The sequence below is a fragment of the Ischnura elegans genome, chromosome 3 (assembly GCF_921293095.1).
Source record: "Ischnura elegans chromosome 3, ioIscEleg1.1, whole genome shotgun sequence".
Classification (NCBI taxonomy): domain Eukaryota; kingdom Metazoa; phylum Arthropoda; class Insecta; order Odonata; family Coenagrionidae; genus Ischnura; species Ischnura elegans.
In genome coordinates, this window is record NC_060248.1 from 4,252,345 (window position 1) to 4,324,433 (window position 72,089).

The window sequence follows — 72,089 nt, forward strand, 5'->3', positions numbered from 1 at the left end:
TGATGTAAAGAAAATTCTATCAACTATGGAAAATATGTCTATATAAAAATTGAAAATCAGTACAAATAAAACAAAAGTACAAGTGCGAAGCGGATGGCAATACTCATGCGGAGACCAAACTGAAACTATGAGACTTGAGGTAAAATCATGTGCTCCGGTAGCCGACTGACCAACGATGGACGGAACAATGAATACAAGTGGAATCTTATTTAAATATCTAGAACTTAAGCAATAATCTAGAGATTAGTTAAATATCGATGCAGGGGAAGAAAGTGGGCTAGTTTATGGAGTTTGCCCCTTGACTTATAGGCAATATTGTGACTTCGTAGGTGGGCCAATATGATATTACGGATCGTTTTCCTTCTATTGTGTTCACCGATTAAACAGAGATTTTCCCATTAATTGGGACTCTCGCCCCAAACTTTGGCGTTCAAATCATGAAATATAGTATAATAACTGCAAATGAAACAAAATAGGTACCGATGTACCTAATCTTGAAGTAAAACGACGTTTTTGATCTTTAAAAATCCGGAATGTTTTTTTCCGAATTACCCACTTTAAAGAATTGATGTTTGTGAATTTACGTTCTCTCAAAGTATATATTAATTATTTTAGCTATCACATGGGTTACTGTGTTTCCAAAGTTATTATGAATGATCTTTCAACATGCTCGAAATTTCATTCGAATGCAGGAAATTTCCGTTTTACATGGTGAATGATGGTCATTTGCAAGATCATTCCAATGACACCGTGTAAAACGGCGATTATTCTGAAAACCATTGGTGAAAGTAAAACGGGACAACTAACTCAGCCACATATATCCTCATATGATGGGACTCGATGTTCTGATGAAAATGATCATTCCAATGACAGTGGGAATGGAAAAACAAGACAAGTAGGCCTCGAATGTGATGGCGGACGCAAAGCAGAGGAATTATGAAAGTGTTAGAAGATTAGAAATGAGAGAAGGACGGCACTAAACTAATTTTAGCATCCTTGGTGACAAAGCTCTTCTTATATTTTCATTATGACTAGTATTTTTTCTTGAATGACTCCTCTCATTATGTTTAAGCCCTCAGCGGATTGGCAACGATCCACCAGGTCGCCTCAAGTCGTCCCAATTATGCGGTGAATGCACTACTTTCTCAGTTTCCTTCTGATGGTGATCATTCGAAGAAAACGCTCATATGTTCAACAAGAATAGGCGGCATTGCAGTTACATGATTCTGCTGGGCCATTTCACAATCTTAGAGCAAACAGAAGGCCATCCAGTTTTACGGAAGGTTTTTCCATTTTATTTGGGTTTTCATCGGATTTGCAGTAACAGCGGCTGTTTCTCATTTGTAACAATTGATTGTAATCGCCTTTGGTAGCATAAAAAATAGACGAACTGTGGGATCATTTGAATGGTGTTCACCCGAGGCACTTCGCTTTGGTACGCGTGTTCGCCGCCCGAATTAGCGATGGCACTAGAGTATGGAGATGGACATCATGGGATGAAGTCAAACTCATCCATAGCGCATCTTCGTTTATCGCTTATTCAGGACCGCCTAACACCCACCCAAAGGGCCCTTCTACGTCTACAAACGACCCAAATGCAATCGCTTCAATAGGCGCATGGCAGGGAGTGTTAGGGCAACACGCGTCAACAAGAAAAGGAAATGCGCATACAAAGGTAACAAGTCTTTCATTGCATGGACGAAAAACAAATTCCTATATTCCTATCCGTCTGGAAAAATATATCTCTTAATTTACCGTTTCTGTCGGACCTTGAAATGTAAAGTGAGTATCTATTCTCCGCACCGATCTGGATCCGAACGTTAGAATGAAAAGGAAAATGAGGATTGGGATGGGAAAAGGAGAGCGGAGGATCGAATTATGAACAGAATAAAAGTTCGCAATGAACAGAATAATAGTATCTGGGAGATTGAAAATACTAACACTGTAGAGGAAGGATGGGATAATATTAAAGCTGGAAAGCGGTGGAGAAGTCAATTGGGTACGTTGATAGTAGAAGGATAAAAAAGCCGTGGATAAGGGAGGCAATAGTGAAAGAAATGGAAGAGACAAGGAAGTGGAAAAACTCGGACACAGGGCAGGGTAAAATAATGCATAGGAAAATAAGCCTGTAAGAGGGCAAGACTTGGTGGAACAGACAGTGTGAGGAAATGGAAAAGTTTCAAAAGGAAGGTGGTAGGCGCGTTGTACGCCAAAGTTAAGTCGCTATCGGGCGGCAAAAGAGGGCAAGCAATGTCTAAAATTAAGGCTAAAGATGGGAGGATGCTAACAGAGCGAGAAGAGTTACAGAGTAGACGGAAGGAATGCGTGGAGTAACAGGCAGGAGAGGTTGACTTAAGAGGAGGAAAGTGCAGTGGAGGAGGATAATCTTGGGCCGGGGATCTAAGATTCGGAAATCGAGTGAGCCCTTCGGGATATGAAGGCTAGGAAAGCAGTGGACGTAGATAATATCACGTGTGGGATTATGAAGAATCTAGGGAAGGATAGTAAAAAAACGGTTTTTCGAACTAGTGCACAGGTTCTATGAGGAGGGTTGTTGCCGGAGGATTTCGTGTAGACGGTTCTAATTCCGCTACCGAAAAAGAAGAAAGCTGTGGAATGCGGAGATTATAGGACTATTAGCCTAATATCGCACGCTTCGAAAGTGGTACTGAGGATATTGAACAGAAGAATGGAGGCGAGGGCAAACGAGTATTTGGGCGAAGATCAGTTTGGTTTTAGAAAAGGGAAGTCAACTCGTGATGCAATAGCAATAATGAGGTCCCTCGTGGAGAGGAACCTAGAATATGAGCAGGGCGTGTATGCCTGCTTCGTGGATTTTGAAAAAGCATTTGATAGAGTAAACTGGGTAAAGTCAATGGATATTGGAGTAGATTGGAGGGATAGGCGACTGATTCGTAATCTGTATATGACACAGACTGCGCAAGTGAGGGTAGCGGACGGAGAATCTGGGTGGGCAAGAATGGAACGAGGAGTGAGGCAAGGCTTTCCTCTATCGCCGCTGCTCTTTAACGTGTACGCTGAAGAGATGGTAAGGGAAGCGTGGGATGAGTTAGATGCTGGAGTAAAAGTGGGAGGAATGATGTTCAAATCATTGAGATTCGCGGATGATCAGGCGTTGATTAGCCAGTCAGCGAGGGTGCTTCAGGCTCTAGTGGATGTGTTATACGAGCGTTGCGAGGAGTATGGAATGAGGATTAATCACAAGAAAACTAAGGTTATGCGGTTTTGTAAAGCATCACGAGTGAGGAATGTCAGACTAAAGATAAAGGTGGGTGGTGAAAAACTTGAGCAGGTAGAGCAATTCAACTACATATTCAGGAAGCACATTAGAGGACAAGGGATGCAGTAGTAAAGGCACACCCTGACGACGACTTACTTCAAGTACAACGACACCTTCTAGGAACAAACAGTTGGAGTTGCTATGGGTTCTCCACTATCTCCCGTGATAGCCAACTTTTTCATGGAGACTTTCGAAGAAGGAGCACTTTCATCTGCAATCCTTAAGCCCAGATGCTTCTATCGCTATGTCGACGATACTTTCATAATTTGGCCACATGGGAGGGAGAGCTTACAACAATTCCTGAGCCATATGAACAGTCGAATTCCAAACATGCAATTTACGATGGAAATCGGGAAAGACAATCGAATCCCGTTTCTGGATATCCTTATCCATAGAAGGAATGACGGCACACTCGGTCGCAGCGTCTACCGCAAGCCGACCGACCAACGCGGACCTCTATTTGAATGGACAAAGTCATCACCACCCAACGGAGAGCAGTTTTGTCCACCCTTTTTTATCGGGCCAAAGCTATAGCGGACCAAGAAAGCCTGCCAAAAAAAGATTAGACATCTGAAGACCACCTTCAGGCAAAATGGCTACAGTAATGAGGAGATGCACTCGGCCCTAAAAAGGAGCATAAGAAACCAAGGCTCTTCAAAGGAGGAAGAAAGACCGAAGCCCATCGCTATAGCCAAAATGCCCTGTGTGTCTACGGTGTCCGGGAAAATTTCAAGGATCCCCCAAAAACACAGTATTGACACCGTTTTCCAACCATGCTCCAAACTAAGAGACCTACTTGTTAAAGCCAAGGATCCTTGTGGTTTTGAAACTCCAGGGGTCTACCAAAGTCCTTGCGAGTGTGGGCAGGTGTACGTTGGGGAAACGGGGAGAACCGTCAATACCAGGATCAAAGAACATAAGAGACACCTTAGGCTCTGCCAACCGGAAAAATCCGCGGTTATGGAACACGCCATTGAATCCGACCGTAGGGTGAAGTGGGACCACGTGAAAATTCTATGCCGTGAGACTAAATTCTGGGAAAGACTGGTAAAGGAATCCATCGAGATCCGGCTGACAGGTAAAACCCTCAACCGTGACGCCGGGTTTTCACTAAGTAATGTATGGAAACCGGCACTTAGGAAAATAAGATTGGTTGCCTCCCAGCCAATCACGGTAGACCTTACAACCAATTGAAGAGTACATAACCTGGCAAACAAACTTCATCCACTCACCATTAGCCCCGAGGATGGAACCCGACTCGTGTTCTGAAACGTCGGTGGAACCCGGTTGGAAGCCCGAATAGCCTTTTTCGAATATATTCACCGGGAAAGGATCAGAACTTACTTCAGTAGTAAAGGCATCTGGAAGAGAGTTGCATTGGCTGAGGAGGTTTTCTTGGAAAAGAAGGAGCTTATGAGAGAATCGTTATGCAAGAGTTAAAAGAAAAGGCTAGTCAAGAATCTGATCTGGAGTGTAGCTCTTTACTGTGGAGAAACGTGGACACTTTGGAAGGAGGACGAGAGAAGATTGGAGGCATTCGAAATGTGGGTGTGGAAAAGAATGGAGAAGGTGAAGTGGACGGAGAGGAGCAGGAACGAAGAAGTGCTGGTCATGGTGGGTGAGGAGAGGCAGCTTCTAGATGAGATACGGAGGAGACAGAAGGTAGCGAGTACTTAGCGGAGAGGGGATGTTGAAAACAGGGTTATAGATGGTAGAATGTTAGGGAAACGAGGGAGATGAAGAAAGAGAATAGGATTATTATACTGAATGAAAGGGAGTAGACCTTATATTGTTAATTGAAGAGGGGAGTGCTTGAAGGGATTTTTGAATGTCAGAATTCTTCTTTAAGACTCCATGGAAATCCACCTTAATCGGTAGAATACTTAAATGTACAATATTACGTACACTTTATACTTATCATTCCGTGGTGTCTCCTTCCACGATGAACGGTTCAAAATAACAAAAAAAAACGGTTGCGAAGCGCATGGAACAAATTCTCTTATTCCCACATTCCCGCAAATTAAAAACCGACCAAACCCCTTCACTTTAGCTGAATTCACTTCGGGCTGCAATTTCCGCGCTTTTATATATTTTTCACGAATGCCTCCATCCAGAAAAGGGTTTCGCAATCTTACGCACAATGAATGAGTGAATGCATGAATGAATGCGTTTTCCTATAATTGGGGGGAGCGGTGCGAGTGAGGGGTATCGAGTGGCGGTTATTTGGAGAGAGAGAGAGAGAGAGAGAGAGAGAGTTCCCGTTAAGAGGGCGCGCCGGTTCGATTCCCTCGCAGCACTGCCGCCGCTCCTCTTCCTTCCTCTGCTGCTCCACGAGAGAGAGAGAGAGAGACGGAAGGAGACTCCCGTCAGTGGTCGCCGCGAATGCTTCCGTGGTCTCCTCCACGACAGGCACATCGTCTTCAAGATGCACTTTGGAATTCTACCGCTCAAGAAAGATTTCAACAGTCGATTCTCTGAGATACCCCGGTCTATCTCCTCTCCAAATTAAAAATCAAGTTTACAGTATTATCTGGGTAATTCCTCTCATTCTACATCTATAAATCCTATTCTCTTCCTTCCTCTCCCCCGTTTACCCAACACTCTACCCCCTAACACTGTTTTCAACATCCCCTGCCCGCTAAGTACTCGCTCCATCCGTACCTTCTGTCTCCTCCGTATCTCATTTAAAAGCTGCCTCTCCTCACCCACCATATCCAGCACTTCGTCGTACCTCCTCATCTCTGTCCTTTTCACCTTCCCTCGTCATTCATTTTCCTCTCGGTCCACTTCACCTTCTCCTCATCCCGATCTCGAACGCCTCCAGTCTTCTTTTGTCTTAACTCCTAAGTTTCCATGTTTCTGCACCGGAAGGCGCTGCACTAGCGTTCCCTCTTTTTTTCCCATTCTTTTACAATTGATAAAAAAAGACTGCCCCCTTAGTAAGATAATAACATTAGAAGGCAGCAAAGAACTGAATAATATTTTCAATATCGCAGCAAAAAAATGTGAAAGGCTAAACTTCAGCATGAGTTCAACAGAATCATGCCATACGTCGTTCCACTGATTCCAGTTTCTCCATCTTCCGCTTGCTGCTGCGTCGGTTGCTAGGTGACGAGAACAGTTCAACTGGCACCCCTGCCAGAGTCTTCAGGTCGAAGATGGGAAACTGTTGTCGTCACTTAGCAACCGGAAGATGGAGAAAATAGATTGTCAACACCGCGGAAACCTTCGTAGTCGACTGAATTGACGATAAAATGCATTCTTTCAAACGCGTTCAAATCGAGCTTGTCACCAGATTCCGGCGAGATGCAGGTCGTCCACAACCACACAACGCCTCTTTAAGTTCCTCATTTTACACGGGCCACGGAATTGCGCAGGTTCGAACTGCATTAATTTCTCTTTATTGCTTGGAATTGCGCGAATGCATGAACGGAATTAGAATAGGGGCTATTTTGCCATCTCACGTCCACGCATTCTCGCATGTGTTCTTGCAATTCACCGCTTTACACGACGCAATTTGGACTACGCCTTCGTACACACGTCAGATTGTGCAAGTGCGTGCCCCGTTTAAAACGGCCTTCTCTCTTGCTTACTTAGCCATTGGAAGGTGTGGGTTCGATAAGTGTGGATTATCCTTCATCCATACGAAATGGACTCCACTCTGAGAAAGGAAGTGCGCCAAGGTGCGCAGAAGGAAGCGTAGGGGAGGCACGGGCAAAGTGGCCAGGGCGGGTAAAGTGGCCATTTGGTGTCATGGCGCCGGTAAGTGCTGCACTCATGCGGGAACGAAGTTAACTTGTCGACAGCCATTGCCTCATTGCCGTGTGTGAGTTTGGATGTCGTGCGTTTCGCAGTTTGACCACGGTGAAATAGTTTTAATTTCCTTCATCTCTGAGTTTTGGTAAGTGTTAACTATTTGTTTTATTACTAAATGCTAGAAAAAGCATTAACTAGTGGCAATAGTACTACTGGACTCGCTTGATTTCAGCGTTTAATAGTAGTTGGTGTAAAAGTGCTGTGTCAATTTAGGTTAGTCTGTTGAAATTATTTTAAGTAATGGCGCCATTTCGGGCAAAGTGGCCACTGTACACGACGGGCAAAGTGGCCACCGTGGCCACTTTGCCCGGCACTCGCAATAATATACATTTTATGCATTCAGTATTGCCGAAGTAGCTTAAATGAATTAATATCTCATCCTATACGTATTTCATCACGCTCCTGGGGAAAGGGACGCAAACACTCATCCCAACTTATTAACATAAAAAATATTATCTTATCACATAACTATTAGGATTGATATTGTTACAGGTATTTCCAAGATGCCATACACATACAAGAGAAAGTCTACCTAACAATCATGGGATTCAGAATCAATGCGACAGGCAATATTAGCAGTTAAAAGAGATAAAATGCCGTTTTCAACTGCAGCAAAGCAGTTTAACGTTCCTAGAAATACCCTTAAAAGAAGAGTACTTGAGAAGAATCAAGATGCCATTGGTGAGAAAAAAATACTAGGAAAGTACAGAAAAGTATTTAACGATGAACAAGAGAAGCAACTAGTAGAATTTATTATAGACATGGAGAGAAGATTTTATGGAGTCTCGCAAAATGACTTACGCCGTGCGGCATACAGCCTCGCAGAAAAAAAACAACATCCATCACACTTTCAACAACGAAAAAAAGATGGCGGGGAAGGATTGGGTGGCAGGATTTAAAATAAGGCACCCAAACATAAGTTTGCGGACCCCAGAAGCCACTTCACTAGCAAGAGCTCAAGGGTTCAACAAGACCAATGTATCTAAATTTTTTGAAATATTAAAAACAGTCCAAGATAAACATAAGTTTGAAGCTCATCGTGTTTCTAATTGTGATGAAACCGGGCTTTTAACTGTACAAAATAGACATTCAAAAGTGTTTGCCTTGAAAGGAAGGCGACAGGTGGGTGCGATCACTTCTGCCGAAAGAGGCCTTCTCTCTACATTAGAAGTCTGTATGTCTGCTGGAGGAACCTTTATTCCTCCCTTTGTCGTTTTTCCCAGGAAGAACATGAAGGCAGAGCTAAGAGACGGAGCACCCCCTGGTTCAGAATTCGCATGCACTCCTAATGGCTGGATGCAGACCGATATTTTCTTGAAATGGTTCGACCACTTCCTACATCACGCAAAACCTTCACCAGAGTCACCAGTGCTTCTTATTTTAGATGGGCATGCAACTCACACAAAAAGTATTGACTTCATAATCAAGGCCAGAGAAAATAACACAACTGTGGTATGCTTACCTCCACATTGCAGCCATAAGTTACAGCCCCTAGACGTGTCTTTTATGGCACCTTTTAAGACCTACTACATTCAAGAATGTGAGAAGTTCCTCAGGAATAACCCTGGGAGAGCCATCACTCAGTTCCAGATCAGTAGACTTCTTGGTGAGGCTTTTTTGCGTGCAGCTGTGCCTGCAACAGCTATTAACGGTTTTCGAAAATGTGGGATTTTTCCTTATGACCCTGATGTGTTTTGTGATGCTGACTTCCTCCCCGCTGAAGTGTCTGACATTCCAATGACCGACTGCAACATAGGTGCTAGCCTACAATCAGGTGGAGGTGAACCTGACCCCGCACCACAGAAGAAGAGAACAACAGATGAATCCGAAAAAGGTCAAGATGTAGGCCTAATGATCAATCCAAGAAACGGCGGTGAAGATGTCGGTGAAATGGTTAAAGTTAACTTACCTAACAATGAAGATTTGGCAGTTGCTGGACCTAGTGGCCTAAATAAGTCCTCTTTTGCAATCAGTCCAAGAGATATAATTCCGTTGCCAAAACAAACCTTGACAAAGCAAAGGAAACAAAACAGGAAAAAAGGAAAGACAGCCATCATTACAGCTAGCCCGTACAAAAATGAACTGATGGAAGAGATACAAAGGAGACAGGAAGAAGAAGAAAAGAAGAGAAAAAGAACTGAAGACAAAAAAAATTACCAAACAAAAAAACGTAATCAACAGCCTAAAAAAACTGTCCAGCTAAAGAGACAACTCAATTTTGACGATGAAGAAGAAGAAGAGCTTAAGGAGCAAGAAAAAGATTGTACGTGTTTCTATTGCAATGAACTTTTTTCTATCTCAAAAGACAATGAAGGTTGGATTCGATGTTCTGTGTGCAAAGAATGGGCTCACCAAGAGTGTGCAGGGGTTGAGGAGGACGATGACGAGTTTGAATGTGAATTTTATAAGTAATTTGTAAGCCACTAAAAATCTCTTAATGCTCCAGTAGTCATGAGGATTCCTTTTTAACTTTGTTATTCTACATGTAAAAAGAGTATAACAGTTTTTCTACTGGACATATTTCCTTAATTGTTTTAGTTTTTGAGACGATGATACAAGTTAGAAGTAAATTTATCTTTACTGTATTGTGAAAAATAAATACCTGAAAATTAAATAGCTGTTGTTTGACGTAATTTGTCAGGTCGGGCAAAGTGGCCAGGGCCTGGCCACTTTGCCCGACATAGGAGGGTAAAGTGGCCATTTAGAGTTTTTTGTTAATAATTTTTTTTGCACTTTAACGTATACAATATCATGAAAAACGCATGTTTACCTGAAACTTTATTTGATATAGTACACATCAATATTTGTTTCGATTAAATTTACTAAAAACAAATGCCAAAAAAAACACCAAACAAAAAGGTGGCCACTTTACCCGTCTCTCCCCTACGTATTGCGCTTCAAACATACGATACTTTCGCAGAACGGAATGGAAACGGCGACATATATAATTGACGATCGCAATGCAAACGCAACAAATATCGAACTTGATTGGTCGACGGTTCCACTGATAGGCTGTTCATACACACGATACAAATACCATCGGAAGCAAGAATGAAACCCTCCCGCCACCATGATTAGCGAAGCAGCTGGGATGGATTCCATCGTGAGTCACTACACACCCGCTGGTACATGATTTAATGAATGTATTTCTTCATCACTAATGTAAACAGGCATGTTTTCCATTTCTCTTGAGGGATAATACAGTAATTAAGTTCCTCGCCAACTGTTGTACAGCTATATTCGCACCTCAGGGTTTGGCATTTACGTAAGAAAACAGGGAACAAAAATAAACCATTTGATATGAATTGAGGAATACAGAAATCCACCTCATAGACAACCCAACCCTCAAGAGAAAGCGAAACATACCAAGCGGCTTAAGTGCGTGAGTCGGAGGCTCTCACGTCTGCCTCGAAGAACCAGTGACGCGTTCGCTCGCATCGCAGTGACTCACTCGCAGCGAAACAGATAGATAGAGGTCGCTCTCCTTCCGCTATCGAGCGTGCGAGAGAGAGAGAGATGAGGGGAGGGGAGGGGTTGGAGCTCGCCCGGGCGAAATCCGGGAGGACGGGGGGGGGGGGTGTTGGGGGGGAGGCAGTCAGTCACGTGGGACGCAACGCCCCGTTGCCAAGTCGACGTAAACAATGCGTCTCCTGCTCACGACCGCCCGCAAGCAACACCAATGAGAACGATCATGGGCTCCTCTGGACAATCGTTAATCGCGAGTGGATCAACCCAATGCGGGGAGAGCGGTTGCGCTCGGGTGTTCAGCCGCGTCAACAATTCCGCGGCACTAGCGACTCATTGATCAGATCAAGGGCGCTGCTGGCTTCCGAGAATTTCTTCTCGGGCTCTCCATCTGGTCAAGTTTTTCACTGCCGACTTCCAAGATTCACCTCTGCGCTAGTAGGCTATGGAATACTTGACCCGAGAGAAAATTTTTTGACCAGTTCGCCGGGAAAGTCAGCGATCTCGTGTCCTTGAAAAATCTGTCCAATCAGGGAATGGGAGAGGGGGGGTGGGGGGAGAAAGAGCCAGCGCCAATAAATATCCGCACAGGTGTTTGCTCAGCCAAGGGGCAAGTTCATTTTAATATATAATTCCTTGAAAACAAGGACATTGTTTCCTTTCTGCACGCAAATGGACATTTTTCTGTGCAAATGTTTGCGTTTTAAGATTCATATAAATGGAAAAGTAAAAAATTTCTCAACTCCATAGAAGTTGAGGAAAAATTTTTACTTTTATTTTTTTAAAAGGAGAGAGGGGATCCCTCCTAAAAAAAATATTGCGTATTGGTCAAAATCAGAGTTAATAGGGATGAAGGCATAAAAAATTTTGCAAATCAGGACCATTAAAACATAAGCCCTGCACTATGAGTTCTATGGCAAGCTGAGCAATACACAATCGTGCTTGTGGGAGAAATGACCACCCCCTTTGCCCCTGGTGATGGTGCAGTTGACGAGGGGGCATGCCCTGGAAGCAGTTCTGGAACATCAACTGACAGGATAGCTCAACATCATATTTCACATTAATTCACGGCTGCCAGGAGGGTCACTGCATATATAATACATGAAATGTGGCACAATGTGGAGGAAATGTTTCATTTTGGGGTCATTCCATGACAGTTCACACAGGCCATGGCACACACCGATTCTAATTGTAATGAATTTTTTGTCCTATTTAATGACCCATGTAAAATATTTCCTCTCTCACGACGCATATGGAGTCGAGGTTAGAGAGTTTGCTCAGAAGTGGCACTAGTGGTACTCTGATTCCACAGTGCAGGGTGCAAGGTAAAAATTCATAGCTCAGAAACTACACTATATATTTCAATGAAATTTTGACCCCTTGTCTATCCAAGTACATAGTTTCCAAAGTTATGTCTTTTACCACCCCTGAATTGCTATGCAAGCCAAAATAATGTCAACAATTGTTAATGAACCGATTTTTTAGGCTCAAAAATATTATCTCGCATTTTCCGAATTATCACCAAAAGGCAGAGTAGTTAACTCATCCATCTTTTTTAGTAGCACATGTTATTACTTATACATATGTAACAGGTTGTCACCAATTTCCACATTCCCTGATGACGACGACTGGAGTATTAATTTTTTTTCACTGGGAAAGATAATGCTGACATAATGTGCTACATTGTTTTTTCCTTGCCTCACATATGCATTGTATCACATGACAAACTATAGAAGATAATACTATCCCACCTATTCAGCCTCAATTGTCAGTGTTATTCCATCTCCCCTAGGAATAAGAGAAATAAGTTCATTGTAGGTATCAACCTCCACATTAGGAAGAAAAAATATGTTGCAATGTATTATAAATGAGGGCATGATAAATTAAATTTGTCTCTGGGGTACCACTTTTATTCTTCTGCCAAGTCTTCTTGCGTGAAGGTCTCTATGGGTATCCAAGTTCATTGTGTGTGTACAATCAGTGGATTTTTACCTGAAAATTAATCGTGTGTAGTTAGAGTTAGCCGAAGCTGCTCACCGTGAACTTCCAAATTAAAAAACATTCGCAACTCCACTATAATTCAACCTGAGCAAATTGTTGAACTGAGCAGCATTGGAATAGAAACTGGATCTGATTGCCACAAAAAAACCTACTCACCAGTGGTGCAGCTGAACAAAAGTGAGACCATGAGTACATTTGAAAAACAACTATCATCTCTCAGAAGTGGGGTACCTGGTGAAGTACGATCCAATATCTGCGAACATCACAGAATATACTACATATTTGAAAGAAATGAAACCTACGAAATATATTATGTCTTGATCCTTTTAAAAATCACAAAAAGAAAATGTCAAAATCACTGGGGAATGTCTGTTTTGAACTTGCAGAAAAGGCCTGTAAAATCCCAACTCTTCGGGAATTAGTGCCAGGAATGAAAGTATGCCAGCCATGCAGGGAGGAAGTACAGAAACACTCCTCCAGGTTTGGAAATGAGCGTTCTGATGTTGAAGCAGTAGATAGTGACAGCAACCAGATGAAACAGCTAATTATCTCCAGTTTATGCATATTGTCAGATGATTAGGAATCATGATGTAGCTTTCGTATATGACACCCAAAGAATAATACCTCAGTTCGTTAAAAAAATATTCACATCAGTCCAAAATTTGAATTACCTTAGTGATGGTTGTGCAGGACAGTATAAGAACTGCAAAAATGTTCTCAATCTTAGCAAGCATAAACAGGACTTCTCCTTAATGGCATCATGGACATTCTTTGCTACCAGCCATGGAAAATAGCCTTGTGACGGCATTGATGGTACTGTACAGTGTTTGGTTGCTCGAGAGAGCCTCCAGAGATGTTCAAGAAAAGCCTTAAACTCTGTGGAAAAAATAACTAACTTCTGCAAGTCTGGAGTTGAAAATATTAAGTTCTGCTTGATTAAAAAGGAAACGGTAGGATAACTAAAGATAAAAACTTAAGCATCACATTCTGTTTTACCAATAACAAACCAACACCAGCAATTGAGTTTTCACAAATCTTAACAAACTCATACATAGCATGTGCTTATGATAACCACTGGTTTTTTGGATTAGTGATATCTGAACACGAGGAAGAACATGATGAGAAAGTGAAATTTATGCACCCTTATGGCCCTGCCAGATCATTTCACTGGCCTTCACAGGAGAGAGAAGACGTCTGTTAAGTACCCATGAGCAACATCATTTGCTCTGTCAGCCCTCCATCAGCCCTCCAGGGTTCTGGAAAAATGTCCTTCTTCAGTGAAAGTGAGGCTGACTTCGTACAACACCAGCTCAGCCGGACTCATTTCACCACTCTTTAAAAGTGAGTTTTATGATTGAAGTGCATTATTTAAATTAGTATTAAATATGTTTTTAAACTGCTCAAAGTAAGTAAAGATTTTAAAATAAGTTATTGATAGGAAAGCTATATTGGAGTGCAAAAATAACTGATGCTGTGGGTCTTTCCTTAAAGGCTATGGCATGAAAGGAGGTGGAAGTCCAATCTAATCGGCACAATGGCGCGATGAAGGTAAGCACATTAGTATGACATCATGTGTAAAATTTGTGCAAAATATTTTTTTCGTACGCCTCAAATGTGAATGTAAATTATTAATAAATTTTCTCTGTATCAACAGCGTTCTTGGAAATTCTTTGGACAGGCGGTATCTCACACGAAATTATTCTTCATTGGATTCTTCCTTGGGATTTTCCCGGTCCCTGAAGTTTCTTTTGGGAATCTGGTTCCGTTAATTGCGCAAAAAGTGTCCCTTTAAATTGGCAAAGTTATCATTGAGCACCTGTTGATACATGCTGACGAATCTGCATACTCAGAAAACTATTGACGTGTACCAAGTGCCTTGACTTGTGCCGATCGCCGATGATTGCCGTCTGGCCTCGGCTCTACCACCCGGGAAAACCGACTGGTGCCCCAGGTCCTGCACGCCGAGAAGGCACCAAGTTGGGTGGAAAAGTTGGGTGGTGACCTCATGGAGTTTAGTTCAGCACAATCCAAGTTACGGCACTGACTTTATTGATAATTTCTAAAATAAAATGTTGTCACATGTAACAATTATTGTTAACGACGCGAAATAATCGGAAAGGGAGTATTGTAATCAAAATAGTGCCGTTAAGTTGTATGTGTCGTCGCTCGTGCAGTTTTGCTCTACCTACTTATTCATTGAGTTCACAATGTGGGTATACATAATTTGATTTGTGGAGATAAAGTACGTGTACTCACTCCCGATTTTCCTAGTGTGTACTTTTCTTGGACAATAGTATTTGCAATTAGTATTTATTAGATTTGTAAAGTAATAGAATGTGTCGTTGCTCTCTATTTTCTTTATTAGTACTTTTCGTGGACACGTGTGTTTGTAAAGTGTGTTCTTTCGATTTGATGAGTAGAAAGTGAACGTTACATACCATTTGACGTTAATAAAGAAAAGCATGCGCACTCATTTCTTGTGATGATAGTTATTGCTGAATAATTATTCAGCAATTGGTGATACGAAGGATTATATAATAAATATTATATAATCCTTCGTATCACCAATGCAATTCATCATTATGGTTGAAAAATATACTCGTACAATTGTCGACCGCATAAGTGCTGGTGGATATTTTAGACATTACCATAATATAATAAATATGTCTTGTATTTAAATGCCCAAAGGTGTACGTGACATTCATAATGAGATGAATATTACCAGTTATTGTAAACGGACAGAAATGCAGCCAGTTCCATTGACCTCTGAGACATTCCCTCAAACTTTTACTCTTCATTTTAGTGACAACATAAATCATTATAGGTAAGTTTTCACGTAATTGAACATGATTTTCAATGGATCGGAACTGCCATTACTTAAACTAGCAGCAACTGATTATGGATGCTGACTCGGAGACAGCTTAGTTGTTTTGAGTATTATACGCAAATTGTGGATTTCAAATGGCACAAAGTAGGCGATTGCAACTTTAGTTGGGCACTTATATATTAATATAAATGTTTTTCAAGGCAAGCCACTATCTATACCAAAGTTAATAGCTATTTGAATGGCAAAGCCGAAGAGGTTTCAGCATAGTTGTGTTGACAGTAATTATTTAGCATGAAAAAGTACTTCACAAGTATCAAGGTGAGACATGTCCCTAATTTGTTTTTCTTTAATTATAAATGGTTTTCAATGCATGACAGGACTCTTTCAGAAGTTAATAAAATTTTAACGGTGAAGTGGAAGAGGTTTCATCACGGTATTATTGACAGTAGTTATTGGTAGTTATATTAGGTAAAATATTTACTCATTGTGCAAAAAGTCAACATTTTTACCCTATCTGGGTCTTATCTATTCTTTTTTTGCAGAAATATTGCCATGAACAGGCGTTCACCAAAAACAGTAGTGGTCGATGTTAATTTTGAAGGGTCACACAGAATATTCTTGGGGCATAGTTTACGCACTGCATATCATCAGGATCAATAGGGAAACTCCGCCAACATCTGACGAAATCATCCATCACTTGTGAGTCAGCTCAAAATATATTCTGTATTCTGCGATGTAGCTTACATTGTTACTGAAATTGACAGCTTATTCCCATGCTTCACTACCACAGTTCTCATAACCTCAACAATAAACTGCTCGACAGGCCGGTACAGCAACATCATAGATAAACTGGGCGGCCGTGAGTTAACGCAAAATTGTAATGCAGTGTTGCATTCTGTAGGATAACACCACTTTTTGATGTCTTGCATAGGTTTATCAACTTACGAAAAAGCTCTTGTAATGCACCTTGCTCGTATGTCGAAGAATTACTATATATGTACATGATTCAATCGTAAGACCACTTTCAGACGAAATGATTTTCTTCCGGCCGCTGTTCACAGCCTGGCACACGGCATTGCAGAGTCGTCTCCGGTCGTATCATCTGAAAGCCGCCTGAATTTCACATGAATGGCTGCCGACGAAAAAGCGTTTCATCTGAAAGCGGACTCAATGTAGCATGGACATGCATTGTCTGTATTTCCCGGTGCATCGCTGAGCAACATGGGTGCCGTGCTGTCAACGGCTCTTTTGAAACCGGCTTAAGCAGCTGCGGCTATGGAAATGTTACAATGCTGGTGAGAGCGACAAACTGATGAACCCTTAAATGTGTGAATTAGCGAGAAACTCTAAAAAGAAACAATGAACGTGGAATCTATGCAATCAGAAAGTAATACATGCATTTTTTAATCTCTTTTCACTTTTTGGCCTTGAATACGCTGCAGACTATTTTGGCTTTGGGCGCCAAATGCAAGTCCTCGCCACCATTCCAAGCCGGTTCCAAAGTACCGACTCTATGCGATCGGTTCTCGATACCGGTTCCACAGGCCAAGAACCGGCAGTGCCCAGAACCGTGTACCGGAACCGACCCATCTCTAGTGAAAACTCGTTTTTGTTGGGTGGGATGGTGGTGTTAACCAAGCAACATGAACCCAAAAACACAATCAAGGAATGAATGAAAAGGTGCAGAGGCTATGGCCCAGTGGCCAGGAACGCCAGAAGCCGAATTCAAAAACAACTTCCAGAAAAGCTGCAATTAGAGTCATATGGTTCAAGATAACATCAATTTTTCTGAAATTGAATTCATTCTTCTATATTGAGCAGTGATTCCCTCAAATTTGATGAAACTAGAATTGTTTATCTAGACCTATGCACACACTGCAAAAATTTGTTGGCAAAGGCATCCAGACAAATTGATTCCTTAATAGTAATTAATTCCCATATTTCCAGGTTTCAATTGTAGCATCATCGGCGGCCAACACACTGTTTTGAGGGACAAATGATATAGGACTTGAGAAGGAAGTGCAGAAATTCATAATTACTGAATGGAGGGGAATGGTGCATACATATCAATGTCTGTTTGATTACAATGAAGGGAGCATGGCACATAATTTAAAAACATTTATTTATGTCAAGTTACCACTCTTGACAAACTCTCTTCATACAGTTATGGGAGGGACGTAACCCTTCAGGCCTATTATATCAGGGAAAAAATTTTTGCAAATATTTTTTTTAAACTTGCAAATAAAGATCTTCCATATGTTAATGCACTGACATCAACTCTTTGAAGCTTGAATAAATTTAAAAAGTTTTCTGAAGGGCACTGAGGAAATATATATGAATAGTAATTACAGAAGTAATAACAATAAATAAATATGCTTTCTACAACAGCAGTGAGTGTGCGTATGTTGAGACGCCAGGTGAGGGAGGGGTCTTGGTGGGGATTCCGGCCCTCTTCCACGGCTATTCAACTCATCACAAATACAATCCTGTGGAACAGAAATGTTCAGAACCGTGAAAGCCATGGCATTTATTAGCATAGAGCACCTGTTTTAACATGGATTGCTTTGTTCAGCCCATTGGGAGCACTACCGACTCAAGTTGCTCACGTAGATCTGCTTCAGCTCAGTTTTGGGCGAATTTTCAAAGAGGGCAGCACGGTTCTGTCCTTCACCTTTCTTCACCCAATGGCCATAAACTCGGAAAGCACATGCGTCGATCACCTGCGCACGCAAAACAAGAGCACACTAATTAGTTTGCAGAATTATTTTAAGTGCAAAAATTCCACCGAGAAAAAAATCACTGCGTTGACCGTGATTGGAACCTGTTTTCCCACATTCACTCCATTGAGTGTTATACGACTGGAACAGCCAGCGCATGTTCTTCACTTTTAAGGAATTCCATTCTTGAAGACTACAAATCAATAAAAACTAAATTCTTTTCGAAATATTTTTAAAAATTGTTCATTGTAGTTCTTTACCATGAAATAATAGATCAAAAATAATACGTCATCTTAATGTCAGTGAAATAAAAGCAAAAAAATACAAAAATCCAACAAACACAGGTGGTCCTTTTGATTTGCTTGCCATCAAATAATATTCGTTGATGCCATGCACAAGATTCGCTGCTTGATTTCAAATGGACCCACTTTCCCCTCACAACAAAGCTCACTGTTTAGGAGGCAATAATAGGTATGAGTAGATAGAAATAGGAATAGATGCTGGGAATCCTTCTCACCTTGCGAAGAGCCTTCACTCGGTATGGATCGACTTGTGCCACGGCCACCGACAGAGGCTCCGGCGTGAATCGAAGTCGCTGAATACGCACCATCGCCCTCACACACAAGATGCCAAACTTAAAGAGGCGCCTCGCGTTGAACTCGCGTGCTTTGTATTGCTGAAACAGGAGAGAGTAGGGCTTGCAATGTCATTCCACGCAATACTTTCCTCCTCACCTGCGTCAACATCCATGCATAACATCAAACACTTGAACAGGCCGAGTCCCAAACAAACTGAAAGTTTGACAGTTGAAGGGAGATTCCCACTCCCATATGCAAAAGCATAAAAAAACATCCCATCCCATTCAGGTCAACCAACAACATGTATTTGGCCCTGCCGAAATGCATTCAAAGTTCACAAAATTCAATTTTATACATATCATACATGTTGCCTACATCTCAGTGGTTCATATGTGTATTAAATTTGTATTGCATGACTACATCTAGTCACACTCCTCCTTATGGAACACTGGGAATATCAAAATACATGAAAAACCTAGAGTAATTTCACATCTGTCATGTTGGCATTCCCATTGAGTGCCATACTGGCCCCAATGAGAAGTACTTTTCATACATGCGGTGGTCACGAACTTGGATTATATTGAAAATAAATACCTATACTGTAGACTAGAAAGAATTCTGCATTTACTTCTAACTCTCTGAGTTAATATATCGTGAAGTCCTTCGAAATAACAAAAAATGACTACATTGGCAAATATGTATGGGAAAGAATCATTTTTGAAGTGTCCAGAATTTGGACAAGAATATGGAATGAATGTTAGCAACTTCCTCATTTTGCATTTATTAATCATTATAGGTATGACATGAGCAGAGTCCCAGTCTAACAATAAAAGACTTAATAATAAAACGTTATTGTACTTTTCCACACGATTTAATTAATACGACCGGTTTCGTCGCAGAGGCGACATCATCAGGTACAGAATCCGTTATAATAACAGTTATTTTGTTCTTGTTTATCTGGTTGCTATTACGTTGGTAGGGGAGGGATGCATTGGGGTTGGAGCGTCACTCAGCTTCAGGGGAATCTCCAAGAGCGGGGAATAGTTTACAAAAATATTTTCATTTGCTAAAATTCCATTTTTTATATGCTTCCTTATCTCCAACTCCTCCAAGCAGTCCATCCTTCTTCCCTTTCCCTCAAGGTGGAGAATTTCCGGAACGAAATTGCTCCTGTGGTCACTCTCCCATAGATGTTTCGCAAAATGCGATTTTTCTAACTCCCCGTTTCTCAAATGCCTTCCGTGTTCCTCTGCTCTTACTCGGAACGAACGTCCAGTCTGGCCTATGTAATAGGTCTCACAGTCACTGCACTTGAGTCTGTAAATGCCACTTCTATCATTTAAGTCAATTTTATCTTTTGTACTGCATAATAACGCCCTTAAATTAGATGTGTTATAATATGCTATTTTAAAGTCTTCTCTGGGAAAAAGGTTTGCGGTTGCCTGTGAAATATTTCCATAATAACTCAGTTTGCACCAGCGTTTCTTATGCTCATTATGAATGGATGAATGGTATATCATTTTCTGTGCCCGGAGGGAGTATTTCTTCCTTAACAATTTATCTATGACACTTTCTTCGTATCTGTTTTTAACTGCAATGTTATAACTGCCACCACCCCTCTCATAAGCTAGCCGCCTTTCATGCCATGTTAAACAGAGCACTCAACATCCCCCTCTCTGCCGAGAACCTCGCCATGGAAATCAAAAACATTGCAGTTAAAAACAGATACGAAGAAAGTGTCATAGATAAATTGTTAAGGAAGAAATACTCCCTCCGGGCACAGAAAATGATATACCATTCATCCATTCATAATGAGCATAAGAAACGCTGGTGCAAACTGAGTTATTATGGAAATATTTCACAGGCAACCGCAAACCTTTTTCCCAGAGAAGACTTTAAAATAGCATATTATAACACATCTAATTTAAGGGCGTTATTATGCAGTACAAAAGATAAAATTGACTTAAATGATAGAAGTGGCATTTACAGACTCAAGTGCAGTGACTGTGAGACCTATTACATAGGCCAGACTGGACGTTCGTTCCGAGTAAGAGCAGAGGAACACGGAAGGCATTTGAGAAACGGGGAGTTAGAAAAATCGCATTTTGCGAAACATCTATGGGAGAGTGACCACAGGAGCAATTTCGTTCCGGAAATTCTCCACCTTGAGGGAAAGGGAAGAAGGATGGACTGCTTGGAGGAGTTGGAGATAAGGAAGCATATAAAAAATGGAATTTTAGCAAATGAAAATATTTTTGTTAACTATTCCCCGCTCTTGGAGATTCCCCTGAAGCTGAGTGACGCTCCAACCCCAACGCAACCCTCCCCTACCAACGTAATAGCAACCAGATAAACAAGAACAAAATAACTGTTATTATAACGGATTCTGTACCTGATGATGTCGCCTCTGCGACGAAACCGGTCGTATTAATTAAATCGTGTGGAAAAGTAGAATAACGTTTTATTATTAAGAATGGATTTTCACAAAGTAAAGCCAGAAACAATCAAGTTTAATAAAAGACTTACTTCCATTCAGATTTTTAAGCCTCCCTGGACCCCAATGAAATAGGCAACACGCTCCCAACACAGGACATGGACTCAATAGGACATTAAAAGAGGAGGGCATTCAAAAAATGGCATTGTTCGCCTGATGACAGCTAAAATGTCAGCACAAACTCTCAAAGCGTCTCCAGGTGGGTCAGAAATTGTGGAGCACTGAGGTCCACAACACATGCAACACGTGTTAATGTATGGCCGTACATGGAAGAGTTGGCTGGATACATTTAAAAAAATATGTACTAGACAGTCATTTTCTTATTTCAGTCACATGAATGGCATTAAAACCCCATCATGCAAATTTCACGTCCACTTTTCCCAACATGAATACACTTCAATACCTATGTAAGATCTAAATTACCAATACAGACACCTTTCTTTCTACTCAGGTATAGGAATTATATCATTTATAACTGAACACAAAATCACAATCCACTCCACCACATTCAAATTAGTGACTACAGGCAGATGAAAAAATACAGCTAACATCATAAAAATTAATTCAGCAAGCACTTGTTACAAGAAAACTACAACGGAGATTAACGAGAGAGACATTGCCACACATTCCACTGGTTCCTGTATAATGTTAAATATTACCCATAATCCAGCACAAGCTGTTAGCTATTCAAAAATCCCTAGATAGTACACTCATATAAACAACCGTTCAACATATGGAGTCCAAATTTATGCGAAGGAGGAACTGGTGGGAATTGGAGCCCTGATAAAAAGTAGAGTAGGGGTGAAGAGCCCATTCTCAGCCACAATAACTGCAAAACTGTGGCTGAGTACAGCTACAAATCTTCAAGGAAAATTAGGCTCACCCAGTCACCCTGCAAATCGAGCCTCACTATTCACAGCTGCTCAGAATGACCCCACAACACACTCACTCGAGCAAAGCCAATTTGTCGAGGGAGCACCGAGGAGGTGCCAAATCACCCATGGCCTCACGGCAAGTGAGCGGTCCACCACAGCCCCACTTGGTTGACTTGAGTGTATACATTCAATTCCACGTCCAGCTGCGTTTGCAAGCGTGGCAGGAGCTTTGCAGCGCTCTGACGGGCATGCAACAAGAATAGCGGGGGCGAGATACGAACCTTTGACAGAAACGTAACCTTGTTCTTGCAAAACAAAGCTGGCATATTTTGGCAAGCTGCATTATAAATTGATCTCACGGAGACTATCAAAAGGAGGCAGGGGGACATTTCGCATGTAAGGTTTGTAAACTTTCGTAATATATTATGTTGTTCTTAGTAAGTGTTAATTTTGCAATGCCTGTCATGGTTTAGAGATGCTGTAATGATATGGAAGAGAAACAAGTTGAGTTAAACCACAACAACAAGTAAAGTTGACTAAAAATCATACAAAATGAGCCAATAATTTGTCAATCAGGTGAAGCAGAGAAGAGAATTGAAAATGAAGATTTGTGTCGTGAAATGAATGATTTAAGTAGAGCTCCACTGAACCTTATCACTGACACCATCAGACCTACTTTCAAAGTTCTATTAACTGCACTGCTTGATTCATATTAAATCACAGCTCTCTCATTTGAAAATTAAATATACTTTTACCCTCAGAAAATTCACAATAACTAACTACATATGAAAGTTTAGTCTGTTGGTGGTGTTTTAATTTCACATTCAATGAATGCAGTTGAACTTGACATAGAGGCTTTTTTTTTAATGGCTATGTGTCTAAACTTTCATGACTTTCCTTTTTTCCTTCCTTGAAATTCTAAGTTGCCTCATATTTTATGCTCGTGTTGTTAATACGCCTTCATAACAACAGCACCGTCATGGCATTCCGAATGTAAACGAGGCAGTTTATTATCACAAATGCTGCGTTAAATGAGCTATAAATAATGCCTCGCCACGACGTTTGGTAAGTTAGTGATCTAACGTAGGCTAACAACTTCCGCTACAGCACAGCCAGCAAGAGAGCTCTAAACCAATTGCATCTCTAAGATTTCACAGAGAAAAAGCAGGGTTTTTCAGCCCAAATTGTGGCGCAAGGCAAGTGCGAGGGCTCAAGAAAATATCCCAGCTACCAGAACATAAGATAGTTTTAAAACCTTCTCCTAGCAATGATAAATTAATCTGTCAACTTCCATGGAGATCCAGGGAAAATTTTCCTTGATAATCAAACTGAATTTCAGTTCCAGGGCTGAAATAAAACCACATTTGAGGGCAAGGGCCCTTGTAGCACTGAGAAGTGGTTTGCCCTTGCAATGCCATCCATGATGGGGCCTGCCACCATGGACCTCGTCAACTGACACCTACATACAAGTATTATTTAAAAAAACACACACAAACTTAACCAACATGGCTGTCTGTCATTTGAGGACTCAAAATATGTGAAAGAATTGTTTGGGAGAGATGTGTTCACACTCAAACAAAGAAGAGAATGTACTCATTTTCCTCCGAATATGTGTCTTTCAAACGATCCTGATGCTAAAGGGCTTTCGTGACATGAAAGATGACCTCCATACATACGCAAATTGTTCAGTTACTAGTGCAAGAGGAGGAACAGAGGATAATCAATGCATGGTCATCACAAAGAATGACTTGACGGTATCACACACACAGTATTGTAGAGCAACACTCAGTCATCAATGTCACTTCAGATATCTAGAGTTTAGGGTGAATTTAATGAAAAAAATGAAAATGTTTTGTCACATTTAGAAGATTATCAATGCACTGACGATGGAAGATATTAAATTGAGCAACTTAGGCAGTGGATATATTTTTATTCATTAAACCTCCCACATTTGGGTGAGCTCACCACGTGCCCTCCCACAAGTGCAAATTTCACCACAAATCTAAATTACATTGCCATTGTTATGAGGGGGATGAATCCCCCTCTTAAAGCCTCAGAGAAATTTAAAAAAAGTATTTAAAACTATTGTCTAGTTTTGACATGTAATAACTGCATCTGCTTAAAGTTAAAGATCATTTATGTATTAATATCGTGGCAGTGAGACGACTAACGACGACCCAAAACCCCCATTGCCTGGGGGGGGAAGGGGGGGGGAAGGAGGTCGCCATCCCACACCCCTCCAAAGCATATTCCTAGCTACGCCACTGTTTGGTGCACATCACTAATCTTGAAATCCTATCAAGAAAATATTGCGGAAAGTTATTGTTTGTCAGCCAAGAGAACAGAGAGAGAGAGAGAGAGAGAGAGAGAGTCATGCAGCATGGTTCAAAAATTGCAGAGCAGAGTTCTAGTGGTGAGAAGGGAGAAGGAATTGGCTCTTTGACAGAAAAAACTCGCTGACACCAAGACATGCTGATGCTTTCGCTGGATGCCAGTGGGCCTACGCTGAGCAAATGAGCGCTTTCTCATCCCACCCTTCCACTTCCATTCACATCTTTTCATGGGAAAACTATTTTCTCGCTTGATTTGCTCACGTAATGTCAGAAATAAATCGTGTTTGGTCTCATTCTGAAATGAATCTCGGGCGCATTAGTAATAATGAAATCCAATTAAAGTACAACACAACTTGCCAAAATCCATTGTTAGACATAGGTGACTTATGCAGCAGCTGGGCTTCGGAAAGAGGGAGCATTGAAGCAGGTACGCTCAGTACGCAAGGGGGAAAGCAGGAGGGGGAACACAGACCATGTAACTTGATATTTTCCTTAGAAGCTAACAATAAATGCTCTCTGTAACATGAATCTTTCACGAGCTGTGATTAGGGCTGTATGTGGCCAGTTGAGTGGTGTGTGAGAAGGGGAGAGCGATGGGAGGCCGATATGAGGTGGATTTTGGGAAATGTGTGACTGTCACGAACACAGCCTCCCCTGGGATGGTGGTAGTTCCACCCCTTGGGGAAGAATCACACACTGTGCCTCTCATATATTGCCTTAAGGTGCACAAGGTTTACTTCTCTCTGACTCGTTAAACTCGCTTTGATGTCACATAGCTACTCACACATTCAGTGGATAATGGATGCAGATATTAGAAATATAGCCACTTCAATTCATCACTGAACACAAATGCCACCTCACCAAGAGTTCAACAACTAAAATATGGGGCAATTTGTAACAGGCACACACACTGCAGGTTTAAATAATACTTATGTATATGCAGGATAACTCAAAGTGGTATAAGAGGGTGAGAAATGTTATGTTTCCAGATGTCCTTTTGGCTGGGACTCCACTTACCAAGCATTATAGCACAACTTTGCTGCATGCATTACCTAGCTGCATTTAAAAGCAATAAGGGGAGTAATAATATTGACATTACTGCAACAAGTTTCTTTTTCTAATAGATATAAAATGAAATTACCAGCCAAGCCACGTTCACTGAAACGTTCATTTGAATAGCTCACGAAAGCATGTAGGATTTTGAGAACATTTATCAAAAGAAAGAATAGGAGTGATGACACTACTACATGTTGAGTTTGTATCACAATATTTGAGAGATGATAAGCCACTCACCAAATTTTATCTTTGAGAACCAAATATATTTGAACCTACAGCCATTTCAATTTTTCATTTTCATTCCAAGCAGAAAACATATTTTACATAGCTGCCATATTGATGACGTGGAAACCATATGATCCTGGTTTTGACTACCTAGAGAATCATGGGTGGCGAAGATTGCACGAGTTCTCTGGGGTTACCGTAGCTATGTGCATTTTTATTGACACTCAATAAACTGTGTGTGTTTTTTTGCACTGATTTGTCATTTTACATCACCCAGCACCTCCGTCATTCATTTGTCTCAGGTTTCCACAGTTAGTTCCTATATTATCACCACATTTTTCAATAATGCATTGTCTATTCATTTTGAGCAGACAAAGAACCGTAGCATAGACAGGCACTAGAAGCGAGTATCATGCAGTTTCCACATCACAACAGCGTCAGCCATTTGAGCTACTTTTTGTGGATGGGGTGGTAACAGCTAAGTGGTTACTTTAAAAGCATTTCTTTTATCTTCTGTAAAATTATTTAAACAACTGAAATTTGGAAGGTAAGGCTTTCAAATATTTCTTAATAATTTAATATATTCAAATCCATAATCTAATTTTAATGATCCCTGCTATTGTGTAGGTAATAAGTTACCACATAAAATTTAACAAGGAATGTGCTCCTTTCTTGATACAATGGAGCGAGAATGATATTTTGAAAAGTGACCACCTGATATGTACTCTACATATAAATGTGAAGGACTCAAAGGAAATGAACATGTTAGACGATCTACAACGAGCTTTGTAAGAGTCAAGCATCAGCAGCCAAACATCTGGAAGAGTGGATGCAAGATAAGATTGTATTGTTTGGTTACCAGGGCCCACTGGGATACCCTGCGGCGCAGAGAGCCGAAGTTCCGCTTTAGAGGAGCTATGTCCTGATCCCACAGCTGAAATGATACACATACTCATGAAATGCATTCAACAAGGAGCGACACAAACTCAAGAAAGAGGCCTGCAATACAAGCACACGCCCTGAGCCTACAAGAGCGTGCAAAACATGAGGGAGGAAATCCTGAATGCTCACTGCTCGAGTGCTTGGACTGGCATGAATGACACACACCACTCAAAGCCACCAGGTGCACAAACCACAAGCAGTGAACGCAATCAAGGCCACGTCAAGAGATATAGCTGCGTGTCACGTCCCATGCCTAACAGGGTGTCCACAGAGCAGAAATTGAAAAATTCACACGCATGTAAAGAGAAATTATGTTGTTTTGTATGTTATCGTTTAATCATAATCATGAGCATTTTTGGGTGAATATTACTGATTAGGTGGAAATTAATGACCAAAGGAATAGTTTTCAAATAATTTTAATGCCGTGTGAAGCACTTTGAGATGATAGACACTTATCCAACACATCCAAATGACACCAATTGCAGGAGGTTTAATTCACCTTCTATACTTTCTGTGAAATTTTAGCTCGTATACTAGCACATGAAGAAAAAGCAGCACAAAAGATAACACACACCACTGACCTTTACAAATAATACCATGGTGAAGATTGTTCATACGTCCTCCAAAAGATGTCTACCTTTAATGTGCTCAGTATGAAAGGATATTTAAAACCATGAAATAGCCAAGAAAGAGAGAATACAGAGTCTAGAAGTCCACTGCACAAAAATTTCAGCTAACTAGTGTGCATTCATGACCTCTTGAGTATTTCAATAAGTGGAGGAGATGGAATAAGCACCAGCCCCAAAGGAAAATGCTTTCAATGGGAAGTTATCCGAGATTTTGAGAACCTCCATTTGAGGCATTTACATCTATGGGAATATGAAAACGTAGCAAAAATCATTTCCATTTTTTATTTCATGTGGGCGCATCATGAGAATTTAACGCATTGAGCGAGATTTTTTTGACTAAAAACAGGTTCTTAGAGGAACTTGCCAAATTCCCTGATATTTTCCAGAAAATGCTAATTCCCTGAGTATTCCAGGCACATGGACACCCCAAGTAACATTCCCCCCCCCCCCCCATTGAAAGCCTCCTTTCCCCCCTGCCCTCTTCCACCAGAATGAAGGGCTGAGGTTGGAAGGGGGCGCCAGTGGGAGCGCTATGTCGTATATCTCGGTGGAAAGGCATACACCTTCCTTGCCTCGCCTCACCTCACATGACCACAAGTCCCAAGGGAATACACAAACCCGGGTTTAGCGCAATCTTGCAGGCCTCTAACACAATCGCAAAAAAAATGTACACAGATGCAAATATCATGGGGTAGTAGAGAGAGAAGCAGGACGAAGGTGTTGCTTTGAGGGCAACGGCCAAATCAGGATGTCAGGGCAATAAACAGAAGTATGTGCCAGAATGGCACTTGAGGGTGCACCGAATAACATGGGTAATCAGGAGAATTATACCAGAATTGTGGTGTGATGTGAAGTTGACAATTTAAAAGTGATTATTAGTCTAGAATTGAGTAAATATTCCACTTGATTTTAATTTTTACATATTGAGTTGTGCTGTAGTGTGCTGAAGTTGACAGTAGGTATGCAAATATTTGCAGCCCTAAAGGGGTGGTGAAAACATAAAAACCTTGGTGAAAAGTATTATAATATTTATCACCTTACCCAAATAGAATCATCCCACTTACTTTAAAATAAAATTGTAGCTATTTCCAGCATGATAAGAATGATATTCTTCATTTTTGGGATAACCACACAAGACATACGCATTTTTCAATTGCTTCATCAATTAACAATACATGCAGCACTATTTTATGTTCCAGAGTTAAATGTCACCATTATGAATTCACAGAATTACCACCCTTTGGGAGAAGTTTTTCACAAAAAAATACAAACCCCACATTAAGGAATACCTATGTGCACTTTGACATTACACGATGCACATAAAACGTAGATTAAGGTGAAATGCATCTTACAACTTACCATGATCTGGAAAAACGGGTGAGTGAGGGCATCGGCAACACTTATTCTCTGACGTGGATCCACTACCAGCAACTTCCGAATCAAGTCTTTTGGTGCCTCTGTGGGAGTGTGTGAGAGAGAGAGAAGGCATAAGAGATGTTACGTACGCATGCAATCATACAATTATCTTACCTTAGAATAGGTCTAAAATTAATGCCTGAATGTTTAACTTTTTGGAATTTTGTCACAGGCATAACAAATTATTGTTTTTGAATTTGCCGAGTGAATGTTTAAGCCATATGTAGCCGGGGTGTGTAAATCGCCAAGGACCAACAACTGGGGACCGGGAGGAGGGGAATATGCAGCAGATTTTGGGAAACGTGGGACGTGTGTAGTTACAGCAATGAGCTTCTCCCAGTGGTAGTTCCATCCCTTGCCAAAGATTCACACTATGCACCTGATGTGTTTAGCCTTACGAATACTCAAAATGCATTAACTTCACAAACTAAGTAAATTACAAGAACAGATTCTATCTGGCTCAGAAAATAATTTCAAATTTCTATTATGCAGGAAATAACTTTGTGTGGTATGATTGGGAGTATATATAGGTGGAACTTCATTTTTTTATGCATCAAAAAGATCACAATCACAACCCTTTCGTACACCTGGGGAGTTTGATAGTTCGACCCAATTTGTTTTCGTCTACGCTCACCTGTACAATTTACACTGATGACTTAAGTGACTTTATTAAGGCGAAAGTTGATTGCCCAGTTAAGCGATTTCTCTAACTGGAGTGATAAGTACGATACTATCGACGTGAAACCTTCGCTAATATATAAGTCACAACATTTTTTCGGTTTAGCTTATCTAAACTGACATATTGGAATTTGTAAGTTTCATATGTTATAATAAATTGAATATATTATTTTTGGCAAAAAACAGTCACAACAAAAGAATTCTAGCCAAGTTAATAGTCCAATGCAACTTTAAAAACCAATAAATATGCATGTTTAAAGTAATAAATCAAATAATAATGATGAAAAAAACACGACCCGTAGGAGGGCGTCGCCAGCAGGGTGTTGGGGGAACTAGAACGACTCATCCGCTCAGAGGCACTGGAGATAATACGGGCAAGGGAGGAGCTTTTAAGATCATGAAATTTTGTGGCCTTTTTTTCTAGGCAGAGACATGCGAGATAATTGATTTGTGCATTTTGAATTTCTACTTTATCTCATCTTCTTTGGGTTTAATTCTTAAAACACAGTCCTGCATTTTTACGATCCTACCATGATTTTCAAGTTCTGTTGATGGAGTACCTCATATATTTGTCCGCTGAATCCGAAAAATGTTTTATTTTTACTAGATTGAGTCAGAACTATTTTTTAAATTCACAATCTGTCAATTTCTAATCTCTCATATATAAAAGATAATGGGCAATATAAAAATATAAATTACATCGTAAATGCGTCATATTCAGACTCTTTCATATTTGGTGGGCATTCCTATTCTTAAAATCATACGGAGGTAAAACACTAATCCTGGAAAGTTATTGGTTGTCACGGAAGAGCACGGTACATTCATATGTGACTCTAGCTGGGCATTCCAAAAATTGGGGACTGGGAAGGCAGGTGGTGTGAGAATAGGGGATGTGGCCAGAAGGACAGAGGGGGGAAGCTATTCGAATGAAACCACTCACCATTGTTCTCAGGAAACTTGAAACTTTTACTCGACCCCTCACTCACTCATACAAATTTTTGGGGTGGGTGGGGTACCTTTGTGTTTGTTTTATATTAAATATGGGGATTCGTTCAAAAAATGGCCACTAACATCTGATGGCAGCGCTGCAATCATTAAAAGGAAGGAGAATGTAAAAAAATCATAATAACAACTTTGTTGATGCCAGCAAAAGAAGCAGACGTGAAATTTGAAAAGAGGAAAAGAAGAGGTAGGAGCTAAAACCTTTGGATGAGTTAGATTTGGTAGGAGATTAACACTGATTTTTGAAAAGTCAAATTCTTCATGACTTGTTTACACATGGTCAATTCTACGTAGAAAAAATTGCTGTTGCAATCACTTTAAACTCAATTTTCTCAAAATAATGTTTTTCTAAGGAACTAAAGAGAATAAAATAAATTTTCTATGAGCCTAACAGAGTCTCTCAATTATTTGGTTCAAACAAATGAAAAGCATTGAGCACATGTCCCACCACAGCACTCATTTTATGCGATTAGGTGATTATGTATATGCATCCACCGGACTATATTCCACCGTGGCTTTTCTAGCTTTTAAGCGAGAGCCACAGACAAAAACTAACAAGGGGAGAGTCAGAAATCCACATCTCCGAAATCAATCAAACTATTCAAATATCATAAAAGTGAAAACAAATTAATTCAAGTGCACCGGTAGTGCATATGTACGTCTCTTTACGATGCGGACGTAAAAAAATTCTGAGGCTCTCTCTAAGAGAAAATTTCGAAAAAAGAAAAACGACTTCCTAAGAAAAAATAAATTTTCGAGTGAAAGATCATTATAAGAATGGTACATAACGACTTAAGTGAAAAAAAATCACGGAAAAGGTGTGACGAAAGAATTTCCTCGACAGAGACTGAGGAGTGGAAAGTGGCTGATTGGAAATTGGGTAACGTACATTGGGGCCACAGGCTACAGCTGTGAGAAATCAGTTTTTGGAAGGGAATTCAATAGAGCTGCAACTGTTTAATATACCTTTTTAGTTAAAATTATTGGCTATATAAACCCTTGCGTGTGGTGATGGAGTGCAAGTCCTCAAATTTTGATTGAATTCTGAGTAGAGATGCATCTCTTGAAGGAGACCTCGGCACACGCTCCCTACAATGAATGTGGTCGGCAGAGGAGCTTCAAAGAGAGTAGGTGAACATTGTGATGGATGGGTGGGTGCATTACCTGTGATATCGTCCCATTCGGGTGATGTGAATGAGTATTTGCCCTCCATAATGTTTCTCAGCATCACCATTTGCTTTCTGTGCCAGAACGGAGGACATCCCACAAGCCTGAAACAAGGTGAAAACAAATACAGCACATTAAAACAAATCAAGCAGGACGAGAAACAAGTGCAACCCAATCTGGTGATGCTGGGGAAATCTTAGTCCATTCATATGAATTACTATAGCTAGAAACTTCCCTGAACCAGTAATGAGACCATGGACCTTAGATTTTCTGGGCTACTGTGCAGACCATTATTCTATGCAGGTTCCTTGATTCCCAGGGCAATTTCACTGACGTCCATGGGACAAGTGGATGTTAGGCCCATGTAGTCCATTGAGGATGGCAACGCCACACTACTCATTAGTGGTGAACTCCATCTTGGTGCTACGTTGGCCTCTCACAGGAGAACACAAACAGGTGTAAATACATAATGCAGCCATAAATGAAGAAAGATTCATCGCCTCGTTGAATGATGTTGAACAAGACGAGCTAGATGACCACTCATCAAAAAGAGGATGTGCAGGAGAACTGATTGGTAGAGGACATCATCACAAAATGTAGGGCACTCTGTTGATCGACAAAATTTTACTGCTATTTCATCCGATTACGAAGACAAACTGGGGTATTCAAAGGTTCAAGCTAATAAATGCAAGAATATGAACAAACAAAAGAGTTACACAATATTGATCCTTAATTATCAGTATCATCATTAGCTCGGGCATATGTCTTTGCACATGTATTTTTTTCCAATTACTCCGTCTTAACAAGAATGTATTTCTATGAAACCATACAGCCAGAATTCTTAAAATTATACTAACTTCATGACCAATTTATCTTTATATGTATGTCATGTTGTGAATATTTCCAGGATGCTAATGATAGGGCTAAAATGTAATAAGGGTTCAGGTATACATATCTGGTATTCCTAAGAATAGGGAAAGAACCTATCCAACTCCCACAGGCAGAGATGACCTCAATTTATAACTCAACTACTAAACCACTGATAAAATAGATAAGCTTCGCCCCATTCCTTCGTATACCAAGATACATACATATATATGTATTGTAAAGTGGCCGTTAGCCTCAGTGGAGGTGGCTTAAATTCCTCGCCAATGGCCAAACCAAATGTCACAGGTGTGAGTTCTGCCTGGGATGGTTACCCAGGGAATGGGTGTTTGTGATAGTCTGTTGTTGTTGTTAAAATCCCATTGTAAAGGCCTTTAATGTGCTGCTTTCAGGGAGGTGAAGCTACACCAATTTACACAGTCTGGGCTGTCACATGACCCCCACCTTTTAATTCCCAATCTTTACAAATACCATCTTCTTTAAACCTAACCTGTGGTTCAAGTTTGCCTGGGAAATACAAGTCTCAGTTCTCAGAGGTTACTCCGAATAGTTCACATTGTGACCAAATTTTAAACAATAGAATATAGGAATTTGCTTCTTGCATATATTGACGTAAGATAACTGAGTCCTGAATAATTGATGATAAAATACTAACAATGCTATGAAATGCAACTTTATCAGGATATTAATTTTCCCAAAACAACAAGAAAATTACTTTCAAACCAAATTAATGTACTCCCAAAGGCAAATTTACCTCTTCGATCATTGTCAAACACACCAGCCATACTCAGTCAGCCAACAACACAGTAGTAATTTTAATTCCCCCGTCAAGGCATAAATTGCGTCGGATAACATGCATGAGATTTCATCTTTTCCCTTGTCAATCACTTCAAATCCCCTCACTTCTCCCTCAAAACCCCAATTTCCCCTGCCTTGATTAACCCCGACTGTTCTGTCTTTACAAAGAAGAAAAAATAATGCACACAGCACCTTGGAAAAAATATGCAATTGCACTTACGTATTTGTCAAATAAAAAAACCAGATTTGTATTTGCATACCTCAAGGGCTTAAATCACAACTCCTCATGACGCTTCTATTGATTCACTTTGACGCAGTTCAACATCCACTCTATAAAAATCAAGGAGACTTAATAGGATGTGTTGCTACCACCCAGAACCTGAAATTTAGCACAAATTCAAGATGTACGCAATTCAGCACACAAAATGGAAAGAAATTGTTTTGAAAATGTCTTGAAAAAAGGCATATTTTGAACACAAATTTAAGTAGAGGAGTGGCTAGCTCTAACTTGTAACAAATTTTTCATGCAAACTGAGATCATCTCAAACCTCTGACCTGCTATAAAATAAAACCACCCACAAACTTTATCAGGCAAGGATGGAGACTAGTTGCTTAATCCCTTTCTCATCATGAAAATGTGTACCTTCATTTCTACTTTGGTGAATGCTGAGCAATTTCAATGCTGACCACAATACTTATGGTTTCCCAAAGCATAAGTACATGCACACACAAAATCTGATAAACCGAGATGAAAAGTTCTCTGAATGTACAAATACAAAATAACACTGCATTTCATATGATCCACGGCACTACTAATACAAGATACATCGTGGCGCATTTAATGTATTGTTATACCTGGCCACTATGTATAGGCAACTCTGCTATACTTGGTTATCTATCTTCAAATTACTTAGGTATGCATACAATATCTAGTGGTGATGTAATCTGGAGTGTATTTTTTATCAACAATTTGGTAACCAAAGAGTTCTATTTACTTTCACAAGGAAAGAAAGAGCTTACTTGAACATACTTCCTTAGGATGAATCTATGCTATTTATTGAATTCCATAAGAGATAAAAGTATGATACATTCATAACCGATAATAAAAGCTACTTTGAGTACAACCATACGATGTGTATCAAGAAAAATGCATTGATATTTGTTCATGTTGTTTCAGCCAAGAGTCAACATGGTATAAAAAGAATGGAGAAATGAAATGTTCTCGATATGAACCAGACTCCCACTCCTTCAATTACTGCATGTTGGTAAGTCATAACATTGATTCCATCACATATAAGGATAATGCATTTAGGTTTGCCAGGAATTAATCACAAGAAAAGTCTCAATCACCATGTCTGTGATTTTTACTTCTCAACCTTTTCGAAGAAAATTTGGGGTAGCTATTAATATTTAAAGTCACCTTTTGCAACTTTTAAATGCTTGTTTAACTAGAGATGAAGATTCACTTTACAACAAAATTGAGTATAATTTTTACTAATGTTATTTGCAGACCATAAGTGGTCAATTGAGTAAAATTTATAATTCAACTGAATCCTTGTTATTATTACAGTAATTTCTAAGAATTCATAGCTTGTACGAGGATTTAAACCAACTAATTCATTACTTAAAAAACTAATTAAAACCAAATACATAAATGCACATTAAATGATAAATAAATAGATTGAAATGACAAATACTTTTTATAACTTAGCAGACACATAATAATGACATTTGGCATTTTTAACATGCAATATTAAGGATCAATGGAATGCTTTGCATCATAGACTTCAACGGACATGTGCTGAACTATGCTATTCCCAATGGGAAAAGGAAGTACTGGTGCTCACCTGGGCCTGTGAGAAATTAGCAAATTATTTAGTGGGCAAAAACTTTTTCCTCCATGTGCACCTCGTGAATTTTGTCCAAGAGTTAAATTATGCTCTGGGAAAGAATTGATACATATGCCAGATGCTCTCTCACCATCTCCAATCTCCAAAACTCACACAGAAGGCGATATTTTCACCAATGAAAACATGGAATTGTACGTGAAAGCAGTGAAAGGAGGAATCACCAATGGCTGACGCACAGCAGAGGGGGGGTGTGGAAAGCTCATTAGGAGATGAAGGAACTTGACGAATAATAAAATATGCATCTCCAGATCATGAAGGAAATATATGTTGGGTCGACTCCTCTAGGTGTTTTAAAGTGCAGGAGGTGAATGCAGCAGTCAGAGTGGTGGCCAGGAGCATCTCATCAAATGTTGGAAATGATAAGCAAGTTCAAGTGCAATCCCCAATACATACACCCACTGTGGGTACGGCTACTGAGACTGACAGAGGCACTGGCACGATCCTGCAAGAAGATAGGAATGGACATTTTCCACAGCCAAGGGTGTGAATATGCACTTGGCCATTATCGACTACCTTTCAAAATAGCCAGAGGTCTAAAGGTTAGAAAACATGAGGGCCCTGAACGTGATTGGAAAAACAAAATCCAGATTCCCGCACCATGGAGTCCCACAAATTGTCCGAGCCGACAATGGGCCACCATTCGGGGGAAGAGAGTTTTGAGAATTTGAAAAGGAATACAGATTTTGTCTCGTAATGAGCAGCCCAAACTACTTCTACCCAAAGGGTAATGGCGACGCAGAAGCAGAGGTGAAGACAGTAAAAAAAATAAACTTGCAAAAGAAAGAGACCCATGGTTGGGACTCCTTGAATACTGTACTTTGCCTTTGGAGTCTGGACAGTCTATAAGCAGAACTGCTAATGGGATGTAAGGGGAGAACAACATCCCCATTGAGCCCCAGGAAGTTGAATCCCAAATGGCCCAGCCACAAGGCCATGATGTAAGGTAAGAACAAGGTCACCACGGAGAGACAGAAGATGAACCACAATGGAGCAAAGAACTACCACAACTGACTGCGGTAGGAGCAGTTTCAGGGAGAGATCATCAGGAGTGTGGAACAGTTGTTGGATGATAGAGCCATCCCTGGTCCTCCTTGATTACAACACGTAGTGGAGTCATCCATCAGGAGGAATCGGGTGGCGCAGTCCTCAGCAGAGCAGCCTCCAAGTACGTCGGAAGATTATAAGCCGGTGCTCCCAAACCTCAAGGCCACGTTTTTGTCACGGCATTTTACAGAAGGACAGGTGTGGAACGTTTGCATGGAGGCCCTGTTTATTGACTGGCACTCTAGAAAGGCAGTGGCGCCAAGGACCATAAGCCACTTGAGACAGCAATATGAGACATAAATGCCATATATGAATGTCCTAGAAGTCTTTCTCTGACACTATAACTGTGTGGTCACTAGGGTTCATCCCTAATAAACAGGCCAAACCAGAATTGGTTGGTGATAGTTATACATATCATAGCAACAACACAACAACGACCAAGTGAGCAATGTGGTCCTTCAAAGTGATACTTTACCGACTTTGTGAATTGAGTGTGAAGAGATATTTCTTTAGGGATAGGAAGCACCCAAATTCATATTAAATATACATATATCAAAAAATGAGGGAATTGGGGTCAGGAGTGATACAAATCAGAATCCATGGTGCACAAATGCAACGACAACCACAGGATGGGATGCTCCCAAGGACTACTTACAAGGTGTACATGACGACTCCACACGCCCATCTGCAAGGAAGAGAAACAATGCTTGAAGGCTATGCAAAAACATCAACAACCACATTCTCACGTGAAAAGAGTATTCAACAGCAAATGATCAGTCTGGCAAACTAAGTGTGTCGATTACATAACTTGAAACTCATACTGAATAGAGAAAAATGTAATGACAAATATTTACAAAAAACATAGAACCTTTTGCATTTAGAGCATTGGACAAAAACTTGAGAATGACTTAATTTGTAGTACTAATATGCAAACCAAATTGAGTTAGGTTGAAATAATGAATGTAAAAATGAGTGTAGTTCAACAGATTTTCCCAACCACTCCTCAAATATGTACATACTAGGATCATGGAAAAGAAAATAATAAAGGAGCAAAATGAAATAAATGAGAGGTTTACAGCAAGCACTACTCTACAATTGGATTGAAAGGCATGCAAAACTTCCTCTCCTCCACCAACCAAGAGGGTTCACCTCCACCACGCAACGCACGCACAAGCCATCTCATCACTCTGAACAGGCACGTGAGGAGGGCACTCAGCACGAGTAGTAATATTGGTAGAGCAATCAAACAAGACCAACATGAAATGAAACGCTCTGCCAAGGCCGACCATGTTAACTCGCTCAACTGTAATCACGCCAAACTTCTAAGGAATTCATTTAAATCATACGATTGGTTAATATGAAAGAGGCAAATGAAACGAGTTTGGATAAGATAAAGCTGAATTGAGACACTGGGCAGAACATCACCCAAATATGGTGACTGCTACTCAATAAAATATGACACTGACAGAGATAACTAATATGTAACTCCAACTGCCATTTTGTACTGACTGGTCTACAATGGCTCTCCACGCTCCCTGGCAAGAGAAGTATTAAAATGGACCTGACTAGGGAGAGTTTCAGCCCAGAGGAGGGGTATTTTTAATCATGGGAATGAGGGTTGCCCTTCAATGGCATAAGGCAGTACCAAACCTGAGAAAATTCTATGGATATTATTTTCGGAGAAAGCCGACGCTCTTTTAACAACTTCTTTGTTTGGGATTTTCACTCACTTCAAGCATCATTCAAAGCAGCAATCAATAAATAAGGATGCCCTGAAGTTGTAATTGAATTAAATATTGATTTGGAGCAGAACTTCAAGGGAAATTCCAGGTTCTTGAGTGTTAAGAGTGAATTTGCTGATTTCAAGGTTTCATCAACAGACACAGGTTTGCAGCTGATCATAAGAGACATCCATGACTCCCCATCACCACCGAACAAGACCCTCCCCTTTCATAACAGTCTACAATGATGGAATATCATCATTTGACAGGTGACCAGCCTCCTCCCCAGCACGGTCAAGAAACGAAATGAATTTTCAAGAGGCCGGCTGTAAAATTTTAGGAAGCCATTCGTAAAGGCCAACCTGGCAAAGGTGACATCAGTAATTAGTCAATTATCAATCGACAAGCACGAGTGTAAAGACAATGAACTTCTCCCATTAGCCGAGGCTGTAATCTTTAGTCGCTTTTTCCCATAATGGCTTAGGTAAATTTGCATATTCCCTTCCCTGCCAGCCATCAAACGAGAATTTTGATCATAAAAGAAGCAAGACCCCTTCCCACAGCTGTCTCTTTAAAACACGGCTTCACACTCTGTCTATTGCGCTGACGTAGAGAAACACTCCAGTGATTCACAAATGTGGATGTTGCCACAGAACATTCGTCAATTGTGAGCGCTCATCCCACTTCCTCACTCAAACTGCTCGCCGTTCGATTTGTAACATTCACCAAAGCACAAACATTTACCTTTTCAAGGATAGTGGAGACATTCTGCAGGCTATATTATTGCAGTCTTTACGAGAGCAAAAGTCCTCATTTTCTAGTTTTCCATCAATTACTGATTTCACTAAATAATAATGAATACGTATTTGGAACAAATATGGAGTGACACATAGCATCAGAGTATGTAGTTTCATACAGATATTTTAACAGGATAACAGAGGCAGCCTTCAGTTGGTGTATGAATTACATTATCCAGGCAATACATCACAAGAAATAGGCAGATAAATAATAACGATGGACGTTCATCAAAGGCAAATATTTAATTCAATTTGAATCATGGATTACTGTGCTAATTACTAATATGCAGTAAAAGTGGTAAAAGGACACATGATAAGTCTCTGACTGAATCTAGCTGTCTCATTTGATCATCAAACACTCCAAATTGCTCACAATGCCAAGAGCATACCAAAGATTTTGTTTTCAATTTGTGTACCCATTTATAGAAAAAGACCATGCATCTATTATAACAGTTATGATGAATTATCAATTATGAAAGAAACTTCCTCATCACTCGGCCATTGCGGTTGATATTTGTAGACTGAATGTAGAAATGCATCTTACGCTTCACACAAGGTGACACTGTAATGCATCAACCTTTCCAAAACTGACTTGTTTTCCATCATCAGGACATGTTCTCCCTGCTCTGTCAGGATTCACACAGATTGAAAGTAACTTTTTTCATTCCCAGCAAAGGGGAGCCATCCAATTGGCTGACATGCTTCACTGGCTGCGAGAATATTTAACTGTCTTTTCCTGCATTTCCCATGAACTTTATTACAAGTTGTCACTTCACTGAAATCCCATTGAAATTGTTGCAATGATGCATGCTGATCTCGCTGGCAACTTTTTAGACTACGCAGCAACACCAACAGTGTTCTGAGCGGCAGAGCCAATCCTTGCATCTCAGCCCATTGAAGGGGAACATGGTCTTCTTTGTCGGTGCTTTGGCCACCGCTGACTTTTGGGGCACGTCGACACCATAACAAAGCATCAGCCGACGTGAAGCCCAAGAGACATTTCTATTTTAAATGGGACCATTCAAAATCTTTTATAATTGAAATAAATTTCCACTTCTGAAAATTCAAGAACACCCATAACTGGGATTTCCCATTTTTCAAGGGCTGGCAGCCAGTTGACATTGTTTTCTGAATGATCTCTAACGATATTACCACTTGACTGAAGAAGTGCTCACACATCAATCGCTCACGCACACAGTGGACAGACAGACAGATGGACGAACACAGACAGATATGTACGAGGTCACTCACAGGTCAACGGCCTGGTCATAGCCTTCAGAGTTGTCGTACATGGCGGCATACAGGAGTTCGGGAGCAAAGTAGCCAGGCGTGCCACAAATCTCTGCAAGCGATAGAGAAAGCCACGAGGGGGGGGAGAGGATGGATGAGAGGGTCAGTGCAGAAACAAACAAGCGCAAGTGCTGGTGGGGGAGGGGATGGTGGATCTATCTCTTAATCTGCCAGCAGTCGCAATGGCAAAATGAGTGCGCGTGACAGGGCGTGCATCAGTCTGCACGCAACTCTTTAACCAAAGTTCGAGACCATCACACATTGCTCAAGTCTTCCTATAAATATGTTTCCTACGCTTGGATCGTGTTACACATGCATGGCATTTAAATTACGCAAATAAGGACGACAACCTGAAACCTCAGCCTTGATGTTGCACGGAGTATGTCTGCTGGTGTGAAGTATCTTTTGCTCCAAAGTAATCACAATATCATTTCATAAGCATGATCTAAATTTCTTACATCATGGATTGAAAGCCATGACAATAAAGACAATTATTGAAATCTCAATCATGATGACATCTTAAGTACTCAACTGCTCGTATGAGGCCATTTGAATCTTTTTACAGCAATACATGGATTGCGATAATTTTACTAAGCATAAATTGAGCATCAAATTCAAATTACTGAGAAAGTGATGAATCCAAAGTTGCAAATCTGCATGGAGTGTGCAGTTAAGTCTTAAATGGCAACGCATACAGGCTTAACTTAGAAATGATGTATGACTATGTATGAGTTTGAAATGTTTTCAATTGATTTATCTTGGTAAATATAGCAAAAAAATAAATTGCTACAGGTTACAAGCACAAAGCACTGTTGACTGATAAACAGCAGAGGCAAAATTTTATAAAGTGTTACCATGATTTTGTCTATGTACATATCATTAAATATACGTAAAAAGATAAATTAATTAATCTAGTTCCAAGGCTCAGTATCATGAATGAATGATAATAAATATAAACCTAGAATAAATAGTTGATTTGACGAGATTATCCACCAAATTATCCCTGACTCTGTGACAGAGCAAATTTTCCCTGAGAGGGTGCAAGGGGCCTGAGGGTTAAGGAGAGAAAATCATGATGGGGGCTCTTTCATTCAGGACATAAAGCAAACACTTTACAGGGAAGTTCTACCTGAGGCCGTCTGTTTCAAGCTCATTGCTTTATCAATGAGATATTGGGGGCTCAGGAAGGATATTTCAGATGGTGCACACCAATAGCTCGAGGCTCACGCACACCGTATGTACAGGTTGACTCCTGATATCCAAGTTTATCATTCACTAACTTTTGTTGAAAAATTTCCCATCTTCCCTGACCTTGGCATAAAGTTGATCATCACGTTTGAAAGCATATTTGTTATGAAAAGGAAAAAAAATTGTTACAATATGCCTTGAAAATACAACAGAATTTTTTTAACTTAAATATCGCAGAAGCTACTATTACAAAGTTAGTTAAAGCAAAGTAGGCAGTTATATATGGGGCCAAAGGCTTTGGAGAACTCTATGGGGGTGCATCTTCACTTCATGGTTTGATGGCCATTTAATTTTTTTTGTGTTATGCGACACTCACCAAAGAAGTAAATGCCTACAGAATTTTTTTCTGAATAAATTAGGAATCCTAGCAATGCACCAGAAGGGGAAAAAAAACAGGAAGGAATGAATGGCACATCTGGGATCAAATCCCAAACCTCCATTAGTCACCTGTCATTACCAACATGACCCACGCTAGTGTGACACCCTGGTCTTCAATAATTGTGCAATTAAATTGCAATAGAATATTTTTAACATGGAATTGTTTTCATATCCACTAAAGAACAATAAAAACAAACAATCAAATACCTGCTGTCTGTAAAAAAAAGCACGACACCCAAGTTCGAGGATCTCTATCTTCTAAGCGAGGCAATCAATTTCAATGCAACAAAAAGAAAACAACAGGGAAATTACTTCTAAGTTGGATCATTTACTCTAAAATTATTTGGCCCCATTTTATATCCAGTACTTATATGCAGGTTAAATGTCAGCAGTATATTCAATATCGTTTGATATTTATTCTTGTTTTGAGCTCTGGTTTTCGCTCTTTCTCTGCCTAGCAAGGCAGGCCAAAACAAAGCAACAGAAAAGATGCCATATCGTGTCTCTCCATGCCATGTGCAGTTGCCGTATCGTGAATCATGATGCATACTACCCTGGCAGTTTACAAATCATCCACTGCCTGCTTCTGCCCACTCAGTGGCTACCACGTGCCTCTTTTCTCCTCTCTCCCACGACAGATCTGCTGGCTCGCGAGTAGTAACATTTAGATAAATATTAAGATAAATATAAAATGGATCGATTTTCAATTGATCCATTGATTTTGAAGTTAGCAAAGATTTGCATTATTTACAACAAATCTGTTAATTTTTGTGGTATAAACCATTAATTTTCTGCAAATTGTCAATAATTGATCTCATTCTTATATCAAAATTACAAGTTATTGGAACAAAAACTATGGGAATACCAAACACTCAAAGTTGGGCAACTTGATGAAAACGGGTACTTTTTTCAGAATACAGTAAGCACAGGAAATAATATGGGGCCAAAAAAATTTAAAGTAAATGATCCAACATAGAAATAATTTCTCTATCCTTTGATTTTTGTTGCATTAACATTGACTTCCTTGCTTAGACGATAGAGCTCCTCAAACTGGGGTGTATTGCTTTTTTTACAGTTGGTAGGCCATTAAGAAGTGAAAGAGAAGACAGTTTCCTAATCTCACTAGTTTTTCCACATGTTTTTCTTCATTCTTTGACCGTAGAAGCAGCTGCACACAAGCACCAATAAATATAGACATTTCCAAGTTACATCAAAAAGGAGTCAAACAACAGGATACACAATTCAATAGAGCTCCACTTGCATTGATTTCACACAAATCATTTGAGTTCAGTGCTCCGCCTTTTTTCACGCTGCCATAGTAACCACAAAATATCCTCCCAGATTTGAAGAACTTGGCAACCACCACCTCTAAGTTTTATAAGGAACCCTTTTACCTTAGAAAGTTGAAATAGAAAGAGATATTTTGGAACTACAATATCTCCTTGAACAGTAAATGCAATACCATCAAAATGGGTGGAAGAGTTGCTATAAATGCCATGACAGGATAGCATAACTCATGATATGATCTTTAGATCAGATCAAAGATTCTTCAAATGCATCGGCATGATACTGAATTGGTAAAGGAAAAAAATAAGTGCATATATAAAGTAATAAATTTACAGAAATACTGTAGATAGGATGACCAACATATCCAACTTGAAGTGAAATCAGGGCACCACGGGAGCCCATTGGGAAGAGAGTGAACTGATTTCAAAGGAGAGGAGGAACAAAAGCTACGAAAGCAAGGATTCTAGCAACACGTTTCCAATTCCTACAGAGAATGGCTTGAATAGGAGAAGAAGGGTGAGGAATTAGGAGAAGGGCTCCACGCAGATACAAAAAAAATGTTCATTCAAATTAAGCCATGCATCTCATTCAACTTCACCACACACCAAAAAAATGTCAAAATGATATAGAATTCTACTTAAAAAAAAAAGGGGTAAATTAAGAGAAAAATGCTGAGCAAGCAATTTCTTGCGCACACTACATGAGATGAGCCTGCACAAGAGCAAATGCACAAAAAGAGAAATCAAGTGGCAACGCCAAAGGTAAAAATACAAAACAACGCAAAGTCAGAGATTGAAGAGCATCAGAGGAGAAGAGTTTGGAAGAGGACGACTCAACGTGAATGTGAAAGTGACTACTCACACGTCCACCTCCTTCCCATAGCCCTCTGCGTCCTCAAACATGTTCGACTGGAGCACTTCGGGAGCCAGGTAGCCAGGGGTGCCACACAGGTCTGCAGGGGAGGGAGGTCACGGGGAGGGGGCGGGGAAAAAAGAATTTGCATGCTGAGAGAAATGTTTGCCACTCACAACCACCTGGGCCAAGTTAGCGACATTTGGATTCGGCCACTTGACTTTACCACTTTGGTAAATAGCAATGAATTGCAACAGAACATCAACTGGTGGCTCGAAGTTGCCATGGCAGGTTACCTCCAACACCACACAGTAAAAGCAGCATTTAATTTTCGAGCTGTCAAGGACTGTGGTGTTCCCTCCATATGGAGAATTGATGGGGAATGGGGTGACATGAGAGGGGGGGTGGAGCGCTGCGTACCAATGTCACGGCCTCCCTGGATGCAGAAGTTGAAAGAGTGCCACGCAGGGCCTTATGAACCAATGCACTATTGGATACCTAGAATCGATATTTGAACTCCCACCAATCAGTGATGCATTCTCACTCAAATAGCCATGAAAAATACCGCCAAAAGGAAAAATAAGTAAAATTGCTCCTACTACCACCTCATAAAGCTCTGAATGTTGAAGATCAATCACCCTTACATGTTCAAGCAAGAAGGTGTAAAAACCTAAATAATTCCATAGCAAAAGCCGATGTAGTTACCAAGTGAATAATGAAATATAAGATCAATTTTAGATGATCTTACTAATTGGAACTTTTCAATGGTAGGAAAGGAGTAAAACTTAACAGTTTTCCCCTCCATACAAACCATTCTTCCTGGAAGGGGGACGGGAGTGACCTTTGTCCCCCCTCCTCTTCAAACGTTTGCTGTCCCGTAGTCAATTGAAGAGTGCTCAAAGTGCAACTGCGGATATGAAAACAGCCCGCTACATTAATTACGGGAAGAGATTTTGGTAATGTGCATCTATCCCCCACATGCAATGGTTGGCGAGATACCATTCATTCTGGCTAGGCCCCATCCCACAAGTCTCCAGTTTCATTATGGGTATTTATACAGTAAACTTTTTAAACTGTGCATGTTTGTATCAGTTACGGAAAACATAACTTCGATTGATTCTTTTTATTTAAGACTAGTACTTGAGACTATAAAGAACATAGTCTAGAATCACAGTACCTTCACAATTTCATACCATCACATTCTGAAAAATATCAAGGTCTGAATTGAGTACTACATCAAACACAGCTGGGCCACAGATGAGAGGCATTTCCACTGCACAAACACTGCAGGTACTACATTTATTACACATTAAAGAGACACCACAGACACAACCAAGTCCCTCAGAAGGACATTGAAATCTCTCGAGATGGAAATGACCTGAGCAGCACCGACAACTGAGAAATGAGAAGGAGAGAGGGAAATGTTGAGAACAAGAAAACAAAGACCGAGGAAATGGGCATGGGTTGCCAATCCAATGCCATTAATCACACCCAGTGATCTTACACGACATGAAATGCATCCACCGCAGGGATATGGAGCAAAACATAAGAAAAAAAATGCCACTCAGCACAAGCTCTCTCATGGATTTCATGCGAGTACCTTAAAGAAGAAAACTCTAAGGGCAAAAGGTGAAACATCCATTGCCACTGTTGCAACAAGATACCTACATTTTCAGTCCCTAACAAAGATATTCATTTCCCCATATCATTTATTACTCTCAGGCAAATTTACAGAATATTTCTGTGCTGCAGATGTATGCACTCAGTCAGCCCACAGCGTGGCAGTTCTTTTGATTTCCATGCATCATGACGCCAATATTACCTGATGCTACCGACAAATTATTCTCAGACTTATCCTGATTACCATGACCACTTACAGCCCCGAATACATGGAAAGAGTACAAGAGGATGAGACAAAAATGCAAGAATTCACTCTAAAATAAGCAATCAATTTGGAGCTAGCTAAGTGGGAGTTATCCAATGATTCATTATGAAAATTTAGGAGAATTATCAATACTCCTAATTAAATGCCTACTTCACGAAACATTTAAGTTCTAATCCAGCTCTGATAACATCATATTAGAAAAAATTGCAGCAGCCATTAGGTGGAAAAGCCTACTTGAATGAAGTGATAAACATTGACCCTAAATGACTGAAGTTCTGGTCGATGAGAGATAGACAAAGATTGAAATGGAAAGGAAGATTACTGCAGAAGACAGGGAAACACCCAAGGTTGAAATGCAACAGCAAAAAACAAAGACCGGCCAGCAGATGGGCCATTCAGGAGAGTATTTTATCCTGATTATTCAAACCGATAAAAAAACATTAATGGAAGCGTATGAGAAAACTATCACTGAACATGATCATGGCAACTCCATCAGATAACAAAATTAACACCAGTCACAGCACATTATTGGTAGATAAAAAAGTCATAAGTTAAAAGGCAAACTGCCCACAGAGAACCTTCACGAAATCAATAACTGCATTCTAGCATGAAAATTTAAAAATGAGAAGACAAAAATAAAATTGAGGTCTAATCTTCCTCCTCCATAGCACATATACTTACCAAACAATTTTTCCACAGGTTTCACCACACGCGCAAAACCGAAATCCGTCAGTTTAACGTTTAAATTGTCATCTAATAAAATATTTTCTGGCTTCAAGTCTCGGTGGACAATGCCCATATTATGTACATGAAGTAACGCTTCAAAAACTTGTCGCATGATATACCTGAAAGAAACATATCGTTGATGAAATGTACTTCATAAAAAAGGGTGAAAGAAATTTGGTGTAAAAGCAAGGTAGGCCGAGACAGTTATTAACTGACCTTGTTTTCTTTTCGGAGAGAGTAACAACAGTAGTCAAATAATCAAATAATTCGCCGTTTTTACACAATTCGAAGACTAGGAAAATGAAAGTACTAGATTCAAATACATCATGTAGTTCGACTGTAATAGAAGATATAAATAACAATTACGCCATAAAAATCAGAGATGATATCAGAGAGGAATGATAAAGAGGATTAGTATCGTATTCAATACTTACTTATGTATGGATGACCAGCAACCATTCTTAAAATGTTTATCTCCTCTAAGGTAGCTGCCAACATTGATTTACCTTCCGCATCATTCGGATCATTGCTAAGGTCAATAATTTTAGCAGCGTAGGCATTACCTGTCTCTTTCTCGATACAACGACGAACAGTCGAGCTAATACCTCTGAGAGAAAAAACACATGGACAGCCAATGACATATTGAAACAATATCAACATACATCGCACTTGGCAAATAATCTCACCTTCCTAAGATTTCTTTAGGCTCGTACTTGGCGTAAAATTCTTTCGCAGCATCCTTGTCCGGCAAATGATCATCCGCATCATCTTTAGCCATGGAGGACACTTGGGAATTAATTTTAACCACTGAATTTACGCCACTGACACAACCTAACAGACGACACAACACTACACGACTACACAACACCAATCAACCCGTCTCCCATATTATTACAAATCACAACATGGCACCAAGCGCAATAATTTCGATAGCATATATTTTTGCGGAAGTTTCAAATGCAGGCTGGTTATCCAATGCTTCTTTCAATTTAACTTGAAGAGTTGAAGGTTGGTATGTTGCGATAAACAAAATAATTTTCCAGATAGTATATTATGATTAAATTTTTATTGAATTTGGGTTGAAAGTAGGAGTTCCATTCATAGAAAATTCTCTTCACAACATTCACTTCCGATATTAAGTGGCTAAACGACCGACATTTAGAAAAAGAACAAAACCATCTTCATCCCCTCAATATACCTGTGAATCGATGATAAGCAGCAGAAATGACACGGCCGCGAAATTTAATCCGAACGCAAGGCACCTCGCAAAGCTTGATAAATGTTGAAACAGAGAAAAAAATGAGATAAATTTAGAATTTTTTGGAGGGTGGGGGCTACGAGGTGGGAAGAAGAGAACGTCCTGGTCGTCCTTCAAGTAACCCCTGGGGTTTTCCAGAAATGCTTTTAGCGAGAATAGGGACAAAAGTCATTCCAGTTTTTACATACTGTCATCGGAAAAGGTATTTAAAAATTCTCTCAGTGCACACGATTGATGTACCGCAAAATCCTTTGAGGATTTTTACCACGTTTAAAAATAAGGACACTAAAAAGACCGTATGGCTCCTCCGCTTGTTCCATCGAGCTTCTATTGAGTTTTCGGCTAAATATAATCAGTCGATACGATATCAGGCAGTGAAAAAAAATATCAGCAATAATACTGTAAATACGGCGCGGTTGCAACAGAAATAAAATCTGCATTAATGTTTGGATAGATGTAAAAATAAATTTAATAATGAAATAACGATTTGCAAATTATTCAGACGTGAATCATTTATAGCTCTCAGATGAGCTTTAATCGGGAAAATTTGACGAAAAATGATTATTGCATGGACTCTAATTTATTAGGAGGTGTCATTGCATTGCACCTCTATGTCTCATTGTATGCGCAGCATTGCATAGTTCGGATGCACTGACGTCTTTGTCCAGAGAAATGACCCCTCGAATGACGAAAATCACGCGAGTCACCCGCACGCATGCGAAATCTACGCCAAAGACAGAACTATCAGCAAATAACTTGAAACCCTCCAAAATAAATCGATCCGTTCCCTCAGTGTAATCAAAATGTCCGATGTTAGATGCACCCTCAAAATCCCCTCCATCAATGACTTCATTTCTCATCTGGTTCAAGTCCAGACTGAAGGGCACTAAAAGAACACCGGAATTACGATTCAAGTACCCCAAAAATATATTGGAACACTGCCTCATCATGTTAGGTACTCTTCTAAGAGTCTTTCCAACGTCTTAACCTTCTTCTAATCATAGATAATAAAGTAGCATTGTTGTTGTTGTTTTCAATTTTTAAAATGTGTAAGAAAAATGTCAAAAAAGGAGAAAAAGAGATCCAAGGAATTCTGAGGGAATCAAAGGAAAAGGCAGCTGCGATTTCCAAGTGGAAATTGAAAAAAATCTGTCACTATAAAATTCTACGTTTTCAATAGTTGCTTCCCACTGCATGCAAACTCAGTGTAAAAATATTATAAAATAAAATAAAAGTGTCAGAAGATTCGAGAGAACCTGGTGCAAATTTGAGATGGCCATTGGAAAAGGTTATTTCAGAGTTTATTTGTAAGATTTCAGCGCAGTTTCAAGGAATAATTTCACTAAATAATTGATAATAGAAGATTTTTAATACGGTCCCATTATTATCATTGCGTTCATTTCGTATTACGAGGTATCCTTGTGCCCCCCCCCCCCAGAACACAATCCTGAAAACGGCCTTGCTTGTGCCGGGTCCTTAGTACTTAGGGCCCTTGGGGCACGGGTTGCCGTTATTTTAAAGTAACCAAATTTTACCACGTGAATATAAACACCATTTGGATCATTTTGAGACCAGGAAAACATAACTTTTCGCAATTCTGAAAAATAAGGGCCGGCCTATTGTGCCCCCCCCCAGAAAGAAAGCCTGGATCTGCCCGTTTCCGTTTATGAAATTTCCCAAACTTTTCAGGGGGTGAATCTCAGAAACAGGCCCCCGGTATGGGGGTCCACATCATGAGTGTCATACCACCATCTCCCTCGACCGCCCCTGAAGGGCTGCTTGGGCAGAGGAACATCACACGCGCCCTAAGTGCGCTCTTTCAAGCGAGATATATGTCCGCTAGGCGTTATATTTCGCCTCGCGGAAATACAGGGTATAAATATTCTGGAAAATGAAAAAAGACAGAAAATCCTGTAAAAGTCGGGGGCTTTCAATTACAGTGTCACCCTGTCCTATAGTCTCTTGATTTAATAAACATAAATCCGTTCTGAATGACCGATCTTAAAGCGAATGTCGTGGCATACTGAATCGGAAATATATCCGGAATCAGTTTAAATAGCATGTCTGCTTGGTAATTTCACTAATTATCTAAAATGTGTGTTGCTAACATAAACAAAAGGTGTAGAATTTTGTAACCGATAACGCATGGTTTGATTGGAAAGAGGGGCAAAATTTGAAATTGGCTGTAGCAGCTCATAGAGTAGTACACAGGGGAAGTGGCGCAGCGAGGGGGGTTTTGGGGGGATAACCCCCCCCCCCCAGAGCTCAGGCATTTTTAAAAGTCTAATCTATTTTATTTAATTGGATTAATATTACTTATAAAATAGTGTAAGGATTAATAAAATATTCCTCAAAAAGTCGTAAAACTCACCATTTGAACCATTTATCTTAATTTTTTTTCTGGCGGAGGCCCCGCTTACCCTGGCAGGTATGCTATACCCCCAGACTCCCCAGTTGCGCCTGAAAACCCCCCTAGCCTTAATTCCTAGCTGCGCCCCTGCACAGGGGAGCTGCGATATAACTGATGCAAGGCATCAATGGTAGTTTAACCTCCCCGTTTAATCCATTTATGTGCTATTGTAGTGGTGGCTATCTTTGAGGAAGGATGGTGCGGAGTGTGGGTCGTCTGGATTCAGCTCCCGCTCATTTCAAGGATCAGCTGGCCGAAATTTGAAAGCTCTGCAAACAGCAATGTGTGTGCACTAGAATTAAAATTCGACAGTCCTGGTTTTTTTTCCTCATATTTTTTTTTTTAAAGACCTCAGAAAACATGAAAGGAGGATGTATCTCATGCATGGACCATCGATAGTTCACTGCGGTATTTCTTGGAAATCTCCGACCAACATATCCTAACACTGGGAAGGCTTTCTTTATTAGTTTTCATATTAAATGCAATATCTAAACTTTGAAGAGCCTGATAATGAAATTATGCCTTCATACAGCTCTCAATAGTGGCTGTTAAGGGATCGCTTTTGAGTTGGCTGTTTTGCCTTATTATCCTGCCCAGAAATTCGTCCTTATTTTACGAACGATTTACACTTAACTGAAGGAACGACGAAGGAATTTTTTAGTTGGACAGCCCGAGAAATCGACGGTGGTTGAGCATAGCCTTAGTCTAGACCATCGCATTCATTGGGACGATAAGAGTGTTCTGCAGCTCCAAGGAAATTCTTGGTATCGCTTAACTCAGGAAGCGATAGAAATAAGGATGGACATTGCTTATCTCGCCTTATCCCGCCTTTTATTGACCTCCATAGTTTTTACTAGCAAAAATAATGCATGTGATTATTTTATAAAAAGGCAACTCAGTTTTTTAGTGTTCTCCAAAGACATTTAACAAAGGTAATTTTTCAGTTTTTCCTCGAAAAAACCTTAATTTTGTTCGATGAGATTATTTCACATAAAGAAAGCGGAAAAAGCTCTGACGCTTTCTAATTTAAAATAAAAAATAAAATAATAGAGTACGATGCTGTGCTAAAAGTACAAGGTTTTCGAAGATTTATGTAATCGTAAGGTAATCCATTGGAAGGTTATTTCCTCATTGGGCGGTTTGCTGCTCACAGTATTGCTTCCAAGGCCATCGTATTATGCATCACACTTTAGGCAACAGACACACAACAGGAAATATTTATTGTTATCGTACTAAAAGGGCCTCGCGGCTGACCTGTGAGCTTAACCTTTTCGCGCCGAGCTCCTTCGCGGGAAGTTGCTTTTGGCTCTACGAAGGGTTTGAGATTTTCTTTTTCGCCCCGTACGGAGTTTTTTTTCGGCTTGGGCGCAGAGTAGATATATACAGAGGGGACATTAGGTGGCTGCACCGTGGCTGCACCATAGGTTTCTCTGTAATGAAAAATGCGCACGGCGGCCATATTGAAAATAAGTAAAATTATGCAGTAAATTCAAACCAAATAGTGCTCTGTGGCTTGGGACTGACCAGGTAGTCGATCGACCTTTCCTAGCGGGGTCCGGGACCCTTTCCTCGGCAACTGGGCAAATATAATCCTCGACCCTTTTCCCCGAAGGCAGCCCATCCCGGCGTACTTTTGCGGTCAGTTTATTGTTGCCAGTGCAATTTTAATTTTTTAAATTGTTACTGTTGCATTAAATGTCAGTTCATCAATGTATTCCTTTCATTTTGCAATGCCTGTAGAACTTTTAAACGAAGTTCTACGGTTATTTTTAGGGGATTCAGCAAAACGGCACTATGTCATAGCCAAATGAGCTTTTTCGAGAAGAGTGAGGTTATCATCTTCCACCATCATCCACCAGCCACCGAGTGCGTCCACCGGATTGCGGGTGGTGGGTCGACCTCTAGATACAGAGGTTAGGAGCGATATAAGTGGGTTCTCTCGTTGAATAAGCAGTCGTGGACAAAAAGCGACGTGTTCTGAGGGGGTATTGGTCTATCCTAGGGTAAGGTAGACCATTTGAATGATACTGAAGACCATTTAATGAAACCTGTGAAGATGCCGTGACTTGGCGACTGGGGGCCGCCAACAATAGGGTAGTTTCCTTCATCAAAGAAAACGATAGGCATTGATTGCGATTCGTTGCCCACCATTAGTGTATTCATAATACACAAATTATTTGGTTTTTGAAATACCGGTTTAGACGAATGGCAAGGGTCAAATTTTATCCTCATTTGAAAAAGGCCAGATTGGCGCCCATGCGATTCCGCTCCGCGTGACGTCACAGGGACCTAGTTTCTACACGAGAGGATAGGAGTTATACATCGTCTGAGGTTACCAATGCATGCATGAGGCACAGAGCTCAGGGAAACATGTCTTAATAATCACCTATTAAAACTCTCTAAGGTCGGAAAGTTTTCTTCGCTTGATAAGGTATTAATAAACCTTTTTTAAGCCATGCGCTACCAGACAGGAAGGTACTCAGCTATCCGCTAGCATCCTGCGTCCTATCAGCGCTCAGAGCCTCGATCAAGGTCACTTCACAAGGAGAGAGGGGGAACCAGAAATGCGGCGCACGGACTTTCCTACTTACGCGTCGCGTTTTTGCGCGCTTGAAATTTTTCACTTTTCATTTAATCGCGAAAAATAGATATCGTCATTTAAAAATCTAAAAGAGCGAAATACGTACTCCAGGAGTAATAATCTTTCGATTTAGGCAATAAAAAAATAATAGGAAACCACCCTATTATGCCTCCTCTAAACCGGGGGAGAGGGCTGCTGAAGATAGAAACTAAACCCGTAGCCACTGTAGTGGTGCAGGCTTACATGCTTGCATCACAGTATGAAGATGAAGAAGTAGAAGATGCATATCAAGATATAACGGAAGTTGTCAAGCAGGTGAGAGGGGAAGAAATTCGTATTATTTTAGGTGACTGGAACGCCATCGTCGGCGAAGGTCAAGCCGGAATAATAACTGGGAAATATGGGTTAGAAAATTGAAATGAAAGACGAGAAAAAATACTTCATTTCTGTACTGAACACAGGCTAGTGGTCGCCAACACTTTATTAAAAATACTCTACAAAGAAGATACACGTGGAAGATGCCAGGAGACCTTAGAAGAATCCAAATCGACTACGCTCTAGTGAAACAAAGATTCAGGAACCAGGTGAAGAACTGCAAAAGCTACCGAGGGGAAAATTCTACCGTGACCATAACTTAGTTATGTTGAAATGCCACCTAAAATAATAAAAAAATGAAGGAAGCCGTGAAAAGCATATGACAGGTTGAGAAAATGAAGATGAGTCAGCATCAACTGGCTTTTAAAGAAGATGTAGAAAAGAGAATAGAGGATGATATGACCAAAAAATCAAAGAAGAGAGTTGGAAAACCATTAGAAGTGGTCTGCAGACGGCATCTCTGGAAGTTCTTGGTAAAAGAAATGTCGCTATGAAAAAAACATGGATCACGCAGGAAGTATTGGATCCCATTGAAGAAAGAAGAAAATACAATGCTGCTAAAACATAATAAGGGTAGAATGGTTACAAGAGAATAAGGAACGAATTATGTCACAAAGCGAGAAAGGCTAGAGAAACGTGGATGAAAAATATTTGAGAAGACGTACAAAACAATCTTGAAAATGGAAAAGTAGAGGCAGCCTATAGGATAGTGAGGAACCACTTTAAGGAAAGGGGCGTAAGATGTAATACCCTTAGGGATAAAAACGGAGAACTAATGATTGAAAACGAAGACAAAGGGAAGAGATGGAAGGAATATCTGGAAGATTTGTACAAAGAAAGCAGCCTAAGAACGAATGCTATCGAAAACGAGAGGGAAGTGATAAATTGAATGGGAGAGGTAGATACTTTGTGGAGATCCATTATGAGATCTGAAGTGAAACACTCTGCATTTTCCACATACAAATTTATTAAACTGCAGTCATGGTGAAGTTGTATTTTAATAAATTTTTATGTGGAATGTTCAAAGATTCTCACTTCATATCTCGAGAGGGAAGTGGATGAAGATGACATGGGAATTTGAAGATTAGAACCAGATGCGACTGTAAGAGACCTATAAGAGGAGCACCTGGAATTGACGATATCCCGGCAGAGCTTATTAAAAATACGGGAGAAAAGACGTTGAACCAACTGTTCATAATCATGAGTGAAATGTATTCGACAGGTGGGATATCAAAGGACTTCGAGAGCATCATTATAATCCCAATTCCTAAGAGGAAACTATAGAGCGGAGAACTGCAAAGATTTTAGGACCATAAGACTGACTACACATGCGTCAAATATACTGACAAGGATCATCTATAGATGAACAGAAGAGTACTTGGATTATGACCAATTCGAATTCCGAAAAAGAAAGGAACAAGGGAGGCAATATTGGCTCTTAGGCTGCTCATACTAAAGAGAGTGGAAAAGAACAAAGCAACGTTCGTTGCTTTCGTGGAATTAGAGAAGGCATTTGACAACATGGATTGGAACACAATGCTTGGAATCCTAGAAGAATTTGGATTTATTTGCAATGAAAGAAGAATCGTCCATTATTTTTACAAAAACCAAGTGGCGGTGATAAAATCAGGGCCCAGCTGTGAAGAAGCAAGAATTGGGAAGGAAATGAGACAAGGCTGAGCATTGCCACCCGTAATTCTCAATGTTTACATCGAGAAAGCAATAAATAAAATCAAATAAAAGGCTTCGGGGGTGAATATCCATAGAGAAGAAAATATAATGCTAAGATTTGCCGATTACATAGCCGGCATATGCGAAAAAGAGAATGATTTGAAAGACACGAAGAAAACAAGATATTTGTATGCAGCAGAAGAGAAGAAGTCATGACTAACATTGAAATATGGAAGAAAACATTGGTGGAGGTGGATACATTCTGTTATTTGGGAAGCAGGATCACTAGCGACGGGAGAAGTAGCAAGAAAGAAATTATCAGCAGAATAGCCCGAGCAAAGAGAGCATTCCACCAAAAGAGAGACCTGCTTACAGCGGGAAACTTAAATATGGAAGTAAAGAAACAATTTATGAGAACCTAAATTTCGAGTACGGAAGTGAGGCATGGACAATGACAATAGCGGAGAAAGCAAGGATAGAGGCCTTCGAAATGAGGTTCTACAGAAGAATGATGAGGATTCCCCTGCCAAACACCCAAAAGGTGGCTCGCAGGGTATTATGTAGATGTAGAGCGAGCGAGTTAGTAATGAGGAAGTCCCAAGAAGAGTAGGGGAGAAGAGAAGACTCATGAAAACCTTAATAATAAGACGGAACAACCTCACAGTCCATATCTTGATTGCATGATGAAAACAATGGGGACATGCACAATTGTTTAAAGTATTAGAATAAAAAGGTCCCTACCTCAAATGTACTCGCCGAAAATTTTGCGGATGAATAATGTTTTTTAGCTGAGTTCAGAGGCCTTCAAAAATAAATCTTCATCGGCTGCTTGAAAACACGACGCCATCGGACCGTGACGTCACGGGACGGTATCCACTGATATCAGTTATGCCATATGACAGACTGAGGATGTGGATAGAAAATCGGTCTATGCAGGGACTCAAACGCAGTTGTGGAGAAAACAATTGCGGTTTTAACGTCAAACGGCAAATTGTGAATATTTTGGGTTGCCAAGGCGTTTTTGAAACAAATAAAGTGGATTGTTTGGGGAGATTGGGAAAGATTAAATGAAAATAAGTTGATTGCAGATTGTGGTCTACGTTACACACCTACATCATTTGCTTGGTGGAACAATAGGTCTCTGAACACATATTTAGGTAAAGACGTTTCTGAAAAGTAGGTGTAATTATTAAGCTAAAAGTTATAACAATATGGCTGTAAAGTCATCTATTTTTTTATTATGAGCATTTAAAATACGTCTTACAGGCCATCAAGGAAAAATTACGCCGTATTTTTCGTGTCGTAGTTATTCCTCGATATGTCGCAGCGTATAGCTTCAAGTACTGCATTGTGCCTAAGTGCAGAAATACGACTAGAAATGCTCCAAATAAATATTTTCATACGGTCACCCAAGACGTAGAACGAAGATTGGTTCGGATGAGAAAGTGCCGACGAATGTGAATGAATGAAAAAAAATTAATTCTAATATTAACGCATTGTTTATCAGATTTGACACAATCCTATACCTACTCATCTTCACCAGTGGAAAGTTTTTTCACTAGCTGGCTTTATCCACTTCGAGGGGATCTCTGTCCGACGCTTTTTGAAAAAATTGTATTCCTCAAGGAGACTAATGCAACCATATAGAGCAACATTTGAGAAGTTTTACTTTAAAAAATAAAATATATATTTTTAAAACATACCTTTCTCGTGTACTATTTGTAACTATCCTTACGAGAAAAAACAGGTTTAATATTTTTTAAGATCTCTTAGTTTCCATAAGGTGAGGTGGGGTAAGTGCGACTGCGGGGTAAGTGCGACTCCCCTCCAGGAAAATCGTATTTCCGTTCTCGAAGCAGGTGGCGGTCGTGCAACATATTCCACACATTGTTATGAAACCAGAGCCAACGACTTTGTAATACTTATCCCTTAATTTCTCGTTCCACATGCTTAGGAAATATACCTGTCCGTTCATCTCGTAGTCTTAGTTGGTTGTGAGGAGAGTCTATACCGCAGTTCCCTCTGAATCAACGCATCGGAGGTGTTAGGTAAGAACTATATCTTGTTTTCTCTTCTTCATGGATTGGTTTTCCTTGCTTTACTTAAAATTTAGGAACTTGGGTCATTATATTTAGTTTAGATGGGGGTCGCACTTTCCCCGTCGTAACCATTCATTCCTACCTTCCGGGGCAAGTGCGACCCCGTTACCTGGGGTAAGTGCGACCCCCTGTCGCACTTACCCCAGGCTACGAGGTTGAAGTATGGATTGAATTTTTAGTTTCTGTCTGGCAGTTCCTGCGTTAAACTTTCTTAAATAAATGTTGCAAAACACCGAAGTTTATAAAACTAGGTCTTTTAATAGAGTCCTCTCATTAACTCTTATTTTGAAGGTTTATCTGATAAAGATAGCTTATTTCAGTTTGTTGATTGATTATGATAGGGCATTGGATATCATGTCTTCTGACGAGAAGGATGTAGACGACATGGTATTAATGCCTGAAACAAGATAGCATGAGTCGAAAAAGCTTAACAAGTTCGGTGACTAAATATTTTTTAAGATCTCTTAGTTTCCATAAGGTGAGGTCAGTGAGGTGGGGTAAGTGCACAAGTGGAAACTAAGAGATCTTAAAAAATATTTAGTCACCGCGACTCCGTAACATTCAAAGTGGAGATTGGATTCTGCCTAGATTCAGCAGCAAAAAGTCAGTTGCTCACTATGTAGGGAAAATTCTGGAGATTAATGAATAAGGTGATGCCGTGGTTTGCTTTATGAGGACATTTTTTGGAACTGAAATAAGTTTCGCCTGTCCATGGAATGAGGATTCCAGCGAAATACCTAGGGAAGGTGTTTTAAAAATATTAACGAAGACCTCTGTCGGCCGTCGACCGGCCGGCTTGCAAATGTTTTTTTTATTTCAAAAAGTATTTCAAATACTGTTTTAGATTTCAAACTCCCAAGTCACAGGTATTATGCATTTCAATTTTGCCCAGCCCTACTTACACAATACTTGAACTGCTGTCAGAACTAGCTATGCAATGATTGCAAGAAAGGCTGTTAACTTCCCCTCACCGTCCTCCTCAAAAACTCGTGCCTCCACATAATAGGTTGTGCTCGGGGCACACACGAGCTCGAACGATACATTCGTTTTCATTGTGCATAATTTGCACGCAACCAATGGCAATCTGAACATATCTATGTTTAGATGGTGCGAATGGCGTCATCAGCGTAATCTTCTCGTCCGACCCTAATAAATGGAATTTCATTGTTAAATTTCATAAACACATTTTATGTGTATTTTACAAGAGCCAGTGATATTCACTCCCCGGCTTTCAGCATGCATGTAGCAATTTCTGTTGCTTATGTAAGTAAACATTGCTGCCGTTGTAATTTTCGGCTAGTTTCCGGTGTCAGTCTTGGTGAAACCGGGTTCCGAGGCGTTTGTTTTTTACGTAAAACCTCCGAAAGATATATAAGAAATAAAACCTCACGTTAAAGTCGTTAAATAAACCGAGAAATTTGGTGACAATGCGCAACGCCACTGGATTTCCCACACGATTGCATGAGCTGACGTCACTTTCCCGCTGGCCAATGGAATTACGTTTTGAAGAGGGTGTGTTTTTGGAACTGTTTCGGTAATTTCTTTTCTAAATTCTTAAGAAAATATGTCCAACGAGTGCGTTAAAGTGGCCTTTATGACAATTTTACTATATTTTACGATTTTTAGTTAGTATTTGAAGGGATATTAAAATTTTGTCCAGAGACCTATTGTATTGCAGTGTGGATACTCAATAGAAAAACGTAAGAAAACCGTATAAATCGTGTACAGTGCCCTGTAGCTCAAGTATCTCTATTTTCTCGCCAGAGAAGATTTTGCATGTGTCCCTATGGACAAAAATAAGAGAAGAAAGTGGTTGATGACCTATAGAAAGGAGTTAAATACTTTATCTACCTTTTCAACGGGATATCTCTCAGCGTACCCAGCAAGGAAAACTGATTTCCATCAGATTTGACACTGATTTCCAACAGGTTTGACGCACTGATTTCCTTCTCCTTTGAATCTGTTTTGAAAATTGAAACAGCTGAAAATCAGTTGGAAGACAGTGGGAAATCAGTTGTGAGGGTCCAACATGGCGGCTATTTTCTACTCATTTCCATGAATGTGGTTTGACTCTGGTTTCCGCTGTTCAACAGATTTGAATCCGGTTTCCCCGTTTTAGCTATTTCGAATCTGTTTTCTACCTTCATACCTATCTGAATCTTGTTTGCGACTCGATTCTCACCTCCTATGACCTGCTGATGCATAAGTTAACTTCGGATACATGAGTTAACTGCTGATACCCGAAGCGGAAATAATTATTTCCGCCAATTCCAAGTTTCGCAGAGCTGCACTCAACCAACGTTTCTAACTTCACATACTACATCTCTATCATCAATCCTGATGTAGACTCAGCTGAAAAAAGTTTACAAAATACAGCCTAACAAAATGAACTTCATGTAAGTCTCCCACCACAACAAAATAACACAGGCTCTATTAACGTATTTATTAAGAATGCACAAACCCTTTTAGAAGTACATATTCAATTGAAAATACATAGTCATCTAATTTGGTAAAATTCTGCGGCAGAATACACTTAAAATCTCAATTTCATGCGTTAGAAATAATTTAGGGAAACAGAATTTACAGATGAAATCTCATTTGAAGGAGAGTTAGACAAACTAGTTGTGCTTTTTGTAATTGTTTATCAGTTCTTGAAAAGTCATCGAAAGGCAAAAGTTTTGCCAAGAGTAACAGAACAGTCACTGCACCAGAACAACAACAACTTACATCAGATTCCACAATCTTGAATTATCAAAGAGCACAAATTTTTCCGTGATTAACAGAAAAATCACAACACTAGAAAATATTTCAGATGCCTTTATGAAAGAAAGACTTCTTTACGTGACTTATGAAAATAATTCTGGTTCAGTATTAAGCCAACGATATCTGTATGTTACACTAAAGAAACTTGCCATTAATGTTTAAATACATGAACACGGTCGTTTCACTTAGCAAAAACAAACCAGCAAGATACACAATACTCTGAAAATCCTGGTAGGTTTTCTTCGGCGACGTAACGCAAGTACATATTATACATATTGCATACAAAAATATTAGTAATCGCTCAAAATCTGTTGACACAAGATAAATTATTCAATGAAAACACTAAAGATCGAAATCACATCAGGCTTCCACTGTCGCTTGAAGACTGAAGAGATGCACGAATGGCTTAATTCAACGCTGCGGGAATTTAGCTCTGGTTAAATAATACTGATATGATTATTTTTTCTCCACGCCCTATTACTTTAGCACATGTGGTGGAGCCCTTCATTACGAGCGCCGTCACCAAGGTCAGCACCTGGTTGAGGTCATTGCCCTGGGACCCTGAGGTCCCTGCCGCTGCCGCCAGGGTACGCGGAAGATAGCGCCAGCAAGGCGCCGCGAAGGGAGACGCTGACGAAAGGGCAAGAGAGAAGGACTATCCCGCGTGAGAAGCATTAAACAAGTGTATCGCTTACCATCGCAATAAACGTGGTCGAAAATACTTAAGTGTGTTGATTGAGGCGAGGTTAATACCAACCCTAACCTTTCCCTTCAGTGGTGACCCCCGGCGCGAATTATTTTCTCAAAAAAAAAAACTTTTTTCGAACCATGTGCGCGACCACGCCGAGTTCCGTTAGCCATGCCGCCGACATCGCGCGAATCCTTGGCCATCAAGTCTCTAAGTTGATATTTTTATTGTGATCCTGTGCTATGTGCGTGTGTAAATAGTTTTCCTTATTTTGTGTTTATGATACTGTGTTTGTGAAGATGCCCGACCCACCAGCATCGCAACCCGGCGCGGACCGCATCGCCGTTCGAGCACCACCATTTTGGCCGGAGGAGCCTTCTCTTTGGTTTTCCCAGCTAGAAGGACAATTTTATCTTGCTGGTGTCAAGGAGGACGAAACCAAATTTTGGTTCGTGGTTTCGCAGCTAGATCACCGCTACGCGCAGGAGGTAAAAGACATTATATCGTGCCCTCCGACCTCTGATAAGTACAATACTTTAAAAAGTGAATTAATTAAAAGACTCTCCGCATCGCAGGAGCATAAATTAAAACTCCTCTTAGAGCATGAGGAGATGGGGGATAGGAAACCATCCCAGTTTTTGAGACATTTGCGGGATTTAGCGGGTAACTCCGTCACGGACGATTTCCTAAGATCGCTGTGGCTTTCACGTCTACCGAGCCATTTGCACGCTATTTTAGCGGCTCACGATGCCCCAGACCTCAACGCCCTTGGGTCCTTAGCGGACCGCATAAACGAAGTGGTCCCTCGGGCAACGCCTCCCCCTTCCCTCAGTGTAAGTGAAGTTGCCCCCACCTCCCAAACCTGTGCCGCAGGCTGTTCGCAGATAATGGCCTCCCTCATCGCCAGAATGGACGAGCTCACCCGGCAGGTAGGCGCACTCTCCGTCTCGGGGCACCCTCATTATCGCCGTCACAGATCCCGTTCCCGCTCCCGAAAAAGTGCCTCACGCCCTACGTCACCAGGCCCTCGCGACCCGAATGTCTGCTGGTACCACTGGCGCTTCGGCAAGGACGCTCACAAGTGCATTCCCCCCTGCTCCTACACTCCGGAAAACATCCCGGGCAGGTTGTAAATGCGGCTGCCGACCCTTGCCCTACTTCCAGCCGCCTTTTCATGACCGACGTGTGCACTAAGGTGCAATTCCTGGTGGACACCGGAGCGGACCTATCAGTGTATCCGCGCTCATATGTAAAAGGACCACGGACGCGGACAGATTATCAATTGTTCGCCGCGAACGACTCAATTATTCACACTTACGGCTGGGAAACTTTAAATTTGAATTTTAACCTTCGTCGTGACTTCACTTGGCGTTTTGTGGTTGCCGACGTATCGAAGCCAATCATTGGCGTCGACTTTTTAACTCATTTTGGACTTTTGGTGGACGTGAGAAACGCCAAACTTATCGATGGCACCACCTCACTGCATGCCATCGGTAGCATCGGCGTCTACTCCGGGGACCAAATAAAAGCGGTTGTTGGTGAGTCCCGTTTCCACACCCTTTTGTCCCGTTTCCCGGAGATTACTCGCCCGGCAGGAACCCCCGGGAAGACAAAACATTCAACCGTGCACTTCATACGCACCACTCCCGGCCAGCCCGTATGCAGTAAACCCCGACGCCTGGCCTCGGATAAGCTCGAAGCAGCCAAGAGGGAATTCGAGTTGATGGTGCGAATGGGTACCGCCCGCCGTTCAGACAGCAGCTGGTCGTCAGCCCTCCACCTCGTCCCGAAAAAAGGTAACGAGTGGCGCCCCTGCGGTGACTACCGCGCTTTGAACGCCCGCACTATACCCGATTGTTACCCCGTCCCTCACATAGAAGACTTTTCCTCTTCCCTTAGTGGAGCCCGAATTTTTTCAACTATAGATTTAGTAAGGGCATATAACCAGATTCCTGTGCACAAGGAAGATATTCCCAAAACCGCCATCAACACACCCTTTGGACTTTTTGAATTTCCTTTTATGTCATATGGACTCCGCAATGCGGCGCAAACATTCCAAAGGTTTATTGACGAGGTGCTCAGAGGCCTAGATTTCACCTACGCCTATCTGGACGACATTTTGATCGCCTCTAAAGACGAGGACGAGCACGAGCGCCACCTAAGCGAACTTTTCCTTAGGCTTAGTGATTACGGTGTCGTTATCAATCCCTCCAAGTGTGTTTTTGGTGTGTCACAAGTGACATTTTTAGGTTATAGCGTAAGTGTTGACGGTACAAAGCCATTAAAAGACAAGGTTAGTGCCATTCAAGAATTTCCTGAGCCGTTGACTATCAAACAGTTACGTCAGTTTTTGGGTATGGTCAACTTTTATAGACGTTTCCTACCCAACGCGGCGTCATTACAGGCGCCACTCAATGATTTATTACGTGGTGGAGTGCGAGGAAATGACGAGATCACATGGACGCCCGAATTGCGCCTCTCATTTCAAAAGTGCAAAGACGCCCTCTCCAACTTTGCCCTCCTCGCCCACCCAGTTCCCTCCCTCCCCCTAGGCCTTTTCACCGACGCCTCGGATTTTACCCTGGGGGCAGTTCTGCAACAACAGACAGACACCGGTTGGAAACCCTTGGGTTTCTTCTCTAAAAAACTCAATGCTGCAGAAAAGAAGTATAGCCCATACGATAGGGAATTATTGGCCATTTACCGTGGAGTTCGCTACTTCCGACATATGCTCGAAGGGCGAACTTTCACGATTTTCACGGACCACAAACCATTAACATATGCATTTAAACAAAAGTCCGACAAGTGCTCACCCCGGCAATTCCGCTACCTTGACCTGGTAGGCCAATTTTCAACGGATATCCGTCATGTAGCGGGGGCCGACAATATCGTTGCGGACGCCTTGTCCCGAATTGAGGAAGTGGCTCGTGGTATTGATTTTGAGGCACTAGGCCGTTCCCAGGAGACTGACGAGGAACTGGCCTCCCTTATCAAATCTGAAACAACTTTAATTCTCAAGAAAGTGCCAATCCCCGGGTGCAGTGTACATTTAATGTGTGATACATCTACCTCAAACATTAGACCATATGTCACACCAGCTTTCCGTCGCCAAGCATTCGACTCGATACACAACCTTTCACACCCTGGAGTGAGAGCCACCACCAAATTAATGACAACTCGTTTTGTGTGGCCATCAATCAAAAAAGATTGCCGCCAGTGGGCTCGTTCCTGCATCCCCTGCCAGCGATCTAAAATCACACGGCACGTCTCCTCACCTCTTTCTAATTTCTCTCTGCCAGGAAGGAGATTTGAACATATACACATAGATCTTGTTGGTCCCCTCCCCATCTGCCGTGGTTACCGCTACTGCCTCACCTGTGTAGACCGTTTTACACGGTGGCCTGAGGCCATTCCTGTCGAGGACATCTCCGCCGAAACTGTGGCACGTGCCTTCCTTCGGGATTGGTTGTCCCGCTTCGGCATGCCTCAGAGAATTACCACGGACCAAGGCAGGCAATTTGAGAGTGCCCTTTTCCGCCAGCTGTCCAATATAGCCGGTGCAGTCCACTTGAGGACATCAGCATACCATCCGGCAGCAAACGGTATGGTGGAGCGCTTCCACCGCCAATTGAAATCTGCCATCCGCTGCCACCAAACGCAGCAGTGGGTGGATGTACTGCCGGCAATCCTCTTGGGTTTCCGATCTGCGCTGAAGGAGGATATTCAAGCCACCCCAGCGGAGCTCGTATACGGCGAACCACTAAGACTTCCAGGCGAGTTCCTCTCCCCAACCAGTGGCCCCACCCCCAACGCCACCTATTTCACCTCCCAGCTCCGGGAGCACTTTCGAGGCCTGAGCCCTCGACCAGCAGCACGCCATGGCACACGGCATGCCTTCATCTATAAGGACCTGCCATCAACATCACACGTTTTTGTGCGTCATGACGCAAGTCACGGTGCCCTTCAGGCCCCTTACAACGGTCCATACAAGGTCCTACAGCGGGATGGTAAAACTTACAAAGTGCGTTTGCCAAACCGTGATGCGAACATTGCCATTGACCGTTTGAAACCTGCGTACATCACCTCCGAGGAGCCAATCATCCCTGAGGAGAGGAGTGAAATCCTCATTCCGACCACCAGGAGGCAGCCTTCAACCCAGGTGTTGCCATCTACCAGCATCCCTCCAGCTGATGGGCCAACTCCTGCACCCGCAGCTCCAGGGGCAGAATATACGCTGCCCAGTGGCCGCCCTAAGAGGCGTGTCCGTTTCCCGCAGCATCTGCTGGACTACCACCTCTGACCTTCTACAATTTTTTTTCTCCTCCACATATTTACAAATTTCCTGCTTTCTCTTTCTTTTTCCTTTTTTTTCTTCTCCATGCTAGGGTTACTCACTGCCAGGGGGGTGATGTGGTGGAGCCCTTCATTACGAGCGCCGTCACCAAGGTCAGCACCTGGTTGAGGTCATTGCCCTGGGACCCTGAGGTCCCTGCCGCTGCCGCCAGGGTACGCGGAAGATAGCGCCAGCAAGGCGCCGCGAAGGGAGACGCTGACGAAAGGGCAAGAGAGAAGGACTATCCCGCGTGAGAAGCATTAAACAAGTGTATCGCTTACCATCGCAATAAACGTGGTCGAAAATACTTAAGTGTGTTGATTGAGGCGAGGTTAATACCAACCCTAACCTTTCCCTTCAGCACAAACAGAACCACAAGCACGTAAACAGAACGGAATCGTCGTATCGTCGTTGCTACTTTGGTTTGCTATCTTTTGTAGTTAGGTGGCAGCACTATGTCCGCTATATTTTTTTAAAGGCGAAGTCGCAAAGTGAGGTTTAAACGTGCTTAAGCCGTATTAGCCACTTAAATTGCATGGCCGGTGAGCTCCAGCAGGTGAAATGATGCACAATACAAAATGTGGATGATGTACAGTAAATTTTTTTCATCACCCGTGAATTTTTGCAAGACGGCAAGATAATACTTCCTCTACGTCATTATTTTATTTCTGACCATGATTTTGAACTAATTATACTCATTGACACCTCAGAAGAAGTAATTTTCCAATCAACGCAGTCGTAAAGCCTGTGTGAGATAGGTTTTTATAAGACACTCATTTCAAGAGAATTTCAAATTCATTCTACAATTCAACTCTGTTGGAAATCACTTGTGGAAAACACTTTCAAGCCAATAAATAAGGAAAAGAGTTTCAAATGACATTCAAGTCAGTGTCAATACAGTCCATGTGGAAGACGGCTGGAAACCAGTTACAATGGAAATGAGATTCAAATCACTTCCTTCCATTCCCTGTCCGCTGGAAACCAGTGGAAATCAGAGTCAAGACAGAGTCAAATCAGATTTTAAGGATTCAGATCAGATTCAAATGAGGTTCAAAACTGTTGGAAATTGGTTTTTCTTTCCTGGGTAAGAACACAGCTGTGTCTTGAATTTCGGTTACCGTAGGGTGTTATCGAAACACCATTTTTCTCGGATGGCTACCAAATTTATGATGGATCACTTATTTCACTTTGTAGACAACCCTAGAAATGTACCTATGAGTCTGCCCATTGTAGGATTAAATACATAGGTAGGTGGCTATTCACGATAATAAATACTGTTTTCGATTTCAAACACCCAGGTATTGTGCATTTCCAAGACTCCTGGACCTGTATTTTGCCCAGCCCTGCTTACAAATACTTTAACTGCTCTCACGTTCAAACTTTTGCTTATCAGAACTAGCTACGCAATCATTGCAAGAAAGGCTCTTAACTTCCACCTCACCGTCCTCCTCAAAAACTTGTGCCTCCACAGAATGGGTCGATCTAATTTGTGCTCGGGGCACACACGAGCTCGAACGATACATTCGTTTTGATTAATTTGCACACAACCAAAGGCGTCGTCAGCGCAATCTTCTCGTGCGACCCTAATAAATGGAATTTCCTCGTTAAATTTCATAAACACAGATAAATTGTATTTTAAAAGAGCCAGTAATATTATATTACCATACCTATGCATCTTCACTCGCTGGCTTTCAGTGTGCATGTAGCAATTGCTTATGTAAGTAAACATTGCCGCCGTTGTAATTTTCGGCAAGTTTCTGGTGTCAACCTTGGTGAAACCAGTTTCCGTGGCGTTTGTTTTTATACGATAAAACCTCCAAAACCTTACTTAAAGTCGTTAAATAATCCGAGAAATTTGGTGACAATGCACAACGCCACTGATATTTCCCACACGATTGCATGAGCTGACGTCACTTTCCGGCTGGTCAATGGAATTAAGATTTGAAGTGGGTGTGTTTGTGGAACTGTTACGGTCATTTCTTTTGTAAATTCTTAAGAAAATACGTGAAATAAGTGCATTAAAGAGGCATTAATGACAATTTTACTATAGTTTACGATTTTTAGTTAATATATGAAGGGGTATTAAAATTTTGTCCAGAGACCTATTGTTGTGATTGTTTGTAATAGTAGGGTGGTCTCCTATTATTTTTTTGTTGCCTAAATCGAAAAATTACTACTTCTGGAGTACGCATTTCACGCTTTTAGATTTTTAAATGACGATATCTATTTTCGCGATAAATTGAAAAGTGAAAATTTTCAAGCGCGCGAAAACGCGACGGCTACGTATGAGTGATAGGAAAAGCCCGTGTGACGTCATTCTGGTTCCCGCTGTCGCCGTGTGAGTTGACGCCGTAGCTATCGAGAGACAAGGCCTACGAAAGCGAGCAGAGGATGTCGGTGACGTCTAGAGGAGTGGGGTTACAAATGTTGTTAGGGAGTTGTTGATGGAAGGATAGTGGCATTGTCGAAGTGGTAAACAGAAGTCGCTTCAATGAGTGAGACGTGAAAATACAACTATTATTTGAAGTAAATAATGAGGTTTTTAGCAGTGGTTCGGGTATTATTTTACAAGAGGTACAATCCGGATTTCGCCTTCAAACCTTCACTTTCCTGTAGTATTTTTGCCTCCTGATTAACGTGGTGACATTCATTCCTGGCGGAAATTAATAGTTTTCGAGATATTTTAACTTTTATGGATAGCGATTTTCGGGTTCTGCGCATGCGCCGCCATTTACGATCTTCACTTACTCACCCTTTACTTTACGCACTTCACCTTGTGCGCATGCGCAAACATTACCATCATAATAAAAGAAGAGTCATGGGAAAGTGATTTACCCGATTTACCCACTTTACCAACTGGACCAGCTCGAAGGATATTTTTTTCTAGTTGACCAACTCGTACATGTGCCCGGAAAGTGATTTACCCACTTTACCAACTGGACCAGCTCGAAGGATATTTTTTTCTAGTTGACCAGCCCGTACATGTGCCCAGAAAGTGATTTACCCACTTTACCAACTGACCAGCTGGAAGGATATTTTTTTCTAGTTGACCAACCCGTACATGTGCCCAGAAAGTGATTAATCCACTTTTACCTCCCACTTTGTTATGTATTGGACCATCACTAGGGATATTTTTCTCTTGTTTACAATTTCAAACATGTTCCGTGAAACTCATTTACCGCCATTCCAATATGGCCGCGCATGCGCAGAACCCGAAAATCGCTATCCATAAAAGTTAAAATATCTCGAAAACTATTAATTTCCGCCAGGAATGAATGTCACCACGTTAATCAGGAGGCAAAAATACTACAGGAAAGTGAAGGTTTGAAGGCGAAATCCGGATTGTACCTCTTGTAAAAATTTACCGTGGTTCGTTCTACGGTAGCAGTGGATGTAACTGAAGTGTAAAAAGTGGTGCAATTAGCCTAACTACCGCAGTGTTTCTGACTGCCGAGGAAATTACAAGACGGGGCCCAAGGTGTCTATTTTCAATTTCCCGAGTGATCCAGAAGTTCGAGCAAAATGCATTTGTGCCACTATGAGAGAAGAATTCGAGCCAACAAAGAACAGCAAGGTACGTATTATAGAGGTATTGATGACAGTGTGTTCAAAAGAATTTTCGGTTTTGTTTAAGTTGCTTACTAATCATTTCCATGAAATTGCCGAGTTTAAATTTGAAGGGCATGAATCGATGGATACTTACTTCTAAAGTCTCCTGATCGATAAATCATTTATTAAACTCTCCTGACTTAGTTATTGGAAGTCTTTTCCCTCATAGCAGAAATACGTCTCGGGTACGTCTCGAATATCACATGTTACGTCTCAGAGACATTCTGAGAGCTTCAGAGACTTCTCTGAGATGTCACTATGTCCAAAAAAATGGTCTCATGAGACTTTGTACTACGGTATGCTTTAAATTTAGGCAAAAAAATAATTACATGCAAATTATAAAGTCATGGCCTACTTTTCTCGATCATTTTTAGCGACGCATTTTTGATGGATGACCTTTTGAAAATAAGAAACCCATATTAAATGTCGTGATTTTAATAATCACAACTGCATAATTGCACCTAAAAATATATATGGAAGGCATCGATGGCGTTTAAATATATTTTTTTTTAATTCCTGAACGTCTCACGATTACATCTACGAGGCATTCGCGATATTCTAGGCATTCGAGACCATAGTGAGACGTCTCTAAGAGGTTCGTTGCTATGTGGGTTCGTAATGATCGCAGTGAGGGAAAGTTATTCCTTGTTAAATAGGTGATTCGGCATATTTAATTTAGTCATGGCTCCCATTCAGTGAATCGAAGGATATCATTTAAGTGAAATTGATATTGCTTTAAGTAATTACTGAAAGGTTGTTAACATGGCAATAAGTAAAGGTAGCATGGTCATTGCAAAATAACTCCAGTACATAAAAGATCTTTGTTTTCATGTCACTGTTTGATGTCAATGAAATATTTCATGACTAAATATAAATATTTACTCCTATCATTTTATTGTTAAACTACCTAAAATCGTTACTGTAGGCGCCCCAGAACATGGATTTTCTCAGAGGTCCATGGTGTTTTTTGTACGGCTTTGTAAAATTAATCTCGCGGGTTATAAATAATGAGATGAGGAGTCGAGTGGCAAAATTCACTTAATTAGAATTTCTTTTAATTTAATTGACAGCAGTCAAAGATTTCCTGAAATTGAAAGTGCGTAAATTATTCTCATTTTATTTTTTGGTGGAGTCGAAGAGTATCCATTTCGCCTTTATTGCCAATTATTCAAATAATTACTTACTTAATTAATCCTAAATAAAAGAAGCACAGCCGTGGTAACATTTAAACAAATTTGAAATACTCCAATTGGTTAGATTGTATTTATTAATCGCTTTTTTTATTGGAAGGCTTATTCTATTGATCGCGGTGAGAAAAAAGTCATTGCTTAATAGTTAATAAGTTGGGAAATTCGTCAGATTTTATTTATTCATGAATCCTATTTGGTAAATCAATTCTTATTAATTCCTGTCGGTCATAATCCTCAATAATTCTTAGTTAAATAAATATTGTTGTCATTGGTGCCCATGCACACGCCTTAACTTTTCAAGGTTAAAAATGAAAGAGATGAGGGGTAGAATAGCAAAATAGAGTGGATTAAAGAATTAAAAATGCTTTAAAATAAATTAATAATAGTTAAAAATATCCTGTAATAGGAAGTGAGCGTTTACATTTTTTATTTGAACGTAAATATGTAAAATATGAAATTTGATTGCTGTACCGAGACCTAAATAGTGAATTGCAATACTTTTACAGGTGTGTGTGAAGAGCAATTTGTTCCTCATGTCATAATCCGTAAATTAGAGAAGTATGATGAGAGGACAGCGAAATTACTTTCCGCACCATTGAAATGGTCACGACTGAGACGCTGTGCCATCCTTACTTCCATATTGCCACAGCTACCTGTCTTCACAGGCAAGCATACGGGAGAGCCCAGGCAAACGAAGGAGGGTGAAGGAATTTTCAGCATTGGAAGAGGCGGTGGAGGAAAGCATTTGGGAGAAGGAGACTTACGACCGAGAGAAAATTATTTCCATCTTATTGTTAGTGAATCTTCAAAGAAAAACTTCAGTTTCTTGATTTGTGAAATGTTTGGACAGTGGTTCATAAACATGACTGCATACTTGTTTCGAAGATTATCCTCAACCCCATACTTTGAAAACAGCACTCTGTTGTGGTAAATGAGGCACGCAATGATGGTATTAATTTGGAGAAAGTTCAAATTTTAAAACTAGGGAAGTTTAGCTTACCCATGGAAGTTGATAATTTCGAATATTGGGTGAGATTTTTCCAAAATGTCTGGATCTTGCTCTTCTGACAGCCATTGCAGTGACTCCTTAGTCCTTGCCTCTCATTCCTGAAAATCTGTCATGCCAGACAGTGATCCCCGTTATTACTTTATTGAGGAGCAGTTGCTCTTGAAATCTGCTAATAATCCTGACTATTTCACAGATATTCAGTGCAATTCTACTTTCTCTCTCACCTTCTGCTTAAAAGTAAAAGTACAGGGAAATGTGCTCAGTCTCTGCGATGAGTACGGTTATACTCTTGTTTTGATGGTAATAATAAACATCTTCATTCGCAACTGTTGACATCCTTAATTATGCGTCACCTCCACTCTCCCATGATCTTTATTTTTAAACAAGTCCATGGTATCCAGATAATCAATTTCGGAGGGGAACTCGTCAAGTGAGTTGCCTAAAACTACCGGAGTGATTTACCAAGACTTTTGGTTAAAGCGTTTCACAGCTAATTCATCCCGTTTATATTTGAAAATATCGTATTAATTAATTTCTCGTGGAATAATTTATCATATATTTGGAGAGAACTAATGTGTTGTTGCTTTCCAAAGAATTCGCCGCGGCAAAAATGTCCCAGACAGCACACTGGTAACGGTATACATATGCCGTAAGTATACCAGGTGTATACTGTTTCCTTGAGAATCTGTATACATGTTTTAGACTCAAAGTATACATAAACAGTATCCTGAAGCGTATACGTATACAGTATACGAAAGGTATATATATACCTCATATACTGTATACGTATGTGCTACATATGGAAACAGTATCTGAGAGGTATATGTATACCTTTCATATACTGCTTCGATATGTAATCTCAGTGGCGGATGCATATGGGAGGCGCGCCCCCCAACCCTTTCCTGGCCGCCCGCATAACCAAACATTGCAGAACTACAGTTTTAACTTTTTTATATCATAAGATGGCTTTGTATTTCATGTGCATATAATCAGTTTAAATAATACTTTCTTAAACTTTGCATGTGACTTGATTTTTTTAGGATAAAAGTAAAGGCTGGTCAAGATATCTTTTGCGCCCCCCTCTTGAATTTTTTTTCTGTATCCGCTACTGTGTAGCCATTAGTAAACAATAAGTGTCCTTTAAAGGTTACTCTGTCCGTATACTATTTCCATATGTAGCCTTCAGTATACACAGTGTCCTTTCCAATGGGCTAAAACCTTTCCGTTACTTGCGTGCTCCTATGACCCCAAGAGGTGCACTGACAGGAATAAATCCAAATTACCTCAGGAAGGGCCACTCACGCCAAATATGTGGAAGGGTAGGAGCCAGACGAATGGTAGTCCACGTGATGGTGTCACTTGAAAAACACTGTTGGAATTTAGTTGGAAAACCTTACCAGCTAACTCTTCCCTGAAAACATCGAGTGGGACCTTTTCGCAAAGGGCAGGTGTCATTCACGGCAGCGAGGTTGGCAAAGCAAATAATTACGTTTGTACAGGTATCTTCATTCTTTGTAAAGGTGTCGGCTCGAACCGCTACTCTCTTCTTATTTTCCTTCTGGTTTCATTGGATAAAGACGTCGTCTCATTTAATATCTTTAAACTGATTCATCAGTGAATTTATTTTTCCCGGATGGCTTCAGGCAGCCCTGGCAAAAATGAAGGAGGCTGATAACGGTGCTGGAGAGTGTTTACAGATGTTCTCTAAAGGTTCTGATGCGTTCTTAGATGTTTTCATCGCCTTTGTCGATGTTCTTCCA

At 40.7% G+C, this 72,089-nt stretch overlaps 1 protein-coding gene and 1 long non-coding RNA gene across 4 annotated transcripts; one reads left to right on the plus strand and one right to left on the minus strand.

The window, feature by feature from the left end:
- Window positions 1–13,042: 13,042 nt before the first annotated feature.
- LOC124154939 lies at window positions 13,043–15,056 on the plus strand. The gene is made up of 3 exons (XR_006864052.1): window positions 13,043–13,924; window positions 14,075–14,131; window positions 14,238–15,056. It is a non-coding gene; the product is annotated as an uncharacterized LOC124154939 (long non-coding RNA).
- Window positions 15,057–17,515: 2,459 nt separating this feature from the next.
- Window positions 17,516–47,572, minus strand: LOC124155340 (phosphorylase b kinase gamma catalytic chain, skeletal muscle/heart isoform). 3 transcript variants are annotated; one of them, XM_046529077.1, is made up of 11 exons: window positions 47,030–47,572; window positions 46,778–46,950; window positions 46,560–46,680; window positions 46,299–46,462; window positions 39,929–40,019; window positions 36,815–36,844; window positions 31,520–31,626; window positions 28,619–28,716; window positions 26,548–26,622; window positions 18,645–18,803; window positions 17,516–18,130 (listed from the first exon to the last, which is right to left on the minus strand). In XM_046529077.1, the coding sequence occupies exons 1-11, from the start codon at window positions 47,119–47,121 to the stop codon at window positions 17,996–17,998; spliced, it is 1,245 nt and encodes a 414-aa protein (XP_046385033.1). In that variant the 5' UTR covers window positions 47,122–47,572; the 3' UTR covers window positions 17,516–17,995. The 3 variants fall into 3 exon arrangements, with proteins under 3 accessions (XP_046385033.1, XP_046385032.1, XP_046385034.1); XM_046529076.1 differs by lacking the exon at window positions 39,929–40,019 and adding an exon at window positions 43,742–43,832 and having other exon boundaries at window positions 47,030–47,564; XM_046529078.1 differs by lacking the exons at window positions 26,548–26,622; window positions 39,929–40,019 and adding an exon at window positions 43,742–43,832 and having other exon boundaries at window positions 47,030–47,549.
- Window positions 47,573–72,089: the final 24,517 nt, after the last annotated feature.

Bases quoted from the DNA above. Each gene is read 5' to 3' on its own strand.
- LOC124155340 (XM_046529077.1), bottom strand. From the start codon at position 47,121: ATGGCTAAAGATGATGCGGATGATCATTTGCCGGACAAGGATGCTGCG. The intron at 46,951-47,029 runs GTGAGATTATTT...TTTTTCTCTCAG, and splicing joins CCTAAAGAAATCTTAGGAAG to AGGTATTAGCTCGACTGTTC. The intron at 28,717-31,519 runs GTAATGCACCCA...ACACTCCCACAG, and splicing joins CGAATGGGACGATATCACAG to AGGCACCAAAAGACTTGATT.